This window comes from Schistocerca gregaria, chromosome 7 (genome assembly GCF_023897955.1).
Source record: "Schistocerca gregaria isolate iqSchGreg1 chromosome 7, iqSchGreg1.2, whole genome shotgun sequence".
Lineage (NCBI taxonomy): Eukaryota > Metazoa > Arthropoda > Insecta > Orthoptera > Acrididae > Schistocerca > Schistocerca gregaria.
The window spans coordinates 306,616,994-306,689,082 of record NC_064926.1 but is presented as its reverse complement, the minus strand read 5'-3'; the positions used below and the strand labels follow the sequence as shown (position 1 = coordinate 306,689,082).

Below are 72,089 nucleotides of genomic sequence, written 5' to 3'. Positions count from 1 at the left end.
GGGTAATGCAGGAGTAGGTTTAATAATGAATAGGAAAATAGGAATGCGGGTAAGCTACTACAAACAGCATAGTGAACGCATTATTGTGGCCAAGATAGATACGAAGCCCACACCTACTACAGTAGTACAAGTTTATATGCCAACTAGCTCTGCAGATGACGAAGAAATTGAAGAAATGTACGATGAAATAAAAGAAATTATTCAGATAGTGAAGGGAGACGAAAATTTAATAGTAATGGGTGACTGGAATTCGAGTGTAGGAAAAGGGAGAGAAGGAAACATAATAGGTGAATATGGATTGGGGCTAAGAAATGAAAGAGGAAGCCGCCTAATAGAATTTTGCACAGAGCACAACTTAATCATAGCTAACACTTGGTTTAAGAATCATGAAAGAAGGTTGTATACGTGGAAGAACCCTGGAGATACTAAAAGGTATCAGATAGATTATATAATGGTAAGACAGAGATTTAGGAACCAGGTTTTAAGTTGTAAGACATTTCCAGGGGCAGATGTGGACTCTGACCACAATCTATTGGTTATGACCTGTAGATTAAAACTGAAAAAACTGCAAAAATGTGGGAAATTAAGGAGATGGGACCTGGATAAACTGAAAGAACCAGAGGTTGTACAGAGTTTCAGAGAGAGCATAAGGGAACAATTGACAGGAATAGGGGAAAAAATACAGTAGAAGAAGAATGGGTAGCTCTGAGGGATGTAGTAGTGAAGGCAGCAGAGGATAAAGTAGGTACAAAGACGAGGGCTGCTAGAAATCCTTGGGTAACAGAAGAAATATTGAATTTAATTGATGAAAGGAGAAAATATAAAAATGCAGTAAATGAAGAAGGCAAAAAGGAATACAAACGTCTCAAAAATGAGATCGACAGGAAGTGCAAAATGGCTAAACAGGGATGGCTAGAGGACAAATGTAAGGATGTAGAAGCTTATCTCACTAGGGGTAAGATAGATACTGCCTACAGAAAAATTAAAGAGACCTTTGGAGAGAAGAGAACCACGTGTATGAATATCAAGAGCTCAGATGGCAGCCCAGTTCTAAGCAAAGAAGGGAAGGCAGGAAGGTGGAAGGAGTATATAGAAGGTTTATACAAGGGCGATGTACTTGAGGACAATATTATGGAAATGGAAGAGGATGTAGATGAAGACGAAATGGGAGATACGATACTGCGTGAAGAGTTTGACAGAGCACTGAAAGACCTGAGTCGAAACAAGGCCCCCGGAGTAGACAACATTCCATTAGAACTACTGACGGCCTTGGGAGAGCCAGTAATGACAAAACTCTACCAGCTGGTGAGCAAGATGTATGAGACAGGCGAAATACCCTCAGACTTCAAGAAGAATATAATAATTCCAATCCCAAAGAAAGCAGGTGCTGACAGATGTGAAAATTACCGAACTATCAGTTTAATAAGCCACGGCTGCAAAATACTAACGCGAATTCTTTACAGACGAATGGAAAAACTGGTAGATGCAGACCTCGGGGAGGATCAGTTTGGATTCCGTCGAAATGTTGGAACACGTGAGGCAATACTGACCTTACGACTTATCTTAGAAGAAAGATTAAGAAAAGGTAAACCTACGTTTCTAGCATTTGTAGACTTAGAGAAAGCTTTTGACAATGTTGACTGGAATACTCTTTTTCAAATTCTAAAGGTGGCAGGGGTAAAATACAGGGAGCGAAAGGCTATTTATAATTTGTACAGAAACCAGATGGCAGTAATAAGAGTCGAGGGGCATGAAAGGGAAGCAGTGGTTGGGAAAGGAGTGAGACAGGGTTGTAGCCTCTCCCCGATGTTATTCAATCTGTATATTGAGCAAGCAGTAAAGGAAACAAAAGAAAAATTTGGAGTAGGTATTAAAATTCATGGAGACGAAGTAAAAACTTTGAGGTTCGCCGATGACATTGTAATTCTGTCAGAGACGGCAAAGGACTTGGAAGAGCAGTTGAATGGAATGGACAGTGTCTTGAAAGGAGGATATAAGATGAACATTAACAAAAGCAAAACGAGAATAATGGAATGTAGTCAAATTAAATCGGGTGATGCTGAGGGAATTAGATTAGGAAATGAGACACTTAAAGTAGTAAAGGAGTTTTGCTATTTAGGAAGTAAAATAACTGATGATGGTCGAAGTAGAGAGGATATAAAATGTAGACTGGCAATGGCAAGGAAAGCGTTTCTGAAGAAGAGAAATTTGTTAACATCGAATATCGATTTATGTATCAGGAAGTCGTTTCTGAAAGTATTTGTTTGGAGTGTAGCCATGTATGGAAGTGAAACATGGACGATAACTAGTTTGGACAAGAAGAGAATAGAAGCTTTCGAAATGTGGTGCTACAGAAGAATACTGAAGATAAGGTGGATAGAGCACGTAACTAATGAGGAGGTATTGAATAGGATTGGGGAGAAGAGAAGTTTGTGGCACAACTTGACTAGAAGAAGGGATCGGTTGGTAGGACATGTTTTGAGGCATCAAGGGATCACAAATTTAGCATTGGAGGGCAGCGTGGAGGGTAAAAATCGTAGAGGGAGACCGAGAGATGAGTACACTAAGCAGATTCAGAAGGATGTAGGTTGCAGTAGGTACTGGGAGATGAAGAAGCTTGCACAGGATAGAGTAGCATGGAGAGCTGCATCAAACCAGTCTCAGGACTGAAGACAACAACAACATCAACTCATGCAATCTCACCAGTCTATCCCACTGTATATTAGGGATCTATCTTCTCCTCTTCCTTTCTCCTTCATTTCATGGCCTAGCAGAAACCTCTACTACCTATGTTTATACTTACATCCTTCGACAATACAAACTCCTATTTTTCCCACTCCTATCTTTTCCAAGTGCCAGTTCATCAGCTTTCAATAAATGTGTATTGCTTCATTTTAACGTCTCCATTTTTCAGCAGAATATTTTTAATTTCCAGTTTTATTCCTTAATTACAAACGTAAAAAGTCAACAATTAATTTTTAATACCACATATGAAGACGATATTTTTAATAATTTCTTATGTATAAGTTATTTGTTAAAAGTTTTAATATTCTTGATCAGAAGAGAAAAATTTAAAATTATAAACTACTGATAAGCCGTTTCGATTGATTAACAACTATCCTTAGATCATGCTTACTGAGCAATCACTGCTGGGCACTTTTCAGACTTTCGCCTCTAGCCAGCCCTCTAACTGAAGTTTAATGCACTGCATAGTAACAGCCAGTCGGTGTGGCCGAGCGGTTCTAGACGCTTCAGTCTGGAACCGCGCGACCGCTACGTTCACAGGTTCGAATTCTGCCACCGGCATGGATGAGTGTGATATCCTTAGGTAAGTTAGGTTTAAGTAGTTCTAAGTTTAGGGGAATGATGACCTCAGATGTTAAGTCCTATAGTGATCAGAGCCATTTGAACCATTTGAACTGCATAGTACACTTGGAAAGACGACGTCGATTTTGATCCAATGACGGCATGTGCCACTTGGGTGATAGCAGCTGTACTGATAATGGTTTGAACGTCTACCGCGAACAGATAGTGTAGTGGTGCAGCTACCAGAGCACTATATGTATTTATCCATTAATAGGGAACGTGCACAGCTGGAAGGCTCAATTTGGTGCATCCCTGTGAAGCAAGCAGGCAACATATGCTTCATACAGCGAGTTTGAAAGGGGCCAGATTACGGCTTGTCGAGTGCCCGGATGGTCCTTTTGGAGAACTGCCACACAAGTTGGACGTGCTACATCAGTTATGCAACGTGCTGGTATCAGTCGTCACGTGAACATCGTCACACCTGTAGACCAGGTTCTGGACGTGCACACAGCCCAGACGTCCGCCAGGGATCATCGTATTGTAAGGGCAGCAGTGGCAGATCGTGCAGCTAACACAGCGTAAATAAGAGGGCGTGTCAACCCAGACGTGTCAACACGAACTGTTGCGAACCGTTTATTGGGGCTATGGGCATATACAACTCTAGCCCGTCTTCCACTCACAGCATCTTCGTGCACAGCTCAACTGGTGCCTAAGAGGATCACTTGGAAGGTTGAATGGCGCACCGTAGTCTTCAACGATGAAAGTAGATTCTGTCAGCACGCAAGTGATGATCATTTGTGCGTACGACGTAGCCCTGGTGAGCATTCATCCTAGAAATGCTGACCCAACCCTAGGCCTTAAGGTCTGGAGCTCGATGATCTACAGCTCCCTTTCATATTTGGTGTTTCTGGAGGGGACGGTCATCAGCGCTAGGTACGTTCTGAATGTTGATACATCCGTTCATTTGCTTCTTGCAACAGGAAGGTAATGTGTTGTTCCAATAGGATAATGCCCATGAAACTCAATGTACTCTACAAGAGTACCAAAGTGAAATCACGTCCAGAAGTCGTGGGATTGGGCAGCCATCCCTCATTACAGATGTCGGGGGTCGTATGCTGGGCAGACCAGTGAAATAGGATGGGATGCGAACTGCTGCGAAACTATCACACTTTAATGCTTGGTAGAGTACAAGTGTGTCTGAACACACAGTGTGGCCGACGACCCATGCAGGTGCCAATGTTAATACCACGACATCGGCAGCTATGACTGAAATGGGCACGTGACCATCGGCACTGGACGTTGGTCCAGGGGCAGACCGTTGCATGGCCTGATGAATCCCGATACCTTCTTCATCATGCCGATGGGAGGGCGCGAATCCGTCGTCTTTCTGGAAGACAGCTCCTTGATACCTGCATTGCGTGACAGGGACAAGCGGCTCCACTACGCTCTGGGGAACATGGGCCCAGTGGAGCTCGTGCAAGGCACCATGACGGCCAAGGGGTATCTGTTCAGACCACAGACACCTCTTCATGACGATCATATTTGCCAGCCGGGGTAGCCGCGCGGTTCTAGGCGCTACAGTCTGGAACCGCGCGACCACTACGGTCGCAGGTTCGAATCCTGCCTCGGGCATGGACATGTGTGGTGTCCTTAGGTTAGGTTAGGTGTAAGTGGTTCTAAGTACTAGGGAACTGATAACCTCAGAAGTTAAGACCCATAGTGCTCAAAGCCATTTGAACCATTTGAACGATCATGTTTCCCGACGCCAGTGATATGATAATGCTACATGTCACAAACCCAGGAGTGTGATGGAGTGGTTAGAAGAACACAGTAGTGAATTCCAGTTGATGTGCTGGAACACCAACTCGTCAGATCTGAACCCGATCGAACACATCTCGGATGTGTTACAGCTCATCGTCCCCTCCCCAGAATTTACGGCAATTCAGTGGCTTGTGTGAGCAGTTGTGGTGCCGCTTCCATCCAGCGACCTACCAAGGCCTCATTTCTCTCGTTCGAAGAGGCGTCGCCGCTGTTATCGGCGCCCAGCGTGGAAATACCGACTATGGGGCAGGTGGTCATAATGTTCCGCCTCATCAGTGTCCGTTGTCCGCGCTGTCGAGCGTATACGACAACACACATTCTAGTGAGTCATCTCGCAGAAGCGCTAACATTTTGTCACCCACTTCTTTCTCACTTCAGCAACGTTTGTTGTAGACATTATGCAATGTCTGCTTTGTTTTTTTTCGTTGCCGTTGTTCTTCTTTATATCAACATCACTAGCACTGTAGCAGTTGAACTACACTAGGTAGCCGCATGCTGTGCTCATCATTGGATGCCTCCAGGTCCTCCCCCTGTTACCATTAGCAACCAATACTGTCGTTGAATGGTAGACACAATGTGGAGCGTAGAATACTGTAAAAATTATTTTCCTTTTGCGACTCACATTGAAAGAGTTCCTTGGAAAAAAAAAAAAGATCCCCGTGAGTCGGAAGAAATCAGTAGAGGTGATGTACATGTACGACAAATAAATGATTACAATTTCGGAAGAATTGGATGATTTTTTCAAGGGAACGAGCTTCACAAAACTGACTGAGTCAATAACGTGATGATCCACCTTTGGCCCTTATGACTGCAGTTATTCGGCTTGACTTGATGTTGGATGTCCTCCTGAGGGCTATGGTGCCAAATTCTGTCCAAATGGTGAGTTAGATCGTCAAAATTCGGAGCTGGTTGTAGGGCCCCGACCGTATTGCTCCAAATGTTCTCAGTTGGGGAGAGATCCGGCGACCTTGCTAGCCAAGGTAGGGTTTGGCAAGCACGAAGACAAACAGTAGAAACTGTCGCCGTGTTTGGGTGGGTATTATCTTGTTGAATAGTACGTTCAGCATGGCTTGCCATGAAGAGCAACAAAACGGTGCGTAGAATATAACGCCGTATCGCTGATGTATGAGCGTGCCTAAGATGACAGTCAAAAGGGTCCTGTTATGAAATGAAATGGCACTCTAGACTATCACTCCTGGCTGTTGGGCCGCAAGCCGGCCGCAGTGGATGAGCGGTTCTAGGCGTTTCAGTCTGCAACCGCGCGACTGCTACGGTCGCATGCCTGGGGCATGTATGTGTGTGATGACCTTAGGTTAGTTAGGTTCCAATAGTTCTCAGTTCTAAGAGACTGATGACCTCAGATGTTAAGTCCCATAGTGCTCAGAGCCATTTGAACCATTTGTTGGGCCGCATGGCAGGTGACAGTCAGTGTGGTATTCCACCACTGCCCGGTGCATCTTCAGATCCGTCTTCATTGGTTGTCCAGGAACAGTTCCAAACGGAACTCATACCTGAAGACAACTCCACTCTAGTGAATGCGATTCCAGATTGAAGTTTCTGCTGCCTTTTTTAGTCTTAGAGTGTATTACAATGGACCAACACATTCCGTTTTTAAAGATTCATGTAGATGCATGGGTATGTAATGAGTTGATAACGAAAGACAGCGATTGCCAGTAGGTAGGGCTTCTGGCACAGTCTTGATAATGGTCAAAGCACAACGACTGCGGCAAGATCCATTGACACCACGTCAGATGAACGCACCAACTAGCACCCCTCCTTCCCATCGACGGCGTCCTGAGCCCTGTGGTGGCGCCAACCATTCTCAGGACCGCGGTTCGTTTCCCTGTAGCGCATTTCCCCTGCCACCTCTCTAGCGGAGCCGCACTCCAGTACATCTCGTCGGCGGAGGATGGGGGGATTAACGTGGACTTGACCACTAGATGTCAGTAAAGACGGTGTCACCAGTATAAGAGAAGGCGGGGAAAACTGAGCTGAAACTAGAGAAGCACTAACAGCAAAATGAGTCCGTTAGGAAAGCTCAGCATCTTTGAATGCGGATTAGTCAATGGATCTCACTTCAGTTACAAAACCATCAGCGACGTTTCAACCCTTCTAAATCTGCCCAAGTGTACTTTGGCGATGTGAATGTAAAGTGGAAATGTGAAGGAACAACTACAGCTAAATCACGGCCAGACGGACATCATTTACTGACGGAATGAGCCTGTCAAGCGTTGCGGAGGGTAGTTGTAAAATATCGCACGATATCAGTGGAAGGAATCGCTTGTGAGCTAGCAGTCTAGTTAGCATAATTAAAGACAATGGGGTACAATGGTCGAGCAGCTGCTCGTAAGGCACTCAGTGCTAAGTGGTGCTTGAGGTGACGCCACTGGAATGTACTGCGTACAGCAGAGAAATAGTTCAGAGATGATGATTATGTGATCATGACAATGCACCCTGTCGTAAGCAGCATCTGCGAAGCAATAGTTTATGGACAATAGTACTGCTGAAATGGCCAGCCCCCCCCCCCCCTCCCTCCCAAGTCCCGATGTAAGCCCAATGGAATACTTTTAGGATGAGTTAAAATGTCGACTTTGCTCCACATCCGAGCGTCCTACATCACTACCCTATCTGTTTTCGGCTGCTGAAGAATGGGCGACCATTGCATCATAGACGTAGATAACGGCTACTAATAGGTGTCCGAATGCTTTTGGTCACATAATGTACGTAATAAGGAGCCCAATGGAAGCAAAATCAGTCATCTGGACCTCGTGATGATCGCCCATTCGGCTGCATACGCAGGAACATTTAAAAACTCTTATGAATATTAATTACAAATACTCCTTAGTTTAAAATGATATTGCAGGATGATCCCAGTCAAGATGCCAGCATTCCTCTATCTTGCACTGTAGCAACTGTGTTTCAGTGAGCATATGTTAACCTACTATTGTTGTTGTTGTTGTTGTTGTTGTTGTCTTCAGTCCTGAGACTGGTTTGATGCAGCTCTCCATGCTACTCTATCCTGTGCAAGCTGCTTCATCTCCCAGTACCTACTGCAACCTACATCCTTCTGAATCTGCTTAGTGTACTCATCTCTCGGTCTGCCTCTACGATTTTTACCCTCCACGCTGCCCTCCAATGCTAAATTTGTGATCCCTTGATGCCTCAAAACATGTCCTACCAACCGATCCCTTCTTCTAGTCAAGTTGTGCCACAAACTTCTCTTCTCCCCAATCCTATTCAATACCTCCTCATTAGTTACGTGATCTATCCACCTTATCTTCAGTATTCTTCTGTAGCACCACATTTCGAAAGCTTCTATTCTCTTCTTGTCCAAACTAGTTATCGTCCATGTTTCACTTCCATACATGGCTACACTCCAAACAAATACTTTCAGAAACGACTTCCTGATACATAAATCTATATTCGATGTTAACAAATTTCTCTTCTTCAGAAACGCTTTCCTTGCCATTGCCAGTCTACATTTTATATCCTCTCTACTTCGACCATCATCAGTTATTTTACTTCCTAAATAGCAAAACTCCTTTACTACTTTAAGTGTCTCATTTCCTAATCTAATTCCCTCAGCATCACCCGATTTAATTTGACTACATTCCATTATCCTCGTTTTGCTTTTGTTAATGTTCATCTTATATCCTCCTTTCAAGACACTGTCCATTCCGTTCAACTGCTCTTCCAAGTCCTTTGCCGTCTCTGACAGAATTACAATGTCATCGGCGAACCTCAAAGTTTTTACTTCGTCTCCATGAATTTTAATACCTACTCCAAATTTTTCTTTTGTTTCCTTTACTGCTTGCTCAATATACAGATTGAATAACATCGGGGAGAGGCTACAACCCTGTCTCACTCCTTTCCCAACCACTGCTTCCCTTTCATGCCCCTCGACTCTTATTACTGCCATCTGGTTTCTGTACAAATTATAAATAGCCTTTCGCTCCCTGTATTTTACCCCTGCCACCTTTAGAATTTGAAAAAGAGTATTCCAGTCAACATTGTCAAAAGCTTTCTCTAAGTCTACAAATGCTAGAAACGTAGGTTTGCCTTTTCTTAATCTTTCTTCTAAGATAAGTCGTAAGGTCAGTATTGCCTCACGTGTTCCAACATTTCTACGGAATCCAAACTGATCTTCCCCGAGGTCTGCATCTACCAATTTTTCCATTCGTCTGTAAAGAATTCGCGTTAGTATTTTGCAGCCGTGGCTTATTAAACTGATAGTTCGGTAATTTTCACATCTGTCAGCACCTGCTTTCTTTGGGATTGGAATTATTATATTCTTCTTGAAGTCTGAGGGTATTTCGCCTGTCTCATACATCTTGCTCACCAGCTGGTAGAGTTTTGTCATTACTGGCTCTCCCAAGGCCGTCAGTAGTTCTAATGGAATGTTGTCTACTCCGGGGGCCTTGTTTCGACTCAGGTCTTTCAGTGCTCTGTCAAACTCTTCACGCAGTGTAGTTTAAATGTCTGACTTGGTATTATGCTATTCGCCCTCGTCCTTTAAGGTTACGTCAAGGGCATTAGTTATTGATTCACCCTTGACTATTTTATTTCAATGTTAGTGAAATAGGCTGTTGTTTTTATACATAATAGTTATTTTACGTTTGAGGAATTAATGTTTGCCGTTTTCTCCCCCGCCCTCCCCTGAAATTGTACAGTAGCACGGCCTCTAAGACCTTTTCTCCAGTGTGTTACAGTGTAATGTGTGCGGCACCCTGTCCAGCTCGCCCGCTTGCTGTGGGTCCTGGGTCTAGCCGGCTCTGGTCTGGGTACCGTGGGCCCCCTTTCTGCTACTTGAATTTGCCTGTGCCTATGTGACCTCACCTGTGTTGAAAATGTCACGAAGGGGTGTATCTGTTGGTATTTTCTTTTGTGTTAAATTTTTTTTGTGATATCCATTATTGGTTAAACTTTATCTCATTATTGTAGTCTCCTTTTGGGGGCTTTACTCTGTATAGAATTTAATTAACTTGCAAATCACTTAATGCTTGGTTAAAGATTAATGTTGTTGTTTGAATAGGGCGGTTGCCCCTGCTTGTAAGGATATTGAATTTTAAAGATTAAAGTTTATTTGGCCAAAGAAAAGTTAATAAAAGTGTTGTTGTTATAAAATGTGAATGTTGCTTATGTGGCCCGGCCCTCCCGCTCGGCAGCGTGGATTAACCGCCACACCACCTACAGAGCATCCTAGTGTAGCTTCCGCAGTGGATCGACATTGTCTCCTCTAACAAATGAAAGAGGGTACCCCCTGCCGAAACTGTTCCCAAGTATAGCGGAATCACGTAACCAATGATTAGATCTTCACAGCACGCTTCTAGCTCAGATGGTTTACCACTGCTACCCACCGATGTTTCCATGAGTTTCCATGTAGATGATTCTGATGAATACTTGTAAAGTGTACACTTGCGTTTACTTTGTTCTCACTATTTACAAAAATTTGTAAAGGAGAGAGGGATTATTTCCCATTCGGAATACTTTCTGAAATAACAGTAAAAGAACCACTGAGATTAACCGTACACAACATGAGCTCTAATCAATGGACTAAACTGTGCTCTCACTCTCTAAGACAGTGGAGAGATGTTTTGAAATTAATCTATGACATTGGCACATAACTTGGCTCTAAAACTTACTCCTAATTAGTAGTGCCAATTCTTTTTATGAAAATTTCGTCCAGCACCAATATTCGAACTCGTTGCTTGCGGTCTGCATATCTCAGTCATATTACGGTCAAGTTATGCGCAGCTGCTCATAGTGTAAGAGTAAAAGCCATTGTTAATGACAGAGATTCTGTTTTGAATAAATACACAATTTCTAGTCCAAAAAAAATTCTCATGACAGTATCTGAAATCGTTTTGGGTGTACTGCTGAGTCATCTTAAAAAATAATTTAAATTGCCGTATTTGGCAAACAATTCCTCACTACATAGCTTGCTGGTCCTCTGACACCGTTTGAAGCGTAACTAATGAAGCATCCATTCCCCATCTAATTAGTTTATGCCTTGAGTAACGTCGCTGTAAGTCCGTCAAAACCTCTATTTTAGCACTTCAAATATTTTAAGATACTTATACTGCGAAACGTATAATTTATTTTATATTGTGTTGCTGCTTTGTGATTTCATCCCTGTGTGGATAATGATACTCGTGACAGCAGTTATTGATGCTGAGTATACAGTATGTTATCAAAAGTATCCGGATACCTGGCTGAAAACTTACAAGTTCGTGGCGCCCACCATCGGTAATGCTGGAATTCAATATGGTGTTGCCCACCATTAGCCTTGATGACAGCTACCACTCTGGCAGGCACACGTTCAATCAGATGCTGGAAGGTTTCTTGGGGTTTGGGAGACAATTCTTCACGGGTTGCTGTACTGAGGAGAAGTGTCGATGTCAGTCGGTGAGCCCTGGAACGAAATCGGCATTCCAAAATACCCCAAAGGTGTTCTATAGGATTCAGCTCAGAACTCTCTGCAGTACAGTCCATTACAGGTGTGTAATATGTCGTGTAACCACTCCGCCACAGGCCGTTCGTTATGGATAGGTGCACGATCGTGTTGAAAGAAGCAGTCGCCAAACCCGAATTATTCTTGAACAGTAAGAAGCAAGAAGATGCTTAAAACATCAATGTAGGCCTCTGCTGTGATAGTGCCACGCCAAACAAGGGGTGCATACCCCCCAAATGAAAAACACGACCACGCGATAACACCAGCGCCTCTGAATTTTACTGTTGGCTCTACACACGAGGTCGACCTGTATTCTTTTGTGCTGTACGTGACCCTTCACGCTTCCAGTTCACTATCACATCGGAAACAGTAGACCTATGGATGTTTAGGAGTGTGGTATTCGGGCGTACGGACGTATGACACAACTGACACCCAATCATCTGACTACGTTCGAATTCCGTGAGTTCCTTGGAGCGCCCCATTCTGCTCTCTCACGATGACAATGACAGCTGAGGTATCTAATGTGGAGTACCTGGCAGCAGGTGGCAGCGCAATCCACCTCACATGAAAAACTATGTTTTTGGGTGTGTCCGGATGGTTTTGATCACATAGTGTATTTGGTAAATGACATTTTTCGAAATACTGTAGGACATATTTCCTCTAGTAAATTCGTCGTCCAATATCAAGCTTAGCTTTCCCATGCAAGCTGTAAATTATTTCTTCGCTTCCTCATATGTAGCGAAAGGCGCCCTTACATTTTTGACATCAGCTAGGTATGTCTACCATTATGTAATTTGATACGATACATGTTCACTTGTCAGCTGACGTGATAGAAGAAGAAATAGGAGTCGCTAGGGAAGAGATAAGTGATCCCGTGTTAGATCCAGAATTTGAAATTTCTTTGGAAGAGGGTACAATATTCCATCGGAGTTTCGAAAATAATTGGGGAAGTGGCAGCAAAACGATATTCCTATTGTTGTATAGAATGTATGAGACTGGTCATATAACATCAGACTTTCGGAAAAACTTCATCCACAAATTTCCAAAGATAAGAGCCGACAAGTGCAGAATTATCGTAGAATCTGCTTAACTGGTCATGTATCCAAGATGCTGTCAAGAATTATAAGAGATGAATGGAAAAGAAAATTTATGAAATGTTTGATGATCTCTTTGGCTTTAGGAAAGGTGAAGGCACCACACAGGCAATTCAGACGTTGCGTCTGATAATGGAAACAAGATTTAAGAAAAATCAAGGCACATTCATAGGAGTTGTTTCCATGTCAAACGCGGTCGACCCTGTCAAATGGTGCTAGATGTACAAAATTTTGAGAAACCATTGGTGAACTACAGGGAAAGATAGGTAATATAAAATATGTACAAGAACCAAGAGGAAACAATAAGAGTGGTAGACCAAGAACGAAGTGCACGGATTAAAAAGGGGTAAGACAAGGTTGCGGTCTTTGGCGCCTGCTATACGTCTATACGTGGAAGAAGCAATGACAGAAATAAAAGAAGGGTTCAAGAGTAGGATTAAAATTCAATGTGAAAGGATATGAGGGTTAAGATTCGTTGAGGACATTGCTAACCTCAGTGTAAGTGAAAAAGAATTGCAGGACCAGTTGAATGAAACGAAAAGTTTAATGAGTACAGAATATGGAGTAAATCGCCGAAAGACGGAAGTAATGAGAAGTAGCAGAAATTAGAACAGTGAGAAACTTGTCATAACTGGTGATCATGAAGTAAACCAAGATGTGGAATTCTGCTATCCAGGGAGCAAAATAACCCATGACGAACGGAACAAGACATAAAAAGCTGACCAGAACTGACAAAAAGGGCATTCATGGCCAGGAGGAGTCTAATAGTATCCAACATAGATCTAAATTTGAGGATGAAATTTCTGAGAATGCACCCTCGGAGCACAGTATAGGATCGTAATGGAACAAGAACTTTTGAGAAACTGCAGTAGAAGAGAAGAAGCATTTGAGACTTGTCGGGACGGAAGAACGTTGGAATTTAGGTGAACCGATTGGGCGTGGAATGAGGAGGGTCACCGCAGAATCAGCGAGCAGAGGAATATACCGTACTGAAAACAGTGACAAGAAGAAGGGACACGATGGTAGGACATCTGTTAAAGACATCAGGGAATAACTTCGATGGTATGAGAGGGAACTGTATAGGGTAGAAACTCTAGGGGAATACAGAGATTGGAATACATTCAGCAAATAATTGGGGACGCAGGTTGCAAGTGATGCTCTAAGATGAAGTGTTTATCACACGAGAGAAATTAGTGCGGACCACATCAAACCAGTCAGAAGAATGATTAAGAAGAAGTTTACTTATCTCAAGTTTAACATCATCTGTGATTCAACACAATCAATTTTTGTGATGTAGCCATAGCAATAATTTCGGTGTGCCAGATTTTTTTTTTTAAATTTTTAAATTTTACTATTTATTACTCGTACCACCAGCGTTTTTCCAGATTATATTGCAATTTAGTTTTTCATTCTCTTAAAAGATCCGAATATGGTTATTGTGAAACTACAAATTGTAATCCACTGTAATAATAGTGATTTATCGGACGAATGAGTATTTGTAAAAAAATATATATTATAGATGATATTTCTGTTTCTGTAATCTTACAGATGACCCATGTGATAAACTATGAAGCAGAAGATACTGGTCATGTTGCATATAGGAGTTATTTATTTATCGTATAGCAATACATATACAAATATTACAAAACTACTACATGTCAACGTATAAGCGCAGCTCTCCAGCATAAAATAACATAAGTAACAACAGCTACAGACGGATATCAAGGTCTTTTATGTATTTTATAACATTACTCATCACTGTGAGGAAATCTTCGAAAGGATCTTTGTTGGCACGTGCGACAAATGTCGATACAACATGAGCAACTGTCTGTCGTTCCGCAAAACAGTCACAGGATGGTTATGAAGATTTGCCCCACTTGTAGTGTCTGCACATCATACATGGCCCACTCGGATGGGTTCAAGATAGTCCTTATTGCCCGAGACTTGTCGAATCCAGGGGGTTTCCTCAGGTTGCAAGGCAGGTTCAGGCATTGTGAAGAACAGTTCTGTGTTCAGCAGCGCTTCCACTCATCAGTCGGATTGAAGTCAGCTACCTTGAGACTCCTGGCTGTGATGAGAGTGGGATGACTTGATTTTAGTCTTTTTCGCTCAGCAGGGAATACGTCATTCATTACCAGAAGATCGGTGTTATTAGCAATCTACTGGTATTCACGGAGCAATGCGCTCTTCCGCCTGCTATCAGGAGGTGGAATGTGGCTCAAGATTGCTAGCCGACGCCCGTGACTTACCATAAGTCAGACATGTTCTCTGGGTGCTGCTAAAGAACAGTCACTTAAAGGCAAATATCTAAAGCCGAGAAGCAGAGGCAGCCAGATAATCTCAAACATCTCCTGGCTACAATGAATTTGTCACAAGCATGGACTCACATAGTTCTTCTCAGGACCCTCCAGCTATACACTTTAGACATATAAAAGTACAGAACACTAATATTTTTCTGTATCACATGAAAGTCTGACTTCTAGATGGAGAAGAGGACTTGAAATCTCTTGACAGAGGTTGAAATTACTGTGAGCAAGACATAAATCATAAAATGACAATTCTGTTGCACAAAATGAAAGAACAGCCAACAAATAATACAGTGCAAAAAGTAGCAACAATCTCGATAAAGGTATATTGTACTGATCCTAAACAAATAATGAAATAGACACTTTAATTCCTTCTTATACGTCACTTAACGTTTGTACAAAAGGAATTATGACAATTATGTCCTTGCTTCCTGCATTATGTTATTCTAATATCGGGAGAACGTTAGTTGTGAACAAGGTAAGATTGCGGGTAACAACAGTTTTCAAAACACTGCGGACCCAGTTGTTGGAAAAATATTATCCCAAGTATGCCAGAGGTAAGTTCATACTCGATGCAGCGGCGTCGAATACTAAATAAACAGCAGGATGTGTCCTGTAATTGCATATAATTTTGTGAGAGGTTTCCATAGTAATAGATAATTATGAGTGTAGGTTTCTACTTTGAGCAAACACAATATCCGTCTTTAAAATCCATACAAGCTCAGTGATATTACACCATCGTCAGTGCGTACATTTTTTTTGTTGAACAGCAGATAAACAATTTCCCATGTGAGCTTCAGTCTCTAGCTGAACGTAGTAGAACGAATTTCAGTTAAGTTCCAAGAAAGCCAAGAAGAGAAATTATCATATCGTCCAGCTTTGCCCCTGCAGATGGTCTCAGCTACCTCGCAGAATGTGCAACACGGTATTAACCAATCGTCAGTCTAAGTCTGAATACCAGAAGGTTTGTTGTATGTCCCATAAGTAAAGAGCAACTATCTTCGAATTGAATGCTGCGTTGAACATCGCAGAGCTTTACTAGACAATAGTGATATTGGAGGTGATATGCCCTAGCGTACCCTTGCCTATTTCTACTTCCGAACTAAGTTACCCAAACATTTTAGGGGGAGTTACGGTTCAACGTGGGCTGCGAACCACGGTGCAATTCCGCGTTATTCGCATGTACGAATCATTATTGTAGGTGAAAGAAGCGATAAGGGATGGGACTAATCATAATACCGGCTGGATGTCGTACACCAGACGTTTTGTTGGGATTCTAGCATATTTCCAATGGCCATAGAGCCATTATAATCATTATACACTCATGTTCAGAGATAAACAGAACATGTTGAACGACTACAGATAGGACGATCATACTCATAGGACATGTATGTTCATGTGTTCTGCAGAGATGATTAGCATTTGAATCACCTCGGTTCAGCACACTTCCTGTTGCCTAGTAGGCATACACTATCTGATGCCATTCCTGTCCCCAGTGTCATCCTTCCATACACCACTGCCGTCTAGTATGTGTCTATACATTCGTCAAAGGTGGGAGGAGAAGTGGACGACGCACACGCACGCAACCCATGCCGCAATAAACCCCGACGGATGGTCGCCCCCTGATAGTGTGAGATGTGTTCCACTGTTTCAGTGTTGCGCCGGAGCTGAGGACGCAGTAGTTCTAAGTTCTAGGGGACTGATGACCCCATAAAGTTAAGTCCCATAGTACTCAGAGCCATTTGACACCCCCTGAAAATACTTTCTCAGTCGGGTGTCAGGCACGTAATCAACAGTAGCAGTAGGAAGCATTCCATTCGATGACTGCCCTGCTTCGAAATGCTACAGTTTTAAATGTACCGGTCCGACTCCGGTTCAGACTGACCACATATCGAATTTCTTAGCTGTTGATCCCACGTAGTTGGCGATGTTGTAGCATTATAAAGATCGCGGCCATGTACGACACGTTATGTGATACACAAAGATCGACTGACACAGGAATAAAAAGTACGTTCTTCCACTCCATTTCATTCGTTATCATTGCACGCTTACGAAACGTCCGGCCATTGCATGTCTACGCGGCCTTCCCATAAAACTAGGATACTCTTCATGAATTTTCGACTGGTTTGTTATATACGTTTTCGCTATCTCGCGACCATCTTCCGTTCTGTATCCAATGTTCTCGGGTGTTCAGCCGGATCCGATCGTCGAAGTTGCAGGATATTTCGGCGGATAACCGTTCCGCCATCATCAGGTGGTGCTGAGGGAATGATCCGGCTGGACACCCGAGAACCTTGGATACAGCACATTCGCCGGGAAAGCCTCAGATCACATATCTTCCGTTCTGTTTCTCGTACTAAGTTATATGCTGATTGGGATTCTGTTTGACTAATTTTTTGCGATCCCTTCGAAACATGGACCTCCTTGCAGTTAGGTAGCTCGAGTGCCTCAATACGAATAGCTGTACCGTACGTGTAAACAAAAAGGAGTGGTGTCCATGGAGAGATCAGTTGAATAGGTCATCGGAGTCTCCAGTAGTTTTACGGTCAGCAGAAAGTTTAGAACCAGAATGAGCTTTTACTCTACAGCAAAAGGTGCGCTGGTCTGAAACTTTCTGGCAGATTAAAAGTCTGTACCTGACCGGAACTCTACCCTAGGATCTTTGCCTTTCGCAGGCATGTGCTCTATCGACAGAGGTATCCAAGCAAGTCTCATAATCCACCTTCACAGTTTTACTTCCGCCAGAACCTCTAGGCAAAGATCCCGCTCCGAATCCCAGTCGGGCACACAGTTCCAATCTGCCGGGAAGTTCAGACTATCTGAATAGCTGGATCATTTGACACTTTGGGAGTAGGTCCATTGATCGTGACCGGGCTAAGTATCTCACGAAATAATCGTCAAACTAAAAAAGCAGAAAGAGCGAAACTTGTCTAGTTTGAAGGGGGAAACCAGATGGCGCTATGGTTGGCCCGCTAGATGACGCTGCCATAGGTCAAAAGGATATCAACTGCGGTTTTTGAAATAGGAACCCCTATGTTTATTACATATGCGTGTAGTACGTAAAGAAATATGAATGATTTAGTTGGACCACTTTTTTTCGATCTGTGATAGATGGCACTGTACTAGCCACAAACATATGGCTCACAATTTTAGATGAACCCTTTGTACCAGGTAGGCTTTTTAAATTAAAATACAGATCGTAGGTACGTTTGAACATTTTATTTCGGTTGTTCCGATGTGATACATGTACCTTTGTGAACTTATCATTTCTGAGAACGCATGCTGTTACAGCGTGATTACTTGTAAATACTACATTAATGCAATAAACGCTCAAAATGATGTCCGTCAACCTCAATGTATTTGGCAATACGTGTAACGATATTCCTCTCAACAGCGAGTAGTTCGCCTTCCGTAATGTTAGCACATGCATTGACAATTCGCTGACGCATGTTATCAGGCGTTGTCGGTGGATCACGATAGCAAATATCCTTCAACTCCCCCCACAGAAAGAAATCCGGGGACGTCAGATCCGGTGAACGTGCGGGCCATGCTTTGACGACCAATCCACCTGTCATGAAATATGCTATTCAATACCGCTTCAACCGCACGCGAGCTATCAGCCGGACGTCCATCATGTTGAAAGTACATCGCCATGTGTCATGCAGTGAAATATCTTCTAGTAATATCGGTAGAACATTACGTAGGAAATCAGCATACATTTCACCATTAAGATAGCCATCGTTTAAATCGGGGCCAATTATCCTTCTTCCCATAATGCCGCACCATACATTAACCCGCCAAGGGCGCTGATGTTCCACTTGTCACAGTCATTGTGGATTTTCCGTTGCTCAGTAGCGCATATTATGCCGGCTTACGTTAGCGCTGTTGGTGAATGATGCTTCGTCGCTAAACAGAACGCGTGCAAATAATCTGTCATCGTCCCGTAATTTCTCTTGTGCCCAGTGGCAGAACTGTACGCGACGTTCAAAGTCGTCGCCATACAATTCCTAGTGCACAGAAATATGGTACGGGTGCAGTCGATGTTGATGTAGCATTCTCAACACCGACGTTTTTGAGATTCCCGATTCCCGCGCAATTTGTCTGCTACTGATATGCGGATAAGCCGCGACAACATTTAAAACACCTAGTTGGGAATCATCATTTGTTGCAGGTCGTGGTTGACGTTTCACATGTGGCTGAACACTTCCTGATTCAAAAAATGATTCAAGTGGCTCTGAGCACTATGGAACTCAACTGCTATGGTCATCAGTCCTCTAGAACTTAGAACTACTTAAACCTAACTAACCTAAGAACATCACACACATCCATGCCCGAGGCAGGATTCGAACCTGCGACCGTAGCAGTCGCACGGTTCCGGACTGCGTGCCTAGAACCGCGAAACCACCGCGGCCGGCCTTCCTGATTCCTTAAGTAACGTAACTATCCGGCGAACGGTCCGGGCACCTGGATGATTTCGTCCAGGATACCGAGCAGCATACATATCAGACGCCCGTTGGGCTTTATGATCAAAATAGCTACACATCAACGCAATATCAACCTTTTCCGCAATTGGTAAACGGTCCATTTTAACACGGGTAATGTATCACGAAGCAAAAACCGTCCGCACTGGCGGAATGTTACGTGATACCACGTACTTAGATATTTGTGACTATTACAGCACCATCTGTCACAATGCGAAAAAAGTGGTCCAACTAAAACATTCATATTTCTTTACGTACTGCATGAATATGTAATAAAAAATTGTGGGTCCTATTTTAAAAAAAAAAACGCAATTGATATCCGTTTGACCTATGGCAGCGCCATCTAGCGGGCCACCCATAGTGCCATCTGGTTTCCCCCTTCAAGCTAGACGAGTTTCGTTCTTTGCAGTTTTTTCATTTGATGCTTATTTCATTAGATATTTGGCCCGGTCACTATTAATGGACCACCCTTTATAGAATAAGTTCACAGATATATGAGTGGCTCGAAGACTTCTTAAATAATGGAAACCAGTATGTTGCCCACGATGTTGGGTGTTCATCAGAGAAGGGTATCGTCAGAAGTGCCCCAATGAAGTGTGATAGGACCGCTGTTGTTCTTTATACACGTAAATGATTTGGTGGGCAGCAGTCTGCGGTTGTTTGCTGGTCATGCCGTCGTGCCCGGTAAGGGTGGAAGTTGAGTAACTGCAGGAAGATACAAGACGACTTTGACAAAATTTCCAGTTGGGTGACGAATGGCGGCTAGCCCCAAATGTGGAAAAACGTAAGTTAAAGCGGATGAGTAGGAAGAACAAACCTGTAATGTTAGGATAAAGTATTGTTAGTGTCCTTCTTGACACAGGCAAGTCGTTTGAATATCTGGGCGTAACGCTGCAAAGCGATATGAGATGAAACGAGTATGTGAAAACTGAGATAGAAAAAGCAGATGGTCAACTTCGGTTTATTGGGAGAATTTTAGAAAAGAAAGGAGATCACATATAGGACGCTGGCGTGACATATTTTTGAGTACCGCTGGCGTGTTTGAATCCGTATCTGCTCGGATTGAAGGAAGATGTCGAAGCAATTCAGAGGTGAGCTGCTAGATTTGTTACCGAGATGTTCGAACAGAACTTAAAAATGTTACGGAGAGGCTTTGGGAGCTCAAATAAGAATCTGTGGAGGGAAGATGTCGTTCTTTTCGGAAAACGCTATTGACAAAATTTAGAGAACCGACATCTGAAGTTGACTGCCGAACGACACTGCTGTCGCCAGTACACATCGCGCTGAAGGACCATGAAGATAAGATACGAGAAATTAGAGCTCAATCGGAGGCGTACAGACAGTCGTTTTTCCCTCGGTCTATTTGCCAATTGAACAGGAGGGGATATGACAAGTAGTGATACAGGGAACCCTCCGCCACGCACCTTTCGTTGGCTTGCGGAGTGTCTATGTAGATGCAGAAACAGCAAACACAGCTTTGCTGAACCGCCTCTTGTTAACTGTGCCTACATCCCAGAGATCGAATACCACATCGATTAAAGTTCCTTTATTGATGACCTTAACTAGTCACTTGACTGAACGAACTTGATCTCGGGCACGATATGCTTGCCGCTATCGGAGGTACTTTGTACTGTTGTGCGTGGGGTATCGAGAGATGCTGGCGGTCAGGTGACCAAGATCTCGCATATTTCAGTTGAAAGCGTCAGTTACGGAGAGCGCAGCGTAATCATTGCGGTGATGGCGAACAAGACTTTATTTCTGGCCGCGCTTGTGGTCGTGTCCTGCGGTGAGTTTCTGCAACTAAAATGATTTTTAATCTTCCATTTAACCTGCATATGTTTCGTCTCATTACTGTAACTGTACACGCAGGCCCGATTAGATCAAACGCTCTGGATAGAATTTCCTATTGTTCCTTTAACTTTTCCTAGGTCTTTTATCGTAGCTTGCACTTTTGTTACTATGCCTGTTGAACAGTCATTTGCCCGATTGTACTTCGGATCTCACTTTCATCGGATATATTAACTACACGTAAATTTAATTAGAGCTTATCAGCTGTAACAGCAGCACACCTTACAAAATGAAGTAAAGTAAAGGTGTCTTCAACTCGTAGGTTCTTGTGAACGTTACAGTGCTTTACTAGCCATGGTCCTATTTGAGATAACGAATCGTTGTATTTTTTTTCGACGTTCGAAAAGTCAATAGCGTAGATTAATAACAGTTTAAAGTGGACACCAAATCTCGGTGCAGATTAGCATTTTCCACACGAACAAATCATTTCCAGAACTGAAAAACCGATGAGTGACAGAAGGAGTCCTAGGACAGGGAATCAAACAGGAGACCACCCGCTTTGCAGTCTAGTACTTACCCACTAAGGAACCGAGCCCTATGATAATGAAGCACAGTAGCTTAAACTGCACTGAGGCCACAGCGGTCAAGGGAAACATCTTTATATTGTGTCAGCCCTCTTTTTGTTCGGCCTACTGCGCTAACTCCGTGGCATGGACTTAACAAGTCGTTGGAAGTCCCCTGCAGTAATGTTCGCCATGCTGCCTCTAAAGCATTACAGTATTGCGGAAATGTTGTAGGTGCAGGATTTTGTTCACGAATTGACCTCTCGATTAAGTCCCATAAATAATAGACGGGAATCATATCGGGCTATTTGGGCGAACGAGTCGTTCGCTCCAGAATGTTCTTAGAACCACTCGAATCGAGATATGTGCAAATATTTAATCACCAAGCATGTAGATTATGCAGTACTTGTATAAACTACACAGTAACACAAAATATTTTTCCGTCTTTTAGGGCTACTTTTTCCGTCGGTATTTACATTCTGCTACTATATCGTGAGCTTCTCAGAAGACCTTTCAACAGAGGCCCCTTCCGTCTTGCAGATTCTACTCGCAGTATAAATCTTTGGTAGTTGTCTACCGTATTTCTGAATTTATCCCTATACTCGACGGTGTATCCTGGGATTGTAACTAGTAACAGGTCTGTCGTGTATTCTTACTACCTTCTGTTTCGCTTATACAGGTCCAGACCTTCTTAGTCAAGGGGTCATTGGTCATTGACCAGTCTGTTTGTTGTTGTGATCGTCATTCTGAAGACTGGTTTGATGTACCTCTCCATGTTACTCTATCTTGTGCAAGCCCTTTTTATCAGAATAACAACTGCAATCTACATCCTTGCTTACTGTTGTCTTACTCTCTAATTTTTACTCACCGCTTCCTCCCACACTTCCCTCGAGTACTAAATTGGTGATCTCTTGATGCCTCAGAATGTGTCCTTTCAGTCGATACCTTCTTTCGGTCAGGTTGTGCCACAAACTTCTTTTCTCCCTAGTTCTGTTCAGTACGCCCTTATTAGTTACATCATCTACTCATCTTCAGCGTTCATGGGCAGCATTACATTTCAACAGCTTCTGTTCTTTTCTTGCCTGAAGTGTTCATCGCTCATGTTTCAGTTACAAACGGGGCTACACTCCAGACAAATACCTCCAGGAAATAGTTTCTAACACTCACATCTATATTTGATGTCAATAAATTTATCTTCTTCACAGACGTTTTTCTTGCCGTTTCCAGTCTACATTGTACATCCTCTCTACTTCGGCCGTCATCAGTTACTCTACTGCCCAAATATCAAAATTCATCCACATGTTTTAAAGTATAATTTCCCAACTTAACCCTCAAAGGAAACAATTAGTCGACATAAAAGTTTTCTGGATATGATACCGCGTCATAACGTATAAATCTGCTGCTGCTGGAAAAAAATCAACGTTTCAGTCACGGTTGCAGCGGCCTTCTTCTGGGTCGTCTTCCACTTTTCGCAGTTTCAGTCAGTCATTGACGAATGCGCTCTCTGAAACTCTCAACAACCTCTAGTTCTTTCACCTCATCCATGTCCCACTACCTCAATGTCCTACCTTTTTGTAATCTCTTCAGTTTTAATCTGTAGTTTGTAAACAATAAATTGTGGGCAGAGTCCACATCCGCCTAGGGAAATGTCTAAAGTTTAAAATGTATCTGGAAACCTCTGTACTGCTATTTCATGATCAATCTGAAACCTCCAGTGTCTTCAAATCTCTTCCATGTATTCAGCCTTTTCAACATATATCTTAAAGCAACTGTTATCCCTGATTAAATTATGCTCTGTGCAAGATTCTACCAGGCGACTTCCTCTTTCATTCCTTTCCCCAAGCATATATCCATCTATTATTATTCTTTCTCTTCCTTTTCCTGGTACCGAATTCCATTACTGCTTCACAATTAACTTTTCCTCTCCCTTAACTATCTGAATAATTTCTTTATCTCATCATATATTTCTCCAGTCTCCTCATCATCCACGGACTATTTGGTACATAAATTTGTACTACTGTGGTGACTGTTGGCTTCGTGTCTATCTTGACTACGACAAAGCATTCAATATGCTGTTGATAGTAGCTTACCTACATCCCTCTTATTAAGTATTAGACCTATTCCTGTATTATCCCTATTTGATTTTTTATTTATAATCCTATAATCACTTGACAGGAAATCCCTTTCCTTCTGCCACCGATCTTCACTAATTCCCACCTTATCTAACTTTAGTCTGTCCATTCCCATTCTAAATTTTCTAACCTATCTGCCCAATTAAGGGATTCAACATACCACGCTGCGATCCGTAGCTTTGTTTTTCCTGATAACGACCTACACAGTACACTTTCTTTGGATTTTTTGCATCGTGGCTCTTCTTGAGTATTATAGGTTTTGGATACTGCTTAAACGAAAAACGAATAGCTCTGTTTATTACGTGTTTAATATACACCGTGAAACACTAGTCCAATAACTTCAAACTTTGTGCAGATGTTCATCACGTAACGAGTGTTAAATGAGTCAACGTTCATTTAATTCGGATCTAATTACCGACGTCCCGCAATAGTTATAATACTCTCTTTTATTCGTTGTGGCTTGGAAGCAAACGCCCTCTGAATGTCATCCTAAAGAATTTCTTGCCACCGCGTCATTTCAAGATGATTGACGGTTGGAGGTTTCTAGGACAGCAGACATCTTCCCATAGCATCCCTAACGTTCTCTATGGGTGACAAAATAGACGACAGAAGAGGCGGCGTTCCTAAAGGCATTACCTGTGCGGTGGCGTCTTACAATATCCTGCTGGAATATGACCTTTGGTGTCCTGGTAATGAAGGATGTCAAAACAAAACAGGATTGCCTCATGTTGGCTTCCATCAGCAATTGCTAAATCAGTATTGTAGCCATATCCAGTTCCTCCCCACAATACGATGCCACGGACTGGAGATATGTGGGACTCGATAATCGCTGCTTCCTCCATTCTTTCGCAGTGTCGCTTGCAGGTCCGTTAGTGTCGATGTGATCGTCACAGACAGATGCCAGTCAACGTTCCAGTTGTCTTTGGCTTTACAGCATCTTGTCTGTAGTATGGTGTTAGCGGTAAATGTTGCATGGTAACTTGAGTTTCCAACCTTCTTTCCAGTAATCTGTTCCCGTCAGTTTGTGGTTAATCCTCTCCGGCTTTCACCTCTCGTCTATTCATTGGTGTCATTCGAACAACCCTACGATCTTTTTGTGGTGTGGTTCTTCTGGAAGGATGTGTACCTACTCTACTTGCCACTCTGTCGTCCTGAATTTATGTCGCAAGCATTTGTTCTGCAGTCACTGCACTACGGCCAACTGTCTGTGCTATTTGTCAGTTTGATGTCCCATATCCCTCACACAGGGTTGTTATAGTTAAGAGTGCAGCAACTCACGGACTTCTAATGTGGGCTACAATTACAGTGTGGCAGCGATACTTTGTAGATATCCTAATATGTTAATGTGGAACCGATTTACGGTGAAAAAAATTAGTTGCAATTTTGTCCACCAGGTGCAAATCTGGTGCTGTACAGCCACTCGTCGATGTCTCTGGAGCTCATATTTATCAAATTGTGTAAGCAGAGGTTAATAATAAAGTCAACATTAAGCCTTTCTCTCTTATTTGACCATTTTTTCCAACGTCCAGTTCCTAATCCATTGAATACGGGAAGATTTGTCTCTGTCTTTCTTGCATTCACAGCAAGAGATTTGTACTCGATGTCCAAAATTGGAACTTATTTATTTCCAGCCTTAATCGGTTCTGCATTAACGCATTAGCATATCTACAAAGTTTCTCTACAACACGATAATTAGGCCCCACACACTACCTTAGTGAATAGCTGCACTTTAATTGTAACCATCGGTCCCAATGACAGACTATCTCACAGTCAGAAACTTGGCTATACGTTTCACGTACAAATCCTCTGCGCAAGCTCTGATGCGATATCCATCTGAAAAGATCCGTAATGTAAGACCCAACAGTTGTCTTGCACTCACATCGTTCTTCATCTGTAGAAATGATTATTTTTCTGTCTAAATATGCCGGTAATAGCCTCACGTAAGTACGAAATTTTAATCAATATATCCAAAAGCCGTGGAAATCCTGGATCGTCAGTTTGGAAGCATTATATCAAAGGGTTCATAGAGTGATTAATGTTTCGGTCAGTGCAGATTGTCGAAATTTTGAGAAAAATCAGAGTGAGCATTAGGGCTAAACGGGTAATATATAATATGCAAAAGAAGCAGGAGGGGACAATTAGTTTGGAAGACCGAGAACCAATTGCTCGGATCAAAAAGGCATTCTTGTCCAAGATAAGTCTTCTGATGTCAAACATTGACCTAAATTTGAGGAATAAATTACTGAGTGTCTGCATCTGGAACAAAGCGTTGTCTGGAAGAGAATGATGGACTGTGTCAAAACCAGAACAGAAGAAAATGAGAATGTTTGAAATATGGTGCTACAAAATGATGTTGGAAATTAAGTGTAGTGACAAGATGAAGAATGAGATTTTCTGCAGAATCGGCGAAGAAAGGAACACGTGGTAAACACTGACAGGAAGAGGGGGACAGGATGACGGGATGTGCGTTAATGCATCAGTAAATAACTTCCACGATGCTAGAGGGAGCTGCAGAGGGAGGAGACCTAGGTTGGAATACATCCAGCAAATAACTGAGGACATAGACTACGAGTGCTACTCTGAGGTGAAGAGGTTGGCACAGGAGAGGAATTCGTGACAGGCGCCGGCCTCTGTGGCCGAGCGGTTCTAGGTGCTTCAGCCCGGAACGGCGCGACTGCTACGGTCGCAGGTTCGAATCCTGCCTAGGGCATGGATGTGTGTGATGTCCTTAGGTTAGTTAGGTTTAAGTAGTTCTAACTTCTAGGGGACTAATGATTGCCGAAGTTAAGTCCCACAGTGCTCAGAGCCTTTTTTTTTCGTGACAGGCTGTATCAACCCAATTAGCAGCGTAACGACTCAGCCTCCGCATCTGTTGGCCAATCAGCGACCAGCGCGAGCACCTTCTCCATCTGAGGTTTACATTTAAGAACTGATCCAATTCCTTTCCAAGACGATAACAGGCCAGTGTGCCAGAGAGATAGCTTTTATTACTGCGTCACTACAAAAATTCCGTCTGTGCACCTGAACTCAACACAAGCGATTTGTTTTTCATCATGTACGTATCGCTGATATCTTTTTATAAACAACATAATAGCATTCCTAATCAGTAGATAACATTCACAATCAGTAGTCTGAGATTACAGATTAAACAAATACTAAGGCAAGGTCCGGTGGCTTAAGGAGATAAGCTTGACTGCACAGCCAGATACTGTCCCTTCTACTTGTACATCGAAGATCTACTGCGCAAACCATTGGACAGTGCGTGGAAATTTTGTTTCTCATTCCATTCGTGTAATGAGCCAGAAAAAATGTCTGTTTACATGCCTCTGCAGGCGCCCTAAACTCCTTTATCTGATTCTCGTGAGCCCTCCGCGAGATACGTGATGGTGGCAGCGTACTAATGGTTGTTGAATCTTCTCTGAAGTTCTCTAAATTTATCCAAAATACATCACGTGATCAAAAGTATCCGGACGCACCCAAAAACATAGGTTTTTCATATTAGGGGCATTGTGCTGCCACCTACTGCCAGGTGCGTCATTTCAGCGATCTCAGTAGTCATTACACATCGTGAGGTAGCAGAATGGGGCGCTCCACGGAACTCAAAGACTTCGAACGTGGTCAGGTGATTGGGCATCACTTGCGTCATACGTCTGTACGCGAGATTTCCACACTCCTAAACATCCACAGCTCCACTGTTTCTGATGTGATAGTGAAATGTGACGTGAAGGGACACGTGCAGCACAATAGATTGCAGGCCGACCTAGTCTGTTGACTGACAGAGACTGCCGACAGTTGAAGAGGGTCGTAATGTGTAATAGGCAGACATCTATCCAGACCATCACACAAGAATTCCAAACTGCATCAGGATCCACTGCAAGTATTATGACAGTTAGGCGCGAGGTGAGAAAACTTGGATTTCATGGTCGAGCGGCTGCTCATAAGCCACACATCACGCCGCTAAAAGTCAGACGACGGCTCGCTTGGTGTAAGGAGCATAAACATTGGACGGTTGAACAGTAGAAAAACTTTGTGTGACGTGACGAATCACGGTACACGGTAGGCGGTACACGCCGCTAAAAGTCAGACGACGGCTCGCTTGGTGTAAGGAGCATAAACATTGGACGGTTGAACAGTAGAAAAACTTTGTGTGACGTGACGAATCACGGTACACAATTTGGCGATCCGATGACAGTGTGTGGGTATGACGAATGCCCTGTGAACGTCATCTGCCAGCGTGCGTAGTGCCAATAGTAAAATTCTCAGGCTGTGATATTACGGTGTGGTCAAGTTTTTCATGGAAGGAGCTTGCACCCCCTGTTTTGCGTGGCACTATCAGAGCACAGGCCTACATTGATGGTTTAAGCACCTTCGTGCTTTCCACTCTTGAAGAGTAATTCGGAGACGGCGATTGCGTCTTTCAACGCTATCGACCACCTGTTCATAATGCATGGGCCTGTGGCGGAGTGGTTACAAGACAATAACATCCGTGTAATGGACGGACTTGCACAGAGTCCTGACCTGAATCCTATACAACACCTCTGGGGTGTTTTGGAACGATGACTTGGTGCCAGGCCTCACTGACCGACATCGATACCTCTCCTCAGTACAGCACTCCGTGAAGAGTGGGCTGTCATTCCCCAAGAAACTTTTCAGCACTTGATTGAAGGTATGCCTGCGGGAGTGGAAGCTGTCATCAAGGCTAAAGGTGGGACAACACCATGCTGAATTCCAGCATTACCGACGGAGATCGCCATGAACTTGTAAGCCATTTTCAGCCAGGAGTCCGGATAGTGCAGTTTCACGGTACTAACCACACCTGTCTTCTGACGATTCCCATTCTAGTTTCCAGAGCATTTCTTTACACTTCGGAACGGGCTGCACCGAATTGTGCTTCCTCCATAACTGAATGTTCGGCACAGATGGCAGCTGTGCGGAAGACTCGATTCGTCGTACGGCCTCGTGATGGCAGTTCAGGAGCTACTGGAATGAGTAACGACTCCAGATCTGGAAAGTCGGGAAAAAGTTGGGAGAGCGGTGCGCCGGCCACAAGCAGCTCGTTAAAGTAACCTCTGGTGTGCCACAGGGGATTGTTATGGGACCATTGCTTTTCACAATATATATAAATGACCTAGAAGATAGTGTCGGAAGTTCGATGCGGCTTTTCGCGGATGATGCTGTAGTATATAGAGAAGTTGCAGCATCAGAAAATTGTAGCGAAATGCAGGAAGATCTGCAGCGGGTAGGCACTTGCTGCAAGGAGTGGTAACTGACCCTTAACATAGACAAATGTAATGTATTGCGAATACATAGAAAGAAGGATCCTTTATTGTATGATTATATGATAGCGGAACAAACACTGGCAGCAGTTACTTCTGGAGAATACACTCCTGGAAATTGAAATAAGAACTCCGTGAATTCATTGTCCCAGGAAGGGGAAACTTTATTGACACATTCCTGGGGTCAGATACATCACATGATCACACTGACAGAACCACAGGCACATAGACACAGGCAACAGAGCATGCACAATGTCGGCACTAGTACAGTGTATATCCACCTTTCGCAGCAATTCAGGCTGCTATTCTCCCATGGACACGATCGTAGAGATGCTGGATGTAGTCCTGTGGAACGGCTTGCCATGCCATTTCCACCTGGCGCCTCAGTTGGACCAGCGTTCGTGCTGGACGTGCAGACCGCGTGAGACGACGCTTCATCCAGTCCTAAACATGCTCAACGGGGGACAGATCCGGAGATCTTGCTGGCCAGGGTAGTTGACTTACACCTTCTAGAGCACGTTGGGTGGCACGGGATACATGCGGACGTGCATTGTCCTGTTGGAACAGCAAGTTCCCTTGCCGGTTTAGGAATGGTACAACGATGGGTTCGATGACGGTTTGGATGTACCGTGCACTATTCAGTGTCCCCTCGACGATCACCAGAGGTGTACGGCCAGTGTAGGACAACACTCCCCACACCATGATGCCGGGTGTTGGCCCTGTGTGCCTCGGTCGTATGCAGTCCTGATTGTGGCGCTCACCTGCACGGCGCCAAACACGCATACGACCATCATTGGCACCAAGGCAGAAGCGACTCTCATCGCTGAAGACGACACGTCTCCATTCGTCCCTCCATTCACGCCTGGAGGCGGGCTGTACGATGTTGGGGCGTGAGCGGAAGTCGGCCTAACGGTGTGCGGGACCGTAGCCCAGCTTCATGGAGACGGTTGCGAATGGTCCTCGCCGATACCCCAGGAACAACAGTGTCCCAGATTTGCTGGGAAGTGGCGGTGCGGTCCCCTACGGCACTGCGTAGGATCCTACGGTCTTGGCGTGCATCCGTGCGTCGCTGCGGTCCGGTCCCAGGTCGACGGGCACGTGCACCTTCCGCCGACCACTGGCGACAACATCGATGTACTGTGGAGACCTCACGCCCCACGTGTTGAGCAATTCGGCGGTACGTCCACCCAGCCTCCCGCATGCCCACTATACACCCTCGCTCAAAGTCCGTCAACTGCACATACGGTTCACGTCCACGCTGTCGCGGCATGCTACCAGTGTTAAAGACTGCGATGGAGCTCCGTATGCCACGGCAAACTGGCTGACACTGACGGCGGCGGTGCACAAATGCTGCGCAGCTAGCGCCATTCGACGGCCAACACCGCGGTTCCTGGTGTGTCCGCTGTGCCGTGCGTGTGATCATTGCTTGTACAGCCCTCTCGCAGAGTCCGGAGCAAGTATGGTGGGTCTGACACACCGGTGTCAATGTGTTCTTTTTTCCATTTCCAGGAGTGTATCTGGGATTATGCGTGCGGAACGATTTGAAGTGGAATGATCATATAAAATTAATTGTTGGTAAGGCAGGTACCAGGTTGAGATTCATTGGGAGAGCCCTTAGAAAATGTGGTCCATCAACAAAGGAGGTGGCTTACAAAACACTCGTTCGACCCATACTTGAGTATTCCTCATCAGTGTGGGATCCGTACCAGATCGGATTGACGGAGGAGATAGAGAAGATCCAAAGAAGAGCGGCGCGTTTCGTAACAGGGTCATTTGGTAGCCGTGATAGCGTTACGGAGATGTTTAGCAAACTCAAGTGGCAGACTCTGCAAGAGAGGCGCTCTGCATCGCGGTGTAGCTTGCTGTCCAGGTTTCGAGATGGTGCGTTTGTGGATGAGGTATCGAATATATTGCTTCACCCTTCTTATACCTCCCGAGGAGATCACGAATGTAAAATCAGAGAGATTCGAGCGCGCAGGGAGGCTTTCAGACAGTAGTTCTTCCCGCGAACCATACGCGACTGGAACAGAAAAGGGAGGTAATGACAGTGGCACGTAAAGTGCCCTCCGCCACACACCGTTGGGTGGCTTGCGGAGTATAAATGTAGATGTAGACATACCATGTCCGCATGATAGTGCAAGGCAAAGGATGACATGGCGGCCGGTCGACATACTTTGGGCCTTCGAGGCCTGTAGCAGGAGCCCGTATACCGATTTTTTACGATCGCAGCAGAGCGTCTCTGAATTATTTCGATGTCTTCTGTCTTGCCCATGAGATAAGCACTCCAAACACTGGAACAATATTCTAGAATTGGTCCCACTGGCGTCTCGTATGCGATTTCCTTTTCAAACTGCATTCTAATTTTCCAAGACCCTTCTCGGAAATCTAAGCCTTCCACTCCTAGTGCTGATTTTACGTGACTGTCGTCAAACAGCTACACACCGCCCTTTCCATGCCATATGTTGCACAAACTCATTGTCTCCTTTGTCACGTGTAATCTGTAAAATTACACATATTTCGCGTTCGTCAAGAAGAGGTGTAAATGACTGAGGTGTTAATATCTCTGATAAATCTCATTTTTATAATGGATAAATAAGCAAATGTCTCTCACAAAATGTCTTTTCAAGTCTCGGATAGGTAAATTCGCTTTGAAATACTTTTACATTTAATTTCCAACGTTGTAATGCATCGAAGTAAAACGAACGAACATTTTTATTCTGAAAGGTAAAAGTCGACGGAAAATTTTCTTTACTGGGTTCACTCTTTAAAACCTGAAAAGAAGAGCTAGACGCATTTGGAAGACCTAGCTAATCTGTAATATTCTGTAGAATTAAATCCGTGCGAAAGTAGAGATAACAGAATTATGCTCCGTACCTCTTGGAAGCTCAGGGAACATAAATAGAGAGCCGGCCGGAGTGGCCGTGCGGTTCTAGGCGCTGCAGTCTGGAACCGCGAGACCGCTACGCTCGCAGGTTCGAATCCTGCCTCGGTCATGGATGTGTGTGATGTCCTTAGGTTAGTTAGGTTTAACTAGCTCTAAGTTCTAAGAGACTAATAACCTCAGACGTTGAGTCCCATAGTACTCAGAGCCATTTGAAACATTTGAACCATCAATAGAGAACTTTGGGAAAACAAAGGCACACAAAGCTATTCGGTAATTTACGGTGAAGAGTGGCATAAAGGTAAGGCCAAACATAAAGGGTCTCCGGGTAACTACTGCAGTCTAATCCTTCTGAATGTGCTTATTGTATTCATCTCTACGTTTTTTATCCCCTACACTTCCCTCCAGTACTAAATTGGTGATCCCTTGAGTCTCAGAATGAGTCCCATCAACCGATCCCTTCTTTTGGTCAAGTTGTGTCACAAATTCGTTGTCTCCCCAATTCTATTCAGTAGCTATTCATTAGTTGCGTGATGTACCCATCTAATCTTGAACATTCCTCTGTAGCAGCACCTTTGAAAGGCTTATATTCTCTTCTTATCTACATTCAAAACAAATTTCTCTTCTGCAGAAACCCTTTTCTTGCCAATGCCAGTCTTCAATTTATACCGTCACTTCTTTGGTGATCATCAGTTACTTCGCTACACAAATACCAAAACTCATCTACTACTTAAAGTGTCTCGTTTCCCACACTGTTTGTATCATCAACCATTGATTTAATTCGACTGCACTCCATTATTCTTGTTTTGCTTCGATTGATGATCATCTTATATTCTCCTTTCAAGACATTTTCCATTCCGTTCAGCAACTATTCCATGTCTTTTGCAGTCTCTCACAGAATTACAACGTGATCGACAAACCTTAAGGTTTTTATTTCTTCTCCCTGACCTTTAATACCTATTCAATATTTTTCTATAGTTTCCTTTACATATTAAATGACCACGGAGATGCGCTACAACCCTGTGTCACTCCCTTCTCAGCCACTGCTTCCCTTTCATGCCCTGCTACCTGGTTTCCACATAAGTTGTAAATAGCATTTCGCTCTCTGTATTTTAGCCCTACTTCCTTTAGAATTTCAGACAGAGTATTCCAGTCAACACTGTGAAATCTTCTGTAAGTCTACAATTACTATAAACGTATATTTCCCTTTGCCTAACCAATCTTCTTAGATAAGTCATAGGATCAGCATCAGGTCGTATGTTCCTACATTTCGCCGAGGTCCAAACCGGTCTTCCCGAAGGTAAGTTTCTACAATTTTTTTTCCATTCCTCTGTTAGGAATTCGTGTTAGTTGGGGGATATTTAAGGAGGACCAAACAGCTAAGGTCATCAGTCCATTCGTGTTAGTATTTTACAGCCAGGAGTTATTAAACTGACAGTTAGATAATTTTCACACTTAGGCACCTGATTTCTTTGTAATTAGAATTATTATATTCTTCTTGAAGTCTGAGGAATTTCGTCTGTTTCATACATCTTGCTCAACAAGAGAATGAATTTTGTCTGGGCTGGTTCTACCAATGCTATCAGTAGTCCTGACGGAATGTCGTCTACTCCAGGCGCCTTGTTTCGACTTAGGTCTTTCAGTACTGTGTCAAATTCATCTCATGGTATCATATATCTTTTCTCATCTTCACCTACGTCCTCTTCCATTCCTATGATATTTCCTTAAAGCTCATATTCCTTGTACAGACACTCTACATGACTCTTCCACTTTTCAGCTTTCCCTCCTCTGTTTAGCAATGGTTTTCCATTTGAGCTCTTGATATTCGTACCATTATACCACACGAAGCTTTTTCTTATGTGGAAAGGTTTAAAACGACCTAGATTAGCACTGATGCATGGAAGAAATCTCTGTCGCAATGAATCCCACATGCAGTGGCCTACTGTGGAGAACTGCGAGTGGTGCGACAGTCTTCTACGACACGAGCTCAAACAATCTATGAACTTTCAAATGCTACGTGTAAGCGAGGCAATAAAATGAGTTTCATGTGAACCCGAGCAATGCCTTCGGTCTCCTGTCAACGTTGTCCCCGGTGAAACAGAACTCGAAGCACTGGCGGTGAACCTAAGGGTTAAAACTTAACCATACCCAGCCGTGAGAGCGTTTTGAACATCCCATGTAAGAAACAGATTCTTGTGGTACGCCGGTATGTTGTGTTCCTGTGTATTTCCCATAATTAATGTATTGCGAGAAGTTGTAGGAAAAGAGTTCTACGTTTTCTAGACTATTGTCTATGTTTCACATTTTCTTCTTCTATGTGTGTCCAGAAAGTTGGTCGTACCTTTTTGTTATCTCCTGTGGACTGTAAAACTAGATCTTCCTATACTTCGCGAGAGGACCACAAGGAGAAAGATCCCGAAAGTGATAAAATTCTCGATGTATGCAATAGAAAGTGTTACCCACACTGCAGCAGGTTGTGAAATATGTATGCATATGTTCAGAGAAAAAGAAACCAGCGCACCATAAAGGAATCATCCGAATCGGATGCAAGTAGGTATACGGTATGTACATGTACATACAAATGCTTACTATTTCAGAAAAACGGAATGATTTATTCAAGACAAAGAGTTTCACGAACTGAGAAAATCAATAACGGGTTGGCCGACCTTTAGCCCGTATTCAAGCAGTTATGCGCTTGGATGTTCTCCTGAGTGATATCAAACCAAATTCTGTCCAACTGGACAAGTAGATCGTCAAAATCGGAGATCCCTGGAGCGGCCGGCCTCCAAACGCTCTCAGTTGGGGAGAGATCTGGCGAACTTGGTGCTCTAACAACCCTACCACAGCAAAGGTCAAAAATTAAGTATGATTGTAGTGTTGCTCCCGCGGCTAAATATAGCATTTTCGGGCAATAACAAAGTTATATTATGTGGCAGGTGTCATTAGGGCAAAGTTAAAAAGTCATTTCATGAAATAATGGATAAATTAGGCACTCATCTTTTCGTGTTTCCCACGCTGGTCTCGTTGTGAACTCATGGCTCAATCGTCGAAAATTTTGGTACTGATGATTCCAAGCTCGGATGCAAAGAGGCCTAGGTGTTATTCTGCGATATTCAAAAGTTTTATAGATGTGTTTCATAAACTATTCTTGAAGATTAAACTTGAGCAAATTAGGGCAATGGTGATGTAAAAAAGTAATCAGTACTACGAATTTAAGTTACACTCCTTTTTTTATTACTTTCGTTGCAACATCACTTCGCAATATAAAACATACTTGAAAATATCTTCCTCACTTTTAAAGTTCACATTTCATAAACTGACCACATTTTGCGTCTTTTCAACATGACAATGAAGACTTGACTCTCTAATAACCACCCACACGCACAAAAATCAGAGTTGCAAGTTCGTCAAAGACCATAGTGACAAAATAAAGAATACTCATAAGAATAATATCATTGCAATATAAACATATCGATGTATCAAAGTACCTCTACATTAATGGAATCAAATCTGAATGTTGTCACAGAAATATGTTAACAAATTTTACAGAAACACAGTAGAATATTGCTGGTAACGAGAGGTTGAGGTGAGGTGAAGTAATGGTTACGTAATTCAAGTACCATTACAGTGTCAAAGTAAGGTTGGCAGGCACGAAGACACTAGAACCTCTCGTCTTGTGCAGTCGGGCATCGATTTGCTGCAATGTAAACTCAGCACGGCTTGCCATGAAAGGCAACAAAACAGGGCGTAGAATATAGTCGATGTACCGCTGTGATGTAAAGATGCTGCGGACGTCAACCAAAGTGGTCCTGCTATGAAAAGAAATCACACCCCAGGTCAGCGCTTCTGGTTGTCGGGTCGTTTGGTGGTTGGCATCCAACAGCTCTCAGGGGTGTCTCCAAACACGTCTTCGGCCTGGAATCTCGTTGACAGGAGTGGAATTGTCTTCAGTGATGAGTCAGAATGACCAGCAAAGACTCTCTGGGGACACTGCAGACAGCGGTGGTATACCAATCTATCGCCCTCCAGCCGTCCCGGCAGCCAGGGCTGATGGCCTCGAGCGTCATTTCTTTTCCTAGCAGCATCCTTTCGATTGGCAATCGCCGCACCCTTGCAGGACACCGATACGTGGACGATATTCTAGTCCGTTTTGTTGCCCTACGTGACAAGCCATCCTGGTCTTACTTTTCATCAAGATAATGCCCTGCTGCACACGGGTGAGTTTCTACTGCTTGTCTTGTGCTTAACAAAACCTACCTTGGTCAGCAAGTCGCCGGATCCCTCCTCACTTCAGAACGTTTGGAGCATTATGGGCCGGGTTCTCCAACCTGCTCGGGATTGACAATATGTGCACCAGTTGGACAGAATTTGGCACGATATACCTCAGTAGGGCATCGGCGACTATGTCTAACAATGCCAAACCGCTTAACTGCTTGCATGAGGGCCAGAGGTGGACCAACACGCTATTGACATACTCAATTTGTGAATCTATGTCTCTTATAAATCATGCAAATTTTCTGACATAGTAGTGGTTTGTTTGTCTGTACGTGTACATCTCATACACCGACTTTCGTCTCATTCAGACAATTCTTTCGTGTTGCGAAGCTCTTTTTTTATTTTTATTTTTGTCTCAGAGTTTATATTCAAATACAAATTTCGCAATTGTGGTGTTTCCAACAGGTAACGATCTCTGAAAAGATAAGGAGTAAAAATGGTTGTATTTACATATGGGTGCAAATGTATTGTACCTATGTACAGTAAAATGTATAGCACGAAATGCTGTGACTGACTACTGTTACACAAGGCGTGCGAAGTGGCCATACGACTGTACCACCACATCCGATCCATCAGCTGGGATAGATATTATCGATATTCCTCTACATGGAAACGCAGAAGTGTGCTCGAGCACCATCGTGTTGTAGCCGAATTATCCTTCTCACTACCAAAGGCACGTCTTTCAGCCAGGAACTCTCGGTGACCACCAGCAGGAAGTGCAGATGTACAATGAGGTGACAAAAGTCATGGGATGGCGATATGCACATATCTCGACGGCGGTAGTATCCTGTGGTCAAGGTTTATAAGGGCAGTGCGCTGGTGGAGCTGTCATCTGTACTTAGATGATTCATGGGAAAAGATGTCCGACGTCACTCTGGCCGCAGGGCGGGATGGCAGTAGGAGCTAGATGTATGGGACATTCCATTTAGGAAACAGTGTCAAGAGTGTGCGGAGAATACCAAATTTCAGGCTTTGCCTCTCATCGCGGACAACCCAGTGTCCGACGGCCTTCACTTAAAAACTGGGAGCAGTGCCGTTTGCGTAGATTTGTCAGTGCTAACAGACAAGGAACACTGAGTGAAATAGCATCAGAAATCAATGTGGGTCGTACGAGGAACGTATGGGCTATGGCAGCACACCGCTAACATCAGAACATCGCCAGGAGTTCCGGTCCCTCACCGTATTGGTTGGACCCTAGACAACCATAACACCGTGGCCTGGTCAGATGAGTTGGTAAGAGCTGATGGTTCAAGTGTGGCGCAGACCCCACGAAGCCATGGATCCAAGTAGTCAACAAGGCATTGTGGTGTCTCCATAATGGTGTGGAGTGTGTTCACATGGAATAGACTGGGTCCTTGATCCAGCTGAACCGACCAGTGACTGGGAATGGTTATGTACGGCGACTTGGAGACAACTTTCAGCCATTCAAGTATGGATTATGGGCGACAATGTACCACGTTATCGGGCCGCAATTGTTCGCGATTGCTTTGGAGAACTTTCAGGAAAATTCGAGCGGATGATTTGTTCACCGAAATCACACGATATCCCATCGAACATTTATGGAACACAATCGAGAGGTCAGTTCGCGTGCAAAATCCTCCACCGTCAACACTTTCACAATTATGGACGTCTATAGAGGCAGTACGGCTTAATATTTCTGCTGGGGACTACCCACGACTTGAGTCGGTACCACATCGAGCTGCTGCACTAAGCTGGGCAAAAGGATGTCTGACACGATCTTAGGAGGAACCCCGCGACTTGTGTCACTACAGTGTACCTCGACTGTGAGGGGTTGTGGATGACTGGACCCACGAGGCCGTCGCAAATCATCACCGCGAAAACGTTGAACTGAACCGGTACTGATGTTTCGCTGTCCTTACACCATACTATGAGGATGCTTCGTGGCCCACAGTGTTGTGCGGATTGACGATAACACTCCTTCTATAGGTAACATCTGTGAATAGCGTTCGTGACGGAATTCGTAGCACCGTAATGGGCTGTTAGGCAAATCAGCGACAAAATTGTCGCCGCGGAGTCAAGTGTGTAGGTAATAAGTTGTGTTTATGTTGAAAGTGATACGGATAGTGGAAGCTGGGGTGGACAATGTTCCACGTGGTTGTGCGGCTTACCCCATGCTGGTGGGCCAGCTATCGTGTGCTGATTGTTGTTGTTGTGGTCTTCAGTCCTGAGACTGGTTTGATGCAGCTCTCTATGCTACTCTATCCTGTGCAAACTGCTTCATCTCCCAGCAGCCTACATCCTTCTGAATCTGCTTAGTGTATTCATCTCTGTGGTCTCCCTCTACGTGTGCTGATATTGGTGTCATATTCTACAACGCACACCCCTGTTCCTCTAAGACCCGAGAACATACCAGCCGGCAGGCCTATCATGGTTATCCCTTCCCGTGAATTGGCCTGTCTCACACTAACTACGAAACGCTGTCGCAAGTAGTTTGTGGGGCGGTTTCTGTCGTCGGGATACTTATCCCGATACAGTCGCCCATTGCCATTTGCCTGTTCTTGTGTAAGGACCATGTCGGCTTATTCCTTGCTGGCTTATTGGGCCGTCGTCTCTCAGCGCTGCACTACATGATACACGTCCACACCAGAGTCGCCAACAGCAGTGGAGCGGTTGCCGCCTGGCACCGATGCTGCTGTCTCGAGTGTGAACCTAAAATACAAGTACAAACAGAATATTTCCACTTGCCTGGTTTGTCCTTGTCGTAGCTTTTCATCACCTAAACCTACAATGTCAAAAATCTTTCATGTCCACCTTCAAGTGGATGTATCTCCCATTGGCACCCATTTCTTGCCATATGTCTAGATGACTGTTTTATTCCTTATTCTCTCAGGAATCATTTCCTGTAGTTTGTCCACATTTACCAAAATCATCATGTATTTTCAATTGTCTGAGAAACTTTCTAGACACAAGCGAATTTTCCTTCCCGATGAAAACGGAAGTGCCCTAAAAACTATCCATCGAGTTTATTTTTTGCTGTTCACGGACCTTAATTTAATTTTAATTGCCCCCGTTGAGTGGCTTCCGGTGCTGGCAAACATCGCTCCTGCTTCCATACGTAGAGAGAAAGCAAACCAGGATATAGTAGAAAAAACTGTAGCAAAACCAAGGCTACCCATACATGCCGACATGGGAGGACCCACGAGACTCAAGTCCAGGAAACCTATCGTCTGGAGCAGAACATTGGGCACAGAGGGTCTCGATGCTGAATGGAAGCATGCATGGCAGGGTCTGAGAAGAGGCGTCGTGGAAAACCATCACCTAATCCACGACCCAACCAAAAGTGTTGAAGGCTTCAATCTCAACGGGGAACACTGGTCGCCTCTGAACAGGTTTCGCACGGGAGTTGGACGATGCAGACAGCAAACAACCAAATGGGGCTTTACAGACGATTCGTGTTGTGACTGTGGCGAGGTACAAACAATGGACCATCTTCTGGTTTGTAACATTCATGGCTTCAGAGACGGCTCTCTGATGTCGCTCCACAAGTTAACGGACAATGCCAGGAAATGGCTCCATAATCTTAATGTTACTGTGTAATTAATTGTCTTCAATTTATATGATTTTTGTTCCATTTAATGTAATAATGTAGTTCCCCTGACATAATTGTAATGTAATAACTGATATAATTTGTTTCCGCATTGTAAGCTCCAAACGTTTATTTTGATTTATATTAATCTTTCCTGTTCTTTGTAAAATGTATCTGGCAGATCGAACGAGAAATAAAATAAACGGACCTTAAATTGGATGCGTGTATTCTATGGGATCACAAACTGAATAATATGGACCATTTTCGGAAGCCACGAGCAAATATCACGTTACTTCTTGGAGGGCAACTTTCTCGCCAGATCACAAATCTGTGGTTCCATTGTAGGTTATGTTGAAAAATGGGCCACAATTCTCCCATAAACCTATTCCTACCTGATAAGCACTATTTCTGTTAGGGAGAAAGAGGCAGTTTGTCACAATTAAATCTGTAGCTAAATTACGTCTCTCTACTCCATGTATAACGCTGCATTGTGTTGCTTCTAGCTCTAGGATGAATGATACCCAAGGAACATTACGGAAGTTTCTGGATGCTTTTTATTTCTTAGTGGACGCGTCTTGGCTCCCATGGACTCCTCAGCTGCAAGTAAGAGACGAGGAAACTGTGGAGGTGCCCGGAAACGACTTCAACATCCACCACTTCAACGCTAGCACCATTTGCCTGCGACTGTCAACCGCTATCTCCATCCAGCTGCAGTACACGACCGCCGACAATCAGGTAAGTCTACATGTTCCCTGGGATGCTCTGAACGTTAGAAAGAGCTCATCACAAACTTTTTGCGTAGAGCGCTTGTCTACTAAACGTGCGAGGTGGCTATAATTTCGCACTTGCAAGCACTCATCTACATGCTGGGTGATCAAAAAGTCAGTATAAATTTGAAAACTGAATAAATCACGAAATAATGTAGATAGTGAGGTACAAATTGACACACATGCTTGAAATGACATGGGGTTTTACTAGGAAAAAAAAAATACAAAAGTTCGAAAAATTGTCCGACAGATGGCGCTTCATCTGATCAGAATAGCAATAATTAGCATAACTAAGTAAGGCAAAGCAGAGATGTTGTTCTGTACAGGAAATGCTCGATATGTCCACCATCATTCCTCAACAACCGACCACGGCATAGCAGCCCGATAATCATAATGGACACGTCAACAGAATACCGTAAAATGAAATCGTGCAGAGCTTCTGTGTGGTCAAACCAATGTGTTATTGCTTGCAGCTCGCCTGAAACAAGACAAGTAATATGTGTAGCTTTGTGATCCCCGTTGATTGACTGGGCGGGGTGGCGCAGTGGTTAGCACACTGGACTCGCATTCGGGAAGACGACGATTCAAACACGCGTCTGGCCATCCCGATTTACGTTTTCCGTGGTTTCCCTAAATCGCGTCAGGAAAATGCCGGGTAGTCGAGGAATAATGTTGTGAACAGCACTGTAAAGTATGTCCGAAGTTTTGGTGAGGCATTGGCGTCGAATGTTGTCTTTCAGCATCCCTAGAGATGTCGGTCGATCACGATACACTTGCGGCTTCACGTAAGCCCAAAGCCAATAATAGCACGGACTGGGATCTGGGAACCTGGGAGGCCAAGCATGACGAAAGTAGCGGCTGAGCAAACGGCCATCACCAAACGACGCGCGCAAGAGGTCTTTCACGAGTCTAGCAATATGGGTGGCGCGCCATGCTGCATAAACATCGTACGTTCCAGCAGCTGTTTATCAGCCAGGCTGGGGATGATGCGATTCTGTAACACATCGGCGTACGTTTTGCTGTCCAGAGCCATCTGTCGGACTTTTTGTGAACTTTGTTTGTTTTTGTTCTAATAAAACCCCATGTCACTGCAAGCATGTGTGTCAACTTTTACCTCTCTATCTACATTATTCCGTGGTTTATTAAGTTTTCAAATTTATACTGACTTTTCGATCACCCGGTACTTTGCCATGATCTATAACCGAAATTAGGAATCATTTGGTATGTTGTACGTCGTATGTATGAATATTCAAAGAACACTGACTGTCACGTACACCTTGTAAATAGCTGTTAAGGCTTTTGTATGGAAGATGACGGAGTGTCTTTATTATCAAAACGGCGTAATGAATGATTGCCTATATTACTAGAGGTTGTAACGCCAGTGGAAATGAAACGACAGGCGTAACTCCAGCCCTGGGTGGAAAAGCCCGCACAGGTGTGTTGGTCCTGCTTCACACTGGAAGTGCCAGGACGGACGGTCTGGACGACTGAGCGCCGGAGCACAATACAGCGGCGGTTCGCCGGTATTGTAGTGGGACTGGAAGGATAACCGGATATACTTCGGAAACTGTGAAAATCTTGGACGCAGCAGGGAGGAACGAGGAAGCGTTACCTCGGAAATCGCAGGCTCGGTTGTTTCCGAGGATTTTTACTCTGAAAAGCGTACCATTGTATGGGTATAGATATTTCCCCTCAAACTATCCGCGCTGGACGACAAAAGTCTAAAATATGGTTGGTCGGCGTTCCGAAGAATCTGTAGAGAGTGGGAATATTCCATGGTTTCGAGAATATGATTCGACTTCTGAGTTATGAGGAAGGGGAGCCGAGTTTTGCTGGGAAGCCAGCAGTGAAGAGAAGAGGTCTTCCGTTTTGAGGGCCCAGGTTTGACAGTCGCTCAGTATCAGCTTTTGTTGGTAAGACGGACTTGCTGTATTTGCTCTCAGGAGATTTATAATTAGAACGGCTGGGCAGTGTACTGTTGCGAACTTAAACGATTCTGGACTTCACCTCCGGGTTGGTAGTCGTCGTTGAGTACGCAGCGTTCAGTGATTGAGAGTACTTCTTCTGCCCGTACTCACGTTGAGACGTTATCTGAACTTCGTCCTTGTGTATGGGAGTTCGCGTTTCTCGTCTTTAGAACAGTGAGAGAGGAGAAGATGGTATTAGAGTATACTAGTCAGAGCACCGCCTTCTGCCGTCCTAGTGTCTGAAAGAGTTTATTTTATGGCTGGAGTTTTTCCATCATCGCAGACGTGTACGAGAACCATCACTTCGACATACGGTAATATTGCTAATTGCTTCGGCTTATGAGGGCTGTAAGGCTAAACAGCTGTAATCAGGTAAGTTTTATATCCACTGAGGTTGCACACCACTGTAGATCATCTTTGAAAGTACTGTCTTCTAGTGCTAGGTACGTAGATGTCAGTCGTCTCGCGTTTTTCATATTAGATCGCGTAGTCATAAAAAGGGCAGATTTGGGAAATTGATCAGTCCTAATAGTTAGAAAATTCATTTGTATCTCTTTATGTCCATTGGACATTGATATACAAACATTTGTAATATAAAGGAGTTTTAATGTACAATAAATGTATAAGCGGAAACAGCATTTATCATTTGGTAGTTACTAGTTACCTTAATCATTCATTTATGTTTATGTTGTAATTTATATGTTAAAGTCCAAGAAGGAGGAGATGATTACCATTAAGATATCCTAAGATCTGCTTCAGCGGGTAGTCAAACAGGGGCAAATCTTCCTTTTCGCGTTCAGTATTTCCGTTGCGCAAATTCTATTTACACCCACCTGGAGTAGCGTCTTGGAAATGTTTCCTAGCTCGAATTTCTGATTTTCTGTTTACTGTAGTTAATTTTCATAACAACCACTAAACCATCAACACTACGATCATTACCATCCCCATCAGCATCTCAACCTCTACAATCAGCAAGCCTGCCACCAAATTCATTTTAACCGCTACCAAACATCGCTTATTAAGAAATAGACTGAATTGTGTTAATCAATGAACGTCCGTAATCAATTATGTTAAAATGAATTCGGTTATATGTGTATTACTATGTAAGATGCATTTAGGGTTGACGACCCCCCCTCCCCCTCCCCTACCAGTCGTGCAATCCATTCACGTTTCCTAGCAGGTGGTCCGTCGCTCCTCCTTCTTCCGCAAACACTGCTCCCTACTGTCAGATAAGCATCCTATACAGCATTACAAGAGAAGTTGTGTTTTCTATTCCTCTAAAGAAGTGAGATGAGCCAATCAACGAGGCTGGTTGGGTGGTTAATTTGATGGACGGGACCAAACAGTGAGGTCTTCGGTCCCATCGGATTAGGGAAGGATGGGGAAAGAAGTCAGCCCTGCCCTTTCAAAGGAACCATCCCGGAATTTGCCTGAAGCGATTTAGCGAAGCCACGGGAAACCTAAATCAGGATGGCCATACGCGTGTTTGAATCGTCGTCCTTCCGAATGCGAGTCCAGTGTGCTAACCACTACGCCATCCTGCCCAGTCAATCAACGAGGATCACAACTCTACACATATTACTTGTGATGTTTCAGGCGAGCTGCAAGCAATAACACTTTGGTTTGACCACACAGAAGGTAAGGCACGATATCATTTTACGGTATTGTGTTGACGGTCATAGCCTTGTGTAGCCAAGAATAGCTGTTTTCTTGATAGACCTTCCTTAGTCGACTTCCTCTTCGTCTGTTGGTTTGCCCAGTCGCTAACCACTTGACAGGAAACCCTCTTTCAGATGGAAGAAGGAGTTCTACTAACCGATAAATGGTGTGGTTATACTGGTATGTTCTCTTCTCTCGCCTATTGCAGCAGACATCTCATGGAAGCGTCTGAAAACACGGCACCTTTACGCCCACAATAATGGCTCCGATATGTTAATGACACAACCGTTATCTGACCACGTGGAAAAGGACAGCTACAGAACTTCTAACACCACCTCAATCAGCAGCACAGCGGTATCACATTCACTATGGAGATAGAAAAGAATAGGGTGTCACCTTTCCTCGAAGTGGAGCTTTACCGAAAGCCTGATGGTTAACTTAGCCGTAGAGAGTACAGAAAGCCCACCAATACGGTCAGGTACCTGCATGCCTCCTCCCATCACCACACTACGCAAAATAAACTCGCCCTGGACACTTTAACCATGAGATCCCACAGCATAAGCGATGAAGAATATCCGAAGGCTGTACTACAAACCCCAGGTCCGTTTTTGGAGCCAGTAGTTATGGGATGAAGACGATGGATAAAATTACTGCGAAAAAGGATGAAACCAATAGGAAAGATAGAAAGAAGCACAAAACATTGCCCTACTACCAAATGTTTAAGGGGCCACTGATGGTGTGGGAAGAGTTTCTTGTCGAGCAGGTATCAAGCCGATTTTTCTAAGCAGCAACAGAATAAAAGATCTTGGCTCAACGAAAGACGCAAGCTACATGCTGCTTGAGTTTACGAAATCGGTGCGAGAGTGGACTAGTGTGTGTAAGCGCGACGGGGCGACCCATCAGCACACGGATATCAGAACATGAAAAATACACTACTGGCCATTAAAGTTGCTACACGAAGATAACGTGCTACAGACGCGAAATTTAACCGACAGGAAGAAGATGCTGTGATATGCAAATGATTAGCTTTTCAGAGCATTCGCACAAGGTTGGCGCCGGTGGCAACACCTACAACGTGCTGACATCAGGAAAGTTTCCAACCGATTACTCATACACAAACAGCAGTTGACCGGCGTTGCCTGGTGAAACGTTGTTGTGATGCCACGTGTAAGGAGGAGAAATGCGTACCATCACGTTTCCGACTTTGATAAAGGTCGGATTGTAGCCTATCACAATTGCGGTTTATCGTATCGCGACATTGCTGCTCGCGTTGGTCGAGATCCAATCACTGTTAGAAGAATATGGAATCGGTGGGTTCAGGAGGGTAATACGGAACGCTGTGCTGGATCCCAACGGCCTCGTATCACTAGCAGTCGAGATGCCAGGCATCTTATCCGCATGGCTGTAACACGAATCGTGCAGCCACGTCTCGATCCCTGAGTCAACAGATGGGGACGTTTGCAAGGCAACAACCATCTGCACGAACAGTTCGACGACGTTTGCAGCAGCATGGACTATCAGCTAGGAGACCACGGCTGCGGTTACCCTTGACGCTCCATCCCAGACAGGAGCGCCTGCGATGGTGTACTCAACGACAATCCTGGGTGCACGAATGGCAAAACGTCATTTTTTCGGATGAATCCAGGTTCTGTTTAGAGCATCATGATGGTCTCATCCGTGTTTAGCGACATCGCGGTGAACGCACATTGGAAGCGTGTATTCGTCTTCGCCATACTGGCGTATCACCTTCGTGATGGTATGGGGTGCCACTGATTACCACGTCTCGGTCACTTCTTGATCGCAATGACGGCACTGTGAACAGTGGACGTTACATTTCAGATGTGTTACGACCTGTGGGCCTACCGTTCATTCGATCCCTGCGAAGCCCTACATTTCAGCAGGATACTGCACGACCGCATGTTGCAGGTCCTGTACGGGCCTTTCTGGTTACAGAAAATGTTCGACTGCTGCTCTGGCCAGCACATTCTCCAGATCTCTTACCAATTGCAAACGTCTGTTCAATGGTGGCCGAGCAACTGGCTCGTCACAATACGCCAGACACTACTCTTGATGAACTATGGTACCTTGTTGAAGCTGCATGGGGAGCTGTACCTGTACACGCCATCCAAGCTCTGTTTGACTCAATGCCCAGGCGTATCAAGGCCGTTATTACGGCCAGAGGTGGTTGTTCTGGGTACTGATTTGTCAGGATCTATTCACCCAAATTGTGTGAAAATGTAATCACATGTCAGTTCTAGTATAATATATTTGTCCAATGAATACACGTTTATGATCTGCATTTCTTCTTGGTGTAGCAATTTTAATGGCCAGTAGTGTATATCCGACTAGGACAACACACCAAGTCAGTGGTGGCGCAACACTAGGATGAGTGCGTCAAACAAACGGCGTTTAGAGAAGCCCGCGTGCTATCGAAACAGACGCTTACCTTCAGGAGGAAGATTAGAGAGCGAGAGAAATAGCTCAAATGGTTCAAATGGCTCTGAGCACTGTGGGACTCAACTGCTAAGGTCATAAGTCCCCTAGAACTTAGAACTACTTAAACCTAACTAACCTAAGGACGACACACTCATCCATGCCCGAGGCAGTATTCTAACCTGCGACCGTAGCGGTCGCGCGGTTCGAGACTGTAGCGCCAGAACCGCTCGGCCACCAGCGGCCGGCGAGAAATAGCCATGCCACCATCCAACATAGATGGTGAGAAGGATGGCTCCTTGGCTGCCAGCAGTAACAGTGCTACGGAACGGCAGCTCACGCAAATAGGGGGCAACAAAGTATACGGGCCCTGTAACGAACTTGTGACGCCACACTAGTCGACTTGTCCTCCAGATTTAGCAGGGTCCACGGGAGATCAATATTTAATTGAAAAGGTACCGTCTAAGGAACTTAATCGAGAACTTGTATGCATTTAAACACGCAGTGAAGTATTATTAAACTCTTCTGAAACAGTTACTTGCTCCCCGCCGGAGACGGTTGCTTGCACTCGTATGACCCGCCTGTTTCCCATCCACTTATTTCCACCAGTGGCAAGCGACAAAGGAAAAGCCATTTAAGAACGTCTATTTCCACCACTGAAAAGAAATTATGAAAACACCAAAAAGGACATCTTACACCCCTCCTCCTCATCCTCAGTAGCCTATCGGAGTTCCATAACAGCCTCTTCCGCCAGTATATAAGAAACAAAACTTTTCTCATTCATCAGGTAACAAAAGCAGCCTGAAGAATGCCACTTGCAATAGTGGCTGAACGTCGGAAGTATTACACATCGGCAACGCACTCACAGTCCCAGAGCAATTTTACTGACAGGAAACCCTGCTGTTTACCAGCGTTTTCTAGACTTTCCTCAATGACGGTCTAAGCGCTGGACAGCTGTCATTGAATGAGGTTTTCACTCAGCAGCGGAGTGTGCGCTGATATGAAACTTCCTGTCAGATTAAAACTGTATGCCGGACCGAGAGTCGAACTCGAAACCTTTGCCTTCGCGGACAATTGCTCTACCACTTGCCGGCGAAAGGCAATGGTCCCGAGTCCGAGTCTCGGTCCGGCACACAGTTTTAATCTGAGAGGAAGCTTCATTCTCAAACTTGTTGAAGAGGTCAAGCGTGGTGTCCTACTGTTGGCTGTTGGTGATAATTATGACTGACAGCTCTGAAGTACAGAGCGTCAGTGCCGGATTACTTACTTTTATTCGTATGAAAGGTCGAAATTGTACGCCCGACTGCGACTGGTATTCTGGTTTCCGGTAGTTCCGTTTACTGCGGAAGAACAGTTTGCCACTGTAATCGTGCTAGCGTTTTCCCGAGGCTGGTTCACAGCTCAGTCTTCCTCATTTTTCTGCCTCTCCTTGACCTGTTCAGGATCAGAGGATTGCAAGACTAGCGCCGAAGGGAGGAACTGCTGACCAGCGGTTGACAAAGACAGCGTGAAAGCACACACAGTGGTGATTCACGAGCCCTTCCGCTATACCTTCTTTTAAAATAACCTCGTTCCTTGGCCTGATTTAAATGTAACTTACCCTGTGCGATTGGTGACTGTTGCCTCAATCCTATCGACATCAATGAGCGTTTAGTTTCATTCCAGAAAATAAGACATCTACATCTACGTGATTACTCTGCTGTTCACAATAATGTGTCTGGCAGAGGGTTTAATGAACCACCTTCAAGCTGTCTCTCTACCGTTCCACTCTCGAACGGCACGCGGAAAAAAAAAAATAAGGCTCGGTACTAGATGTCATTTTCCCTAATGAATCTCATATCCATTTTCTCAGTTTCAGGACCTTATTCATACATCAATATCCCTTTAAAAACCTGTTCTGACTAAAACTCAGGAACAATTAACGAAATATGCATTTCATTCTTCTTTTTTTTTTTTTTTTTGAGTTTGAGCATAAAGCACCCACCACACCCCTTGGTAGTAGTGAAAAGTCTATCTATTAGTGCAAACCGTACCAAAATCCCTGAGAACAGCCTTCACATGCAGTCAGACAAATGTGGCGGGTGACTTTCATTTATAATATTTAAAAATTCCTTCAGCATGTCAGGAGTATGTTAAGAATAACGGATACCTCTGCCTTTATCTTTGATTCGACAAAGAGAAGTTATCCCGAGTTCACCAGCGAAGCTATTTGAATGTCCCTCGCTCCCTATTGAGCTGGAACACCTCGTGACCTGAGACTGGAAACCGTAACTGCCGCTGTGTGACCAGAAGTATCCTGGCTACTCGGCTGTCTCGACAAAGGCATTACAGTTAATATTGAAATGTTTCTAACGGGAAGCCATAAGTATGTTGTTTCTATGTACAATGCTCGTGATCAGATACAAACGCCAGCATGTGAAACTTTCAGTTAAATCATTTAACCGCATAAGAAACTATGAAGGGACTACAAATCGACAAGCATCCCACTTGGAACTCCAGTGGCACCACAATGACTGGCAAATCATGCAATGTCTTACACAGTGGTAAGGGCATAAAGCCTCACCTTTCACTGCAGACTGCTACTCTGACCTCAAATTGTACTTCAAGTCGTATCACACTTCCGCCTGTGTGGATTACAGAATACAATTCGTAATTAGCACCGACAGGTGTATACATATCTTATGTACTCAGATTGTTGTATAGATCTTGTAATTAAATTCTCCCTGAGACATTTAAGTCTCACCTTTATCTGCGATAACGTTGGAAGCTGAAGAAATGAATTAAAATCGAACCGCAGTCTTTTTTTTCGTCATCAGTCTTCTGACTGGTTTGATAGGGCCCGCCACGTATTCCTCTCCTGTGCTAACCTCTTCATCTCAGAGTAGCACTTGCAACCCATGTCCTCAATTATTTGCTGGATGTATTCCAATCTCTGCCTTCTACAGCTTCTGCTCTCTACAGCTCCCTCTAGTACTCTGGAAGTCATTCCCTCATGTTTTAACAGATGTCCTATCATTATGTCTCTTCTTCTGTTAGTGTTTTCCACATATTCCTTTCCTCTCCGAATCTGCGCAGACCCTCCTCATTTCTTACCTTATCAGTCCATCCAATTATCAACATTCGTCTGTAGCACCACATGTCAAATGCTTCGATTCTCTTCCGTTCCAGTTTTCCCACAGTCCATGTTTCACTACCATACAACGCTGTACTCCAGACATACATTCTTCCTCAAATTAAAGACAATATTTGATATTAGTAGACTTCTCTTGGACAAGAATGCACTTTTTGTCACTGCTAGTCTGCTTTTGATGTCCTCCCTGCTCCGTCCGTCATTGGTTATTATACTGCCTAGATAGCAGAATTCCTTAACTTCATCTACTTAGTGACCATTAATCCTGGTTAATAAGCAGAAATGCCGGTCAGGGTGGCCAAGCGGTTCTAGGCGCTACAGTCTGGAACCGCGCGACCGCTACAATCGCAGGTTCGAATCCTGCCTCAGGCATGAATGCGTGTGATGTGCTTGGTTAGTTAGGTTTAAGCAGTTCTAAGTTCTAGGGCCTGATGACCTCAGAAGTTAAGTCCCATAGTGCTCCGAGCCATTTGAACCAATAAAGAGAAATGCTGAAGATTACAACGCCGCAACACTATGGTCAACATTGTTGCACGAAATACCCAAGTCGAATGCCCGCCCTCGGCCAGTCCCGGCCGTGGAACAAATTGTAGTTCATTTCTTCAGCATCCAACATTATCGTACTCAGGTTAGTTTGGGCAACAAACGATTTTAAATCTTATTGAGCAGAAGTCAAAGTTTACACAATAGCCTACTTCTGCCTCAGATCCCATGAAAAATTCAGATAACGGATCTCTTGGTACTTAGTAAAATACCAACATTATCAAAAATTTCTGCAAGGTTCGCAGGAGAGCTTCTGTAAAGTTTGGAAGGTAGGAGACGGATACTGGCAGAAGTAAAGCTGTGAGTACCGGGCCTGAGTCGTGCTTCGGTAGCTCGGATGGTAGAGCACTTGCCCGCGAAAGACAAAGGTCCCGAGTTCGAGTCTCGGTCGGGCACACAGTTTTAATCTGCCAGGAAGTTTCATATCAGCGCACACTGCGCTGCAGAGTGAAAATCTCATTCTGGAAACATCCCCCAGGCTGTGGCTAAGCCATGTCTCCGCGATATCCTTTCTTTTAGGAGTGCTAGTTCTGCAAGGTTCGCAGGAGAGCTTCTGTAAAGTTTGGAAGGTAGGAGACCGATACTGGCAGAAGTAAAGCTGTGAGTACCGGGCCTGAGTCGTGCTTCGGTATCTCAGATGGTAGAGCACTTGCCCGCGAAAGGTCCCGAGTTCGAGTCTCGGTCGGGCACACCGTTTTAATCTGCGAGGAAGATTCGTATCAGCTGCAGAGTGAAAATCTCATTCTGGAAACATCCCCCAGGCTGTGGGTAAGCCATGTCTCCGCAATATCCTTTCGTTCAGGAGTGCTAGTTCTGCAAGGTTCGCAGGAGAGCTTCTGTAAAGTTTGGAAGGTAGGATACAGATACTGGCAGAAGTAAAGCTGTGAGTACCGGGCGTGGGTCGTGCTTCGGTAGCTCAGATGGTACAGCACTTGCACGCGAAAGACAAAGGTCCGAATTCGAGTCTCGGTCGGGCACACAGTTTTAATCTGCCAGGAAGTTTCATATCAGCGCACACTCCGCTGCAGAGTGAAAATCTCGTTCTTCTACCAACATTATCCATCAGACAATATTTAATGCAGTTACAAAGCATTACCGTCAACACAAACAACTACATCACTGATCTTCCTAAGAACGTTATTTCTAGAACCACCCATAGTTTACGCGTGACGAATGGACATGTAAATCTTTGCCGAAACCACTGGCCATAATAGTTTTGGGAAATCGCTTATTTTTTTCTGACATATATGTAGACTTTTAGCATGACATCGCTGTGATCCAGTGCCATCTTCTCGTATTTACATTTACAGTCGCCACCGGAACGCCAGTTGCTAGGTCTTCCTGTTTACGATTCGCTGATTTTTGAGACGCTTGGTCAAAGGCGCACATAACGGGGTACAAGGGGGGGGGGGGGGCGTATCACTCCCCTAGCTCTCATGGAAAGGAAAAACTATAGTGTATTCAGCTGTTTTTCTTCCAAGAAAATCGTTTAAAAGTCAGCATTAAGCAAGTCTTTAACAGGGACGGAATAGAAACTTTTCTGCCTGCCGCTGTGGACGAGTGGTTCTAGGCGCTTCATTCGGGAACCAGGCGGCTGCTACGGTCGCAGGTTCGAATCCTGCCTCGGGCATAGATGTGTGTGACGCCCTTAGGTTAGTTCGGTTTACGTAGTTTTAATTCTAGGGGACTGATGACCTCAGATGTTAAGTCCCATAGTACTTAGAGCCAGAAACTTTTCTAATGTCTACTAACAAGTCGCCACTCTTCTTCCCCCTTTCAGCTTTTGCCCTGCTCCCTATAAACTTTCGTATTGTAGCTTTTGAGTCTTGTCACACAGTGTCAATAAAGAAAAGCAGTAAACGGTTATTTAATTACGCAATTAGCTGGCGAAATTCCGATGCGTACCACAACGAGTCTGCTACAGTGCGTAGATTATTGTTTGGTCGAACTCCGAAAAATAAGTAAATTAAATAAGAATTATGATATTCAGTGGGAACTGAGAGTCATTATTTTGACACCTCTCCTTCCATTTGCAGTTTCCGTCAATCATTATGTGCATGCATTCCTCCACGTTGCTGATTTCTTCCTTTGTCCTGGATAGGACGGAACTTTGCAGGTAGTAGTTCCTCGCCTTACAGAAGACAACCTGGAGGGTAGTTGTGGTCCAGATGCCTTTATCCATGTGTCTTGGACTCCTGAAGCAACGACAGAATCGCGGGCGACAACTCCTGCGGCAGAGGAACCTACCGCTCTGACAGTGGAAGAGACATGGTGGTATCAGGCCACAGCATCCGACGTCAACAGCCTTCGTTTCGAGTTCGTGCAGCAGGACGACTTTTACTTCCTTGCAAACATCAAAGGTGTCATCAACATCGTCGACGCTCCCGAGGACTTTCCAGCAGACAGTAAGTCTCTCCTTCTATTAACTCTTCCCTCTCTTTGTACCCGTCAGCAAATTATGCAAGTTTCTTTAACATTTTAAATGATGTACTGAAGCAGGATACATATTGTGATTAACATACAGAACAACTGTCACAGGTCGCGTATTATTTGATCAGCGGAAAAATACTCCTATCGAAGTACAAAAAAGGCTAATGCGCTCCTGTTTTAAAAGATTCTGACTGTAAAGTGATGTACAAGCTGTCTCATTCTATGTTCCTCGGCACCTGAAAAAGGTTCCAAAACTTTTGGCGTTCGAACATATTCGCATTCTTTTTAAAATGTAGCGCACTGCACTTCGCTCGCAGTAAGTCACTCATACGCATCAACTCCCACACATCGATTCACACTCAGTCATTCAGTCCAAGTCATTGCCATTACCTCTTTCTCTCTCTGACTGTCACTGTCTCTTGTTTCTCAGCCATAGTCTCTCACGTTCTAGTCTACTGTCTCCACTCACTGTCACTGTCTTCTTGTTTTTCTCTCTTAATCCTACTGTCTAATTCACGCCTTCTCGCTACTCATCAATGGTCACACCATATACAACACCATCAGTGAAGCGTTTACGAAAATGTGCATGCAAATTTGCCTCTTGAGTGAAGTGATATGCATCAACAGGATGGAGAAACCATTGCATGATTATGTCAAAAGGTTAAAAACGCTTTTCTTGGATTGTGTGCTAAGTTTACGATGTTCATTTTTTCCTCTGTTTCGCAAATATTTTCCGTATTTGACTTACGAAATTCGTAACTTAATATCAAACCTTCCCATGACAGGAGCATGCATTTCACCTCAGTCAAGAGCAAAACTAAATCATGTATTAAGACAACGTACACCTGAGGATGGACCCACCGGGTCTGAAATGCATCGCCTATTTAATAAAACGCGAAAATTTGTGACTGGGGGCGTTTTTTTAATTCATACTTCCAGTGGACAGATGAATAGATATAAGATTGCTGAAATCTAGAGTATTTGTAACACTCCTTATAGGTCATTAAACTTCGTTTTCTACATTATCACTATGTGGTATAAATAAAGCAAGACCCCTTTGGAATGAATAACCCCTAAAGTGATGTCGATTTCGTTTTAAAAAGGGAATTCACACAAAATGTGTGAATTATAGTGCGATAAACTCGTTATATGCAACGTAAAGTGTATGTGGGTACACGTATAGAAAATCTTAGACCAGTAGTTCGTACAAGTATTAAAGGGGAGGAAACTGGTTTTATAAAGGGCGTGTCTGGCATTGATAATGCTCTCACCGTTCAGTAGGTGATTCAGAAGCATCCTCTATGTAACAAGGAAGGCACTTCTCGGTTCTTGCCCATGAGAAGACCTTTTATAAAATTGATAGACATTTCCTTGGTTAGAGCAGACAGTTACAAAATACGTCGCCAAGTTCGCAAGAACATAAGAGGACCGTGGATCTGCTGTTATCCAGAAGAACCATAAAGTTCGTTTGGTGAGGACTACGACTGAACTTTCCGTAAGCATTGTAGCCTCCACCTACCCACAACTACGTGTATACTCTGCAAACCACTGTAAAGTGAGTGAGTGGTGGAAGTTCCCTTATACAATACATTACGCTTGCTCCCGTTCTACTTACATGTGGAGTGGTGTAAGTATGGCTGTTAAAATAGTTTAACAGTTAGTAATTAGTCTAATGTCTTTTTGGCAGTACCTCCACGATATATACGTAGGATTGCTCACTTAACTATGTTAGTGGACCTCCCGCGAGGCAGTTCAAGCGTCTGCCAGTTCAGTTTTTCAGCACTTCCATGACGCCGAGGCCCAAAAAAAACCTGTGACCATTCCTGCTACCCTTCTTTGTATACTTTTAATGTCCCCCGTTAGACTTGTTTGGTTTTGGTTCCACACACTTGAGCAATATTCTAAGATGGGTCGCACACGTGCCACTGAGATGACAAAAGTCACGTCGGATATTGTTTTGACTTGCGTAGTGCAGAAACTTGACGCAACATCGACTCAACAAGTCGTTGGAATTCCGTAACTGGGAAGATGTTGCCCGTGCAGGATTTTGCGCACGAACTGACCTCGCGGTCATGTCCCATAAATATTCGATCGGATTCACGTCGGGTGATCTGGGTGGCCAAAACATTCGTTCAAATTGTGCAGAATGTTGCTCAAACCAATCGCGAACAATTGTGGCTCGCTTACATGGGGCATCGTCATCGATAAAATTCGATCGTCGTTTGGAAGGATGAAGTGAGTGATAGGCTGTAGGTGGCCTGCAAGTAGCCGAACGTAAACATTTCCAATCGATGATCGGTTCAGTTGGACAACGGGACCCAGTCCATTCCATGCAAACACAACCCACACCATTATGGAGTCACCACCAGTTTGAAAAGTGTCTGGTTGATAACTGGGATGTATGGCCTCGTGCGGTCTGTACCATGTTCGCATCCTACCGTCAGCTCATACCAACTGAAATTAGGACTCATCTGACCAGGTGGCGGTTTTCCAGTCGTCTATGGGCCAACCGATATGATCACGAGCCCAGGAGAGACACTGCAGCGGATGTTGTGCTGTTAGCCAAGACACTAGCGTTAGTTTTAGTTATGTCATGTTCCGTACATCATTTTCCCGCATTTTCCCGATTATTCTATCGATATGATGTGGAACAAGTCAGATTACAAGATATATATATATATATATATATAATGCTAAAATTAATATTACAGAAAATTTTAGTTCTACACGTGCAACTACATTTAGAGGTACTTTTTTTTACCATTTCTGAAACAGAAACTCGTCCATGGAGTAGAAGGAGTTGTTCAAAAGAAATGATATTAATTGACTAATATATCAACAGAGAGTGCAAAACTGCCGCAATGTTGGATAACGGAAAGAAAGTAATAAGGCACTGTGACTCCTGATTGAACTGCGGTGGCAGTATTGACTTTAATTGATTCAGAATTGATCCCTTTTAATTAAAAAGGGGTGCACATTGATGTTATATTCCGCTATTGAACGCCAGATGCAAATGTTGAACATAAAATTAATTAAGAAAGAGACTTGGGATTTCAACTACTTGATTGAAAATAGATGCAGTCGACTAGCACAGATTTATTTTAACACACGACCTTCAGTCATCACATTTCATGACTCTCCTAACAGGTAGTGGTAATAAATTGCGTTTGCGTGGAGTAAAGCGCGATAAACCAAAAGTAATTCCTATCGACTGACCCAAGAGTAATGCAAAGTGCGTGAAGAATTCTACAATTCACGGCCCATGAAACCCTCGTGGAAACTTTGCCAGCGTGATTCAACAAATTAATCAGTGACCAGAGCGGGCGCAATATCACCGAATTCAGCGTGGCGGAGCGGAGTCGTTGTGGACGTCGGCCGGTGCTGCAAGGCTGCGCTCGTCTATTCACTTCTAGCTATCTTGCTCAGTACACAGCTGAACCAAAACTTCCTATCTCCAAGCTCAATCGTTCCCTTTGCTAAGTCCTAAACTGCAGAGATGCTCACTCTTTCTGAGACAAGCTGAGTCAAGAACTCCATGTCCGCACTCTAGGCAATCTGGGAACGGAAGACCTCTACAGAGACTTCTCACAGTCTGCTCTTCGCCTCGGTTTCCCCTCCAGCAAAATCACTTATGCCAATTGCAGCATAAGTCGCGTTAATTATGCGTCGCTTCCCAGTGCCGACCAATGCCTGCTCTGGGAAGTGAACAAGTTCCCACAAAATTTCCCTTACTCTCAACTTCTGCTGTTGAGCCCCTCCCAGGTCACCCATCAAGGTTAGCGTCTGCACAACACCAAGTTTCCGGAATTCTGACTCCCAGGAGAGTACTTCAGATTCCTTGGTCCTACATTCCCATCGGAGGCCAGAGTGTTTAATTCTGTCACTCTTCACCTGTTTTGCTTCAGACTCTGCAGACCGTGAATTCAGTGTGAAGTTGCTGTAGTTACGAACACGCATATTTTGACCTCTGTTGACCGCTCCACCTTAGCTTTGCGTTTCTTTCTCCCATGTTTCACAGAAAACGGGACGACGGACATTTATCAACAGGCGTACAAGTTCTCCGACTCTTTCCCAGTACACCAGCATGGGGTTGGGGTCAACCACCCATGCTGTCACTCATCTTAAGGCGACTGGAGGCCGCGCCGCGTTACCACTTTCTCAGAGCTTGAGCCGCCCTAAGTTACCTATTGTCGCTTCCCTTCGCCATTCCCCAGCCGGGCAAAGTCAACTCTAAATACTTCCCTGGGGTAAACTAGCGTCCAGTAAATTGACTCGTTTCCACAAAGTTTTCATGTCGTGTCAATTACTTTAAAACCATCACCCGACATTAATTATTCCAATACGTCCATACTATATCCTCTACAAGATGCATTGTGCCTTGTCAGTCATTTTGTTCAGCCCTACTGTTTGCTCAACATGAGTAAGGTGACCTTTAATAACTTCATGTAAGGGGCATAGTTCTTGCCATCTTTCAATGTAATGTCCCAGACGTCTAGCTCCACCTACCATTCCACGTTCAAAGTCTGTTAAGTCCCATCATGCGACCAGAATCATGTAGTAAATCATTTCAAATAAATCACCTGATTACAAATGACAGTTCCGTCAATGCCCTGCCCTTTTCTACAATGTGTATGCGATACTATTGCCATCTGTATAGGTGAATATCGCTATCCCATAACTATTGTCAGTTCAATGTACTTTTCAGACTGCTTGGATTTCGCAGAATCTCGCCAATGAACCAACTAACTAACCTCCCATTGATTATATTTTACTTTCTACAAAGCGTTTCGGAGGATTATAAATCCATCAATTAGCGGATGTACGCTGATTAACAAGGCAAGAACGTTAAGTATGTACGACGTCTGTGTAACCTGTGGGACTGTCTGGTAAAGGTAAAGAACCTATAGCTGATCTTACGTGATCATTTCATTTCGCCACTAGAGACGGAGCTTTAGTCTCTCGTGGACATTTGCAGTGAAGGTTCAGCCTTCCTTCATTCGACTAGTAATCCATCAGCTACTTATATGTTGGGTGCTCGACTCTTCTACGCACACACTAAGAAGAATTTGTCTATTTTCTTCCAGGCGCTGTAGTCGAGCTGTCTGTGAGTAACCAGACACTCTTCGAGGCACCGCTTGGAGTCGTGTCCATGTGCTACGGAACAACAGTCCTTGAAGCGGACGTCGTCGGCAGTGTCACAGCCGCCAATATAACTATGACTGATGTCCAGCTGCTGGCCTACTACGAGGACTCATTTTGGCCTAATACAGGTATCTATACTGTTTCCCATATTTTGTACCCATACAATTCGGTGTTTGTACCCATTTACAAGGTCATCACTTCTCCAACTTAAGGGGTCAGCACTTGTCCCCTTTTGTTTGTTTGTTGCGTGTGTGTTTGAAAGGGTCTTAGAAACCCTTATGCAAACTGTACAAAAGGCATTGCTTGTGCATTTGAGACGCTTATTCATCAGCTTCTATAAGCCACGAGCCAAATGAATAAACGTTGCGTTTTTGTAGTGGCTTTGCAGAATATTTGGTAGGAGATAGTACATTATGTATCGGTAATAACACCAGAGTTCCTAATATGACAGTAAATTATAGTCCAGTCATGAGCTGTTTGTAATGACGTATGGATGAATTCGGAGACTTAATTGAAAAGGAAATACGTTATCAGCCACTGACTGTAAGGAAACCTACTTTTAGGTGTGTGGGTACAGTTGGAGATTACCAGTACACCAAAGCATTTCAGAAAATAGTACCACAAAAAGTCCAAAAATGTCTCTTTTAACAAAATAATTTTATAACTTCTAGCTTCCGAAGGTGATGTGCAAAAGTTGCTCTCATGGCTAACTGGTAGGTTCTCATATCTTCAAATGTGAACATTTTAGTTTAGGCTTGATAGTGACTGTTATAAACACCCGGCAGGGTAGCCGAGAGCGCTAACTCGCTGTTTCCTGGACTTAGGTAGGTGCGCCGGCTCCGGATCGAATCCGCCCGGCGTATGAACGACTGGGGCCGATGTGCTGGCCAGCCTGGATGTGGTTTTTAGGCGGTTTTCCACATACCGCTAGGTTAATACCGGGCTGGTCCCCATGTTCCGCCTTAGTTACCTTGCTCGCAGACATCTGAACACATTCGCTCTATTCCATGGATTACACTCGACGCAGACTGTTGAGGTACACTGATTCCGTCCTGGGGGGTATGGGGTGGCGACAGGAAGGGCATCCAGCCTCCCCTTAATCATTAACATGCCAAATCCGATTAACGATGGCTGACCCTGCGTAACTGTGGGCAAGGCTCAAGCGATGGATAGATAGATAGATAGATTGATAGATAGTGACGGTTATACACGTTAACGGAAAACACAAATTGTTGTTACCAGTCCCATTCATTATATTTTACTTTCTACAAAGCGTTTCGGAGGATTATAAATCCATCAATTAGCGGATGTACGCTGATTAACAAGGCAAGAACGTTAAGTATGTACGACGTCTGTGTAACCTGTGGGACTGTCTGGTAGCAGAAGGTGGAAAAAATTTTACTACATTGCTTGAAGCTACGTGGATGGTTTGATTACACAAGCTCCTTTTCAGTCAAGTTCTCATCACATACTACTCACTGATATAAGAAAAGAAAGTGTGTTATTAGCTAACAACTGCAAACCACTCTAAAAATAATAATGATGCGAAAAGTGGAATATTTTCTATAATACTTGGAATTATTATATTTAGTCGGTATCATGCGTATGTGTGTGTTAAAGAGAGCGAGAGGGATGGAGGTTTTGTGTGTGTATGTGTGTATGTGTGTCTGAGTGTGTGTGTGTGTCTGTCTGTGTGTGTGTGTGTGTGTGTGTGTGAGAGAGAGAGAGAGAGAGAGAGAGAGAAAGAGAGAGAGAGACAGTACGGCGTAATGTAGCTACAAATTTCTGAAAAGAAATTTGAGCAAGAAATTGAATAATAAAACAGACAGCCATTGAGTATGCAGCTCCACAGAATATTTTCTACGTTGTTCTTTAATATCAGTGTATGGCTGGAGAAAAATAGCATACACCTTCCTGTTTATTACTCATCTCATAATTGTATATTTCAGTAGGCTGGGTGACTATGTTTATCTAGTTCTTCCTCTTTGTTTAAATTTTTTAGTTTTAGCCTCCTTCCAGAATATTCAGTAAGACTGTAGTAATCCACTGTTCTATTTTCTTTACTCTTTCCGTTACCATTACTTCTCTGACTGCGGCTAAAATTTCTTTTTTTAGTGCAGTTAGTTCCCGTTTTCATCTTTTTCTCTGTTTAATCTCTTGAAATGTAACTCATTTTTCATCATTACAAATGTTTGGTCCGTCCATACATTACAGCTTGGGTAAGACCTACTGTCTTCGACTTAGTTTTTAAATCTCTGCCTAACAATTAGGAAACCAATTTGGTATCTGTTGAATCACTAGGCATTTGCCACTTAAATCAACTTGAAGAGGTCGCTTATGATCCAAAGTTTGTATCTTTGTCTGATCTCTGTAAATTCGTCTCCTCTTTCATTCTTTGTTCCCGATCCAAACTGCTCAATTAGCTCATATTCCCTCACCAACGATAGTATTCATATCCTGAAAAATTATGAGATTTTCATACCTTTCAGTATTTCCTGTGATCTCTTCTCGTGTCATCTTCAACCTCTTCCTGACTATTTGTTGACATATATGCCTGGATTATTACTGCGTCTGTTGGTCTCTAGTCTGTCAAGAACAATCCTCTCGTCACATTTCACTTATTCATTCACAGGCATTCCCAGATGTTTGTGGGAAACAGTTACCTCTCCTGCAATGGCAATTTCCAAACATTTGTAATTGTTCAGTTACCTGTCCAGAGGTCGCCAGTGCGTAACCCAAAACATGGGCATTGCTCTAGTAATGAATTTACGTGTGGTACATAAAGCAAAACATTTTTAAATGGAGCAGAAAATCACAATTAGCGACGACCTTGTTGTTATGTTTGCAGTGACATCGTGCAATCCATCGTCTGCAGCGCCAAAACTGGGCAGCGCGGTGTCTTTCGCCCTGGGTATGGTGGGGGCTCTGTTGGTCAACGCCCTACTGTGCTGACCTCCCACAGAAGAAGATGAGGCAGTCAGGCAGCGTAACTTTCAACGTGATTTCAGGGCTATATGATCCAATACCAAATCCATCCGACCATACTGAGGCTACATTTTCACATGAACTGACTCTACAAAATTTTGACAGCTAACGACTGTTTAGCTCTAATTTATAATGTTCATCTAAATTTAGAGTCAGAAAATACAATAAGCAATGACACAATGTCATGGACAAAGGTACAAGGGCTACTCCGAAAGTAAGGTCCGATCGGTCGGGAAATGGAACCCACTTCCGTCGCTGTTCTGACTTATACATCCGTCATAGCATTGTACCGACTTCCCAATACTCTCGTCATAGGACGCAACTCCCTGTGATTTCCGCCACGTCTCTATGCTGGTCTGCATTTTGTAGTATGTGCCAAAATGTTGTTTTCATAGCCAGAGGTTGATGTCAGCAGAGATGAACATCAGAGGGAGCAGAGTCTAGGCTGTATGGTGAGTGATCAAGAAGGAAATGCATGACAGGTATGTTATGAGGGGTTGCACTAAATCAGTCCACCCACACTTGGTGGAAGACACTACTGTTCTAGGTATCTGTAAGTCCTCACTCTGAAAAGAGCGACGTGACGTGGTTGACAGGCATACTAAAGATATTGCCGAACATATCTATGTGAAGCTTCATCACTGTTGTTTCAATTTCACGACCTATCGGACCTTACTTTCCGAATAGGCCTTATATCAAGAGGTGACCCAGTTGAACCATCACAGATATTATTATTTTGGTTTTGTGTAGAGTAAGTATATTGTACTATGATAAAAAGCATTATTCTTCTGTTTCCACTGTGATAAAGTACTTGTAAATGTTTGTTGTTCGTGAAATTCGTGTATATTCGTTGTATATTATCCCCCAAAAGTAAAATGTGGTACATTTATAGATGTTTAAGAAATATAAAGTAATGTTTAACTTTTATGCTATGGTATATAACATTATCTGTCTACCCTACTGCAGGCTTGGAATTTAGAGAATTGGTAAAATGATTACTCTGAATAAATCACTGTACACGAGTCTTGTAAGCATCGTGATAATTATAGTCTCGTTAATTTTCAGTTCGAACTAACAGAAAAAATTTATCACTCTTGCTACTCAGTGTCCCTTGTCAACAATTTATTTATTTACCTGATCTCATTAGAACAATCATGCCCACTCTTTCATAGAACCACGCTTTCAAACGTGCAGTACCTTTTTTTATATCACAGATACTAGAGAAATATGTCTCACTATGACAGCTGGTACTAAAATAATTCGTCTGAAGTCTCAGTATGAGTAAATTATACTGATTATAAATAAATAAAGTTAATACTGGACTGCAGCTGCAATAATTGTAGTAGCAGACAGAATAAAAATTTGTAAGTGTACAAAATAGGTGTTTTCTGGTGTAGCGAGTTCGGGGGAAAGGAAATTTAAGGAGATTGCATCGGCTAAGAATACTTGAAAATGAGGAAGTTAGGTTGGTAGGAGCGATGTACAAGGGTGACGAATACGTACAGGGACGATGGTAATTCTTATTGTCGCGTTAGTATAGTAAACATGTCATTAACTGTCTTCTGAAGCTGGAGGTTCATTCGAATCTGTAAAGCAGAGCAGGAGGTTATTCCAGAGTCGGATTCCTGCTATTGTGAAGTACTTCGAAATAGTGGCTGAGCAATGGAGTGGAACGGGAAGGATTTTGCTCTGATGGGAACGAGTGTTCCTACCGTGTCGTTCAGACAAGAGCGTTAAGGTTGAGGAGATATACGAGGGAAAGTATATGTCGATGAAAGAACAGAGAAGACAGCGGGTATGGAAATCTCTGCGGCTGTCTGCGCGCAGCCAGGATAGCTGTGCATATGATGGTGAAATGTGATCAAGTAGTCGAACATCGCAAATATAACGAACACAGACATTCATAAACACTTTTAGGAGGCGTGACCTTTCCTGAGGAAGGGATTGCAGGATAAAATCGTTGTAAACAGTAACTGGAAGTATAAGCGTTTGTACAAGTTTCGTTTTCAAGTCAGGAGGGTAGATCTCTTATACACTCCTGGAAATTGAAATAAGAACACCGTGAATTCATTGTCCCAGGAAGGGGAAACTTTATTGACACATTCCTGGGGTCAGATACATCACATGATCACACTGACAGAACCACAGGCACATAGACACAGGCAACAGAGCATGCACAATGTCGGCACTAGTACAGTGTATATCCACCTTTCGCAGCAATGCAGGCTGCTATTCTCCCATGGAGACGATCGTAGAGATGCTGGATGTAGTCCTGTGGAACGGCTTCCCATGCCATTTCCACCTGGCGCCTCAGTTGGACCAGCGTTGGTGCTGGACGTGCAGACCGCGTGAGACGACGCTTCATCCAGTCCCAAACATGCTCAATGGGGGACAGATCCGGAGATCTTGCTGGCCAGGATAGTTGACTTACACCTTCTAGAGCACGTTGGGTGGCACGGGATACATGCGGACGTGCATTGTCCTGTTGGAACAGCAAGTTCCCTTGCCGGTCTAGGAATGGTAGAACGATGGGTTCGATGACGGTTTGGATGTACCGTGCACTATTCAGTGTCCCCTCGACGATCACCAGAGGTGTACGGCCAGTGTAGGACATCGCTCCCCACACCATGATGCCGGGTGTTGGCCCTGTGTGCCTCGGTCGTATGCAGTCCTGATTGTGGCGCTCACCTGCACGGCGCCAAACACGCATACGACCATCATTGGCACCAAGGCAGAAGCGACTCTCATCGCTGAAGACGACACGTCTCCATTCGTCCCTCCATTCACGCCTGTCGCGACACCACTGGAGGCGGGCTGCACGATGTTGGGGCGTGAGCGGAAGACGGCCTAACGGTGTGCGGGACTGTAGCCCAGCTTCATGGAGACGGTTGCGAATGGTCCTCGCCGATACCCCAGGAGCAACAGTGTCCCTAATTTGCTGGGAAGTGGTGGTGCGGTCCCCTACGGCACTGCTTAGGATCCTACGGTCTTAGCGTGCATCCGTGCGTCGCTGCGGTCCGGTCCCAGGTCGACGGGCACGTGCACCTTCCGCCGACCACTGGCGACAACATCGATGTACTGTGGAGACCTCACGCCCCACGTGTTAAGCAATTCGGCGGTACGTCCACCCGGCCTCCCGCATGCCCACTATACGCCCTCGCTCAAAGTCCGTCAACTGCACATACGGTTCACGTCCACGTTGTCGCGGCATGCTACCAGTGTTAAAGACTGCGAGGGAGCTCCGTATGCTACGGCAAACTGGCTGACACTGACGGCGGCGGTGCATAAATGCTACGCAGCTAGCGCCATTCGACGGCCAACACCGCGGTTCCTGGTGTGTCCGCTGTGCCGTGCGTGTGATAATTGCTTGTACAGCCCTCTCGCAGTGTCCGGAGCAAGTATGGTGGGTCTGACACACCGGTGTCAATGTGTTCTTTTTTCCATTTCCAGGAGTGTATTTTGTAGAGTACAGTGAGATGCTGATAGTTTCTTGCACATGGTAGTTAAGTACTCGGTCCAGTTACTATTTTAATCTCTCATTACTCCTAGACTCTTTGCTGAAGGAGAGAAGTTGATATTTATCCCGTGTAGGGTTAGAGACGGAGTCCTGATATTTCGGGCCAATGGACCTAGAAGGACCAACCAGTACTGCTTGGGTTTTGGATGGGTTGAACTTCAACCCTAATATCCTGGGCCCTTTTTTGATGTGCGCAAAAGTCGATAATGAGATTTTCAAAATTTGTCTTCAGGTTTATTGGTTTTGCACTTACTTACAACTGAATGTCATCGGCATACATGTGGAATTTACTGTTGAGATAACTGATGACATCATTTATATATAATGAAAAGAGTATATGACTAAATACCGAACGCTGCTGGCGAAACATCACGTACGAACGAAACCATTGCACTGCACTTGCTGAGAAATAGGCGCTGCTGATTTTGGCAAGTAAAATTTTATAGTCGACAGTATCAAAGGGTTTGCTGAAGGCTAAGAAGAACGTGATATTCATTCTTGTGCATCCAAGGCAAGTTCAGGTCATCTGTTATCTTTATTAAGAAAGGTGTTGTGCTGCGATATTTACGGAAGCCTGACTGGTATTCATGTTGTAGGTAGTTTGTAGTTAGGTGGAGGAAACACATGTGGTTAAGGAGTGGTTGAAGATATCTGTTACAGTAGGCAGTACTTGGTGAGCAGTAAGCCTCATCAGTAGGAATGTGGTGCCCTCGTGTCCATTAGATGTTGATCTGATACGCATGATAGTGCTGTAGGTAGAATTTTTCCTAACTACAATCATTTAACGCCAAGAAGTAATCAATGAGTCTCTGTTTCAATTATGGCTGTAGATAATGCAAAGCACCGGTTCAGTTCATCGGCTGGGACAGGGGGCTCAGCTGCAGCTTTTACTTTGCTTATAGCAAGACCGCTCAGGTTTTTCCATAGGACACCTAGTTTACTTATGATATCGCGTAATGCAGCGGTTCCCAGCACAGGGGTAATGAAATTTTCTTAGGGGTAAAAAGTAAACGATTAGATTCTGTTTCAGTCACGAAACTAAGTTACTTTGAAAAGGTTATTACTATTATCACAATTTTGTAAGAATATAATATTGATTATATAAGTTATCAATAATTACTTTTTCTCAATTAGTAGCATTAATGCGGTGGACGCATTCGGGAGGACGACGGCTCAATCCCGCTTCCGGCCATCCTGATTTAGGTTTTCCGTGATTTCCCTAAATCGCTCCAGTCAAATGCCGGGATGGTTCCTTCGAAAGGGCACAACCGACTTCCTTCCTTAATCCGATGTGACCGATGACATCACTGTTTGGTCTCCTCCCCAAAACAAACCAAGCCAAACCAATGCGGTGGAGGTTACAGTTCCTCACGTTGTCCACCCACTACATGTCATGCGTTGTCCTGTACATCGCTGATGAAAAAAGTGAGACAGATACGTAATAAATGCTAAATATCTTACGAAAATGTCTTCTACAAGTTGCAGATAGTACCTGCAGTAGTCCCGAAATTGCTTCATTAGTCGCTTCGAAACATATAAATGAGTTAATTGACAGCACGACACAGCAGTAACAACGTAAGGCCTACTATTACGCTGAACACAGTTTATTATTATTATTATTATTATTATTAGAATGAGATTTTCACTCTGCAGCGGAGTGTGCGCTGATATGAAACTTCCTGGCAGATTAAAACTGTGTGCCCGACCGAGACTCGAACTCGGGACTTTTGCCTTTCGCGGTCAAGTGCTCTACCATCTGAACTACCGAAGCACGACTCACGCCCGGTCCTCATAGCTTTACTTCTGCCAGTATTTCGCCTCCTACCTTCCAAACTTTACAGAAGCTCTCCTGAGAACCTTGCAGAACTAGCACTCCTGAAAGAAGGGATATTGCGGAGACATGGCTTAGCCACAGCCTGGGGGATGTTTCCAGAATAAGATTTTAACTCTGCAGCGGAGTGTGCGCTGTGGCTAGGCCATGTCTCCGCAATATCCTTTCTTTCAGAAGTGCTAGTTGTGCAAGGTTCGCAAGAGAGCTTCTGTAACGTTTGGAAGGTAGGAGACTAGGTACTGACAGAGGTAAAGCTGTGAAGACGGGGTATGAGTTGTGCTTGGGTAGCTCAGATGGTAGAACACTTGCACGCGAAAGGCAAAGTTCCCGAGTTCGAGGCTCGGTCGGGTACACTGTTTTAATCTGCCAGGAAGTTTCATTATTATTACTATTATTTTCGAGTGGTTAGAAGAAAAGCATTAACAGCCTGAAGTCGTCCAATTTCTGTCAGTTGGGAAGTTAGTAGTGCAGCAATTAAGTGATTTACGAACAGTAAATATAGTGAGGGAAAGCGAGTTTTGTAACAAGTGTCTATCCTCACCGTGGATATTCTTTTATGAGAAGGAGTTTTGGGTATCTCTTGCGATGCACCACAGATTCCTTCGTCTTTCAAACACACACACACACACACACACACACACACAAACACACACACACACACACACACACACACACACACACACGTGCGCACGCGCGCGCGAACTAAATATCATTCACCTTTCATCATTTTAAAAATGAAATTGTTCCAAGAAAAGTCTTGTTTCCTACAGTTTAGTTAGGTGCTAAAGTTGCTGCTCTGACCCTGTTCCGCTTCTGCTTGTAAGAAATACGATTTTCAGGCAGCGTCGTTTCCGTAAATAGCCAATACCGACACACCATTGCGTGAGTCTAAAACACATCCTCCCTGCCGTGTATCCCTAAAACTACTAATGGTTTACTTGATATGAGAAAAGATAGATACTAGATTCAGCCTCAACCCGAACATACTATCCCTTCCCTTTTCTGTCCTATTAACGTTAAATGTTGAATTAGTTTATATATTGTCTTTAAATTTTAATATCTTCTTCTGAATATATATATGCTTCACCAGTCATAAGAAATTAGTCCTACATTTATTAATACCAAGCTAAAATGGTTTGGAGTGGGCTGGACCAGCTAAGCAGTCTGCAAGCGCGGCGGGATTTTGAGACGGAGTGATCTGTTGCGATAGACGAAACAACGTTATCGACCTCTATCTGCCTCCTCGCTATCGTCTGATTCTCCGTGCCGTGTATGCCTAAAACTGCTAAGGGTTTAGTTGAAATGAGAAAAGCACGTGTTGGATTCAGCCTCACACTGACTTTCCAAGTGAGTCTCGAATTTATTTGTCAACGGCCTTGACGCAGTGGTAACACCAGTTTCCGTCAAATCACCGAAGTTAAGCTCGGTCAGGATTTATATGGGTGATCGTCCGGCTCTGCCGGGAGCTGTTGGCAAGAGGGGTGCAGCCATTGTGAAACCAATTTAGGAGCTGCTTAATACAGAAGTAAAGCCAACGGTCACGAAACCTCATAACGGCTGAGAGAGCGGTATGCTGACCATGTGCCACATCCATATCCGCATTAAGTGGCGCCTATCAAGTGAAGATGACATGGCAGTCGGTCGGTACCGTTAGACTTCCGAGGCCTGTTCAAACAAAGTTCAGTTTTCTTGAACAGAATTTCTTAGTAAGATTCAATTATGTTCACAGTATTTCACCATGGCAATAATGGCGTTGTTTTTTCATAATTTTTGCGTCCTAGCAGTTTATAAATGAGTTAACAAAAATAAGAACAAAAGAAAAGAACTAAGATAACAATTACTTCTTTGTCATGTAGCAAGCAACGGTCTGATAGATCGACGGCAGCGTTCACTCAAAGCAGCTCTCATGTGTCATGATACGAGTTGGAGGACTGCTCTGGCGATCGTGCTACTTGGTTTGCGAAACCCTTACAAGTCGGACGTAGACGCTTCTCTGGCAGAATTGGTTTTCGGCGCATCGATGCTTCTTCCGAGGAAATTCGTCGACCCTGATTCTCTGTAGTCTGCCAGGAAGACAAGACAAATTTCTGCGTCGCTTGAGTGAGCGTATCGCCTGCTTTCTTCCACATGAGGGCTCTAGACATGGCACTCTACCCTGTGTTTATCACGATTTGGCCAGCTGTTGATACGTGATGCTATGTACGGACGGTGTGAAGCGTTCTCTGCGAACTCCGTACATGGTCCCACATAGAGTGTTGCAAAGAGGTGCACGGTCAGTAGACATTTCTGTCAAGAAACTTAGCAACTGTCCCACTCATTTGCACAACGGGCACGCACGACCCGCTCCGTACGGCACGCGCATTTCCCCACGAGTTTCAGATATACCATCCGCTTCCACAACAGGGGCTGATGTGGCGGCCCGTCAAGCACACACGTCATCGTCTGCTGGGCGTGGTCGTCGAGCAGTCAAGTGAACTTGCGCGCACTCCGGCACAGACACCGCTACAGCGACAGTATTTTTATTCTTTGCCTCACTTTCATTCTCTTTGTAGTTGCATACAGTTACAGCTTTAGCGACAAGACCAAACTACCGTATCGTGGCGTCAGACACAAGTGGAGAGCCAATTGTGTGGCTCGTGAAATTAGCGTTTTTTTGAGTTAGTACTTGAAAATGATTAGTTAACGGAGGGAACACATATAGTTGTTTATGTAGAAATGAAGCTAAAACATATAAGAACGCGATTATTATCGCGCACAGCATATACAGCGCGACTTACATGTTCGTACGCAAAGCCAGTGACGTTTTTGAAAAAAAATGCGCTATTTTCATGCATATGGACTGTTATAGACAGTTTAGGATTTTTTAAGGTACAAAAGTGTCTTACAGGTAGTTAAAACATTCACACGTTTTCAAATATTATTCTTATACGAAAACGCAGAGAGGTGTGTGCCTCACATTCGACTGTATTCACACAATATTCTGTTACCAGTACAACTACACGAAGAAATTCATTGGCTAGAACTGTGTTTAATGGTATCCTTTTTGAATAGATCTCCTCTATCAAATGATTACGAGTTACAACATACAATAAGTAATGGGACTTCACAGATACATCGATACAGATGAAAATGATAATAATACGGTGCACTCTTCTTCCACTATATTCACCCAATGCTTCTTTAAGGATATTATGTTTTTAACTTCCAGTTCATGAAGTTTATAAGGAATTCTTTTGAAATACTCATTACGACTGACTACACTAGTCTTGATGCTTTGCTGCAATACTGCTGTCTCCTATGACCTTCTTCTGGCCCCTCTCTGGATGGTTGCGCTGCTGAAGGTAGGTAGGTTGGAAAGATCAGTAAAATGACTGGCACAGCTTTTGAATCAAGTTGTGCATTTGAAAACTCAGTGGTTATAACTTCTCCAACTGTGGAAGATGCTTCCCAGATAATGCCGCTAGCTTTGGAATTCCTGTGAAAAATGAGAAGTGAAGTGCAATAACTGCAATATGTTAAGCCAAGTGATCCAGTAAAAAATAATTTACCTCTAAACATTCATGATGGTGTCTGTTCTATATCGTGTCTCCCTACCACTTTCGCGCAACGACGCTCTGAGCTTGTTTTTTAGGGAATTAACTAGTTTGAACCTGGGACCTGTTGCTGGTAAGGAGACGCCAGACCACACATGACATGTAGAATTCAGAAGAATTCAGTGAGACTGGCGATGATATAACCAAATACTTAATGATCTCAGCGTCAGCTCCACTGCACTCCCTGTAAAAGAATCTTAATACTAACTAAATTTAGTGGAAAGGGTTCAAGGTTTTCCTATTTTTAGTTATCTGGTAAAATAACGTCGAAAAAGCAGTTACGTTTACCATTGGAAATTTTATTCCATTCACAAAACATTGTTTATAAATTGCACTATTGATACAAGGAAGTGTTTTAATACAGGATGGTAAAAACCAACTGCGTTCAACAAAAATGTGAACGAATATTCCCTGAATGGGTTTCCAAGTTCTACAATGGATTGAAGGATGACCTATGCCATATCACAACTATAATGTAGGTTTAAATTAAGTTTCACAAAAGAGAAAAACTATCCAAATGGTCTACAGTGACCCTCAATTATCTTTAATAACTTATCTAACTTGTCGTAAATTACAGTGGCTGATGTGGCTTCTCAATAACTATATAAAAGAAAAATCATCGCGTTTCAGATCTATTCTTCAAGCGGCAAATGTGAACACCATGAGCTTTAATTGACGATCGACACTAGTATTACGCAAAAAGGGGGTGTAACAGATGAGACTTCTGCAGTTCTGAGTGAAGCCTTATGCGCACAAAAATGCGGCATCGCGTGCGTTCATTACCTTGTCGGTGTTTAGGCAGCGTCAGGGCAGCGTCAGGGCAGTGGCGGGCAGCACAGTTCCGCTCACCTCGCCATCTCGGAAGCAACCTCCTCCTAACTTCTCCTTACTACAATTTACCGAAGTTGGTTTGAAAAAAAATATCTGGCTGTGTTTTCATCTGACCAATCAGGGTCTCAATGTTACCCTTAAGCTCCGCCTAAAAAAATTCTGTCTATCCAATGAGAAACGTTATACTTTTTGTGGTGGGGCAATGTTTTTAAAGTTTGCAACGTAACAAAGACGCGAAAAAGTCTCACACTAAAACCTGCAGCTGGTGTGGTCCTTTTAGCGTTATCGTAAGATCTACACTGTCCTTCTGGAGGGCTCTATCTTTTAACGTGGGCTGGGGGTGGGGTGGTCCTTGACGTAACAGAGACGTGAAACAGTCTCATGCTAAAACATGCGGGTTGTGTGGCCCTAGTGGTTAGCTGGCGACGTGGGTGTGCAGTCCGTCCCATATCGTAGGGCCTTCTAGCTTAACACGGTTCTGCTCTTGGCTTCTGTTCTCGTTTCTCCCCTCGGAACTGCGTCGGTCTCACGGTGGGAAGGTACGACATGCATTTAGGCATTCTTGTGTTAGTCTGTTGTATTCCATTTGCTCACTCGTTACTCGTATTACTTTGGTTAATTTAATGTCACGATTTATTCGGAGCTATGTGACATACTACTGGATTTGCTTATCATGTCAGGGTTTTTATGGAAGGTGTTGGATTTGCCTGACACCTTATATACCATAATCTAAAACATACCTTACTGAATTATGTTATTATTTAGTATCTGAGAAATCTTTTCTTTGATTTGAATATAGCCATTTCTGTCTCATTATGTCGTCATTATATCACCTTTCGGAAACTTGAACATACTGTGAGGTGCTGGGGTGGAGACGTTGAATGTTCAGCTGATTTCGTACAAATCTTTATCAGAAAGGCAAGTACACTCTACCCTCACCCCCCCCCCCCCTCCTCCTCCTCCCCTCTTGAGCTGCCACTTTTTCCATCATGCAGTGGTTAATAATTGACACTACAAGAGAGGATTTGGGCTCCAATGTGGAAACTTCAAGAACTGACACTTGCCTCATAATTTATTTTAGGGATAATTTGATTAATGAATGTCCACCAAAATGTACTAAACGTGCTACCTTAGCTTCTGAAATGATAATCAGATCGAATATTACTATGAGATTTATTATCCTAGGACACAGAGATAATTCAACATACAACTCAACTTTATAACACAGGGTGTATCGAAAAGAATCATCCGATTTGGTACGTCTATATTTGTGAAACGAATAATGAATTTGGTTTTTTGATAAACTGGAAATTCAAAAAGTTTTTTCGTGTTTCTCCGTA

General features: G+C 43.9%; 1 protein-coding gene across 1 annotated transcript; it reads left to right on the top strand.

Moving 5' to 3' along the window:
• The first annotated feature begins 21,094 nt into the window (after positions 1-21,094).
• LOC126281552 (uncharacterized) lies at positions 21,095-61,902 on the top strand. Its single transcript, XM_049980617.1, has 5 exons — positions 21,095-21,245; positions 40,487-40,656; positions 52,522-52,825; positions 57,935-58,120; positions 60,841-61,902. The coding sequence occupies exons 1-5, from the start codon at positions 21,197-21,199 to the stop codon at positions 60,942-60,944; spliced, it is 813 nt and encodes a 270-aa protein (XP_049836574.1). The 5' UTR covers positions 21,095-21,196; the 3' UTR covers positions 60,945-61,902.
• Positions 61,903-72,089: the final 10,187 nt, after the last annotated feature.

Excerpts from the sequence above, each read along its gene's own strand:
- LOC126281552 (XM_049980617.1), top strand. The coding sequence starts at position 21,197 with ATGGCGAACAAGACTTTATTTCTGGCCGCGCTTGTGGTCGTGTCCTGC. Across the intron at positions 21,246-40,486 it reads GCTTGTGGTCGTGTCCTGCG|TGGACGCGTCTTGGCTCCCA; the intron begins GTGAGTTTCTGC and ends TTTATTTCTTAG. Across the intron at positions 40,657-52,521 it reads ACACGACCGCCGACAATCAG|GACGGAACTTTGCAGGTAGT; the intron begins GTAAGTCTACAT and ends TGTCCTGGATAG.